The following is a 72,089-nucleotide window of genomic DNA, read 5'->3' as shown; positions in this document are numbered from 1 at the left end:
CCCATTTCACGCACATCTGCTCTCACTCCATCCTCCCGCCACCCCACTAGGAATAGGGTGCCCCTGGTCCTCACCTACTACCCCACCAGCCTCCGGGTGCAACATATTATTCTCTATAACTTCCGCCACCTCCAACGGGATCCCAGAACTAAGTACATCTTTCCCTCCCCCCCTTCTGCTTTCCGCAGGGATCGCTCCCTATGCGACTCCCTTGTCCATTCGTCCCCCCCATCCTTCCCCACTGATCTCCCTCCTGGCACTTAACCTTGTAAGTGGAACAAGTGCTACACATGCCCTTACACTTCCTCCCTTACCACCATTCAGGGCCCCAGACACTCCTTCCAGGTGAGGCGACACTTCACCTGTGAGTCAGCTGGGGTGATATACTGCGTCCGGTGCTCCCGATGTGGCCTTTTATATATTGGCGAGACCCAACGCAGACTGGGAGATCGTTTTGCTGAACATCTACGCTCTGTCCGCCAGAGAAAGCAGGATCTCCCAGTGGCCACACATTTTAATTCCACATCCTGTTCCCATTCTGATATGTCTATCCATGGCTTCCTCTACTGTAAAGATGAAGCCACACTCAGGTTGGGGAACAACACCTTATATTCCATCTGGGTAGCCTCCAACCTGATGGCATGAACATTGACTTCTCTAACTTCCGCTAATGCCTCACCTCCCCCTCGTACCCCATCCGTTATTTATTAATATTCACACATTCTTTCTCTCTCTCTCCTTTTTCTCCCTCTGTTCCTCTGACAATACCCTTTGCCCATCCTCTGGGTTTTCCCCCCCTCCCCCTTTTCCTTCTCCCTGGGCCTCCTGTCCCATGATCCTCTCATATCCCTTTTGCCAATCACCTGTCCAGCTCTTGGCTCCATCCCTCCCCCTCCTGTCTTCTCCTATCAGTCTGGATCTCCCACTCCCCCTTTCAAATCTCTTACTTGCTCTTCGTTCAGTTAGTCCTGATGAAGGGTCTCGGCCCGTAACGTCGACTGTACCTCTTCCTAGAGATGCTGCCTGGCCTGCTGCGTTCACCAGCAACTTTGATGTGTGTTACAGTGTGTATTCTTGGATATGAAGTTCCCAGCTATAATCTTCTTCCAGCCACATCTCAGTTATGCACACAACATCATACCTGCCAATCTAACTGTGCGACAGGATCATTAACCTTATTCCATATAAAGTGTGCATTCATATATAAAACCTTCATCGCCCTTTTCGATGTTGTCCCCATGTTTCACTTCAAACCTGATTTTCCCAATCTACCTCCATATTGAAATCTCCAACAATTATTGTAACATTACCCTTTTGAGATGCTTTTTCTATCATCCACTGTAATTTGTATCCTTCGTCCTGGCTACTGTTCAGAGGCCGGTTTGTAACTCCGATCAAGGACTTTTTACCCTTACAGTTTCTCAACTCTACCCACAAGAATTCTACTTCTTCCATTCTGTTGTCACCTCTTCCTAAAGATTTGATTTCATTTTTTTTATTAACAGAGCCACTCTGCCCCCTCTGCCTATCTGCCTGTCAGTTGTCTCCTTGGATGTTAAGCTCCCATCTATACAGTGTCTGAAGTCACCATTTTCTTTACCTTTTTTTGAAAGTCACCTCACACTGCTTTGTCCATTGTCATTTCTTCCCCATCTGTAGTAATGACTTCAAGGGGTGGGGCACAGTAGCCAGGTTTGGCAGGAACCTTTGGACTCTTTTTCCAGCTCCATCTGCAAGTAGGAATCAGCTAAATCCACATTGGTGAAGTGTTTTCCTCCAGAATGGTTTGCAATGATATCCTCCATCCGAGCCAGAGGGTATTGATCTACTTTCAGTACTGGGTTGATAGTAACCTTAAAATCACCACAGATCCCGACAGACCCATTCTTCCTGGCTACTGGGACCACTGGCATTGCTCATGGTCTCCACTCAACCTTGGAAAGAATTCCTTCAGCCTCCACGTGATCGAGCTCACTGGCTAATTTATCACAGATGTTATAATGAACCAGATGGGCCTTGCAAAACTTGGGTGCGGCATTTTCATTTAACACTATGTTACCCTTGATATGTGAGTTTTCTAGTGCCATCCTGGAATTATGCCATGGTATCATCCAGTAGCTTTCTTAATTCACTATTATATAGCTTCATTGACCCAGCTGGTAGCGTAGTGGAATCAGCGTCGGACTTTGGAATGAAAGGTCCAGAGTTCGAATCCAGCCGGCTCCCCTGTACCCTTTCCATCCGTGCTGGGTTACAAACTGGTGATCTCTTTTGAAACTCACCCGGTAGAAAGCAATGGGAAGCTACTGCTGTAACTTGCCTTGTACGTGGTTCCCCACTACATCAGTGAGGCGTGGAGGGAATTGTCCGCTAACCGGAGAAACTCCGGATGCGACGTACATTTCCTTTCCATAGCTTCAGTACAGGGGACGAGGGCATGCAAATGGTGGATGGATTTCCTATCATGTTGCAATTGACTCAGCCAATCACTCCCCGACACTGGTGGTCTTTCTGTTTTTACCACATACAAGCTCAATGTGAATTGTTGGTTGTTGTATTTCACAGTTACTTCAGTTATTGCCACAGGATTGACCCTTTTTTCCAGAACAAATTCTTAGTTGAATATCTGGAAGCTTCAGTTCGGTATCTTTGAAACGCCGTTCAAACTCATTTTGTGGAATGAAGGAACAACTGAGCCAGCATCCAATTCCATTTCAATTTATTTTTCATTTGCTTCTGGTGTAAGCCATATTGCTTGTCTATTGTTGATGTTCACTCTGTAAATCTCAAGCATACACAGTCCTGTGTCACTCTCAACGTGATCAGATTTTTCATCAACAGTGTGCAGATTAGTGCTCTTTTTGAAACTGCAACTTGACTTTTTAGCGATTTCTCTTCCCTAAGCAGTCCATTTATTTTTGCCTGCCTGACACGCAGACAGTATGTGTCCTACTTTGCTGTATTTTCTGCAACTTTCACCTTTCGACCTCCATTTGTTTGATGAATGTGAGCCCCTGCCATAATGGTAACACAATTTGTTTGGCCAGGTTGGTTTCTGTTTAGACGTTGCAATTTTGTTCACACTCACTTTCATTCCTGCCTGCAACTCAATTGCATCTCTGACTGTGGTTTCCATTGAAACAGTGATTTCAACTGCTCTTTTAAATGTAAGTTGTGCTTCACTTAGGAGCCAGTTTTGAATGCACTGTTGGAAGATTACACAAACTAAACAATTTTCTAATGCATCTTTAAGCCCATTATTGAACTGAAAATGCTCGCTAGAAAATTAATAAGAAAAACGTACTTTCTTATTTACTTGGAACCTCCATCTGTGCTTGCCCAAGCCGGTCCTTGCCTCAGCCTGCTGAGCCAAAGCCAGACCACTCTAACACTTGCCCACCCCAACAATGGCCTACAGTTCCTATCTTTTTATGGTCACACATTGATTTCATTCGAAAACTTAAGAATGACAGCTAATAAAGTCTTAGGAGTTGAAGAATGGTACAGATGACATTTGTGGGAGATAAATTGGCAGAGTGGCAGTGAGGGAAGGCCAGGAGACAGAGTTCATATGGACGTCAGTAAGGCCTTTCATAAGGAAACACAAAGTAGACTATTCTGGAAGTGCAGATGACAAGGAATCCGGGGATAGCTGAGTAATCTGATCCTGTCACAGTTTGCGCTGACAACGACTGGCCTAGATACAGAGTGACAGCAGACTTTGGCTTGGTGAGCACTGGCAATGACTCAGCCCAGGTGTGGAGGAACACCAGTCTTCCATGGAGATACGGAAACAAGAGGTTAGACACGGGAAAGGCAACAGAGCTTTGGTGGTACGACCAAGTGACACCCCATGACAAATCATTCTAAACACACAGAGGGACTCTGCAAACAGGCTAAACGAGAGTCTGCTTTAAATAATCAGAGAATGTGGAAAACCCATGCCAGTCATGATTAACTTGAGAAGATTAAACAGAAAGCACAAGGGCATAATGGGTCTAGTTGAGACACCAGTTTGTAAGTACAGGTGTTTGAAAAACCAAGCTTTACCCCAGTGCTATGCGGCATGCTGCATGCTGCAGAGACCTGCAGGGCTCATGACAGATACACAATTGGATTGATAGTAGAAATCAGATTTGAACGTGAAAGGTAATTTCTCTGACTGAAGACCTGTACCTAGTGCTGTGTAGTAGACATTGATGCAGAACACATTATTGTTTGTCATCTATATCAATGATTCAGATGAGAATGTACAAGACAAGGTTAGTAAGTTTGCAGATGTCACTGAAATAGATGGTAGAGTGAACAGAGAAAACGGTTATCAAAAATTACAGGGCAATTTTGATCAGTGGAGTTCATGGATTGAGGAATGGCAAGTGGAGTTCATTTCGGATAAGTTGCATTTTGAAAAGTCAAATTCAGGTTCAACATTCATAGTGAATGGTAAGGCCCTGGGGAGTGTTGCAGGACAGGGAAAACTTGGAGTAGACATGCAAGGCTTACTGAAACTGGAGTCAAAGGATGACAGAGTGGTGAAGAAGACTACTTGCCATGCTCACCTGCGTAACTCAGACATTACGTATAAAGGTTTGGAGATTATGATGCAGTTGTTCAGGACACTGGTGAAGCCACACTTACAGTATCATAAATACAAGAGATTCTGCAGATGCAGGAAATACAGAGTAACAAACATAAAATGTTGGACCTCACTAGGTCAGGCAGCATCAATGGAGGGGAATAAATAGTTGACACTTCAGACAGAGAACCTTCATCAGAATTTGAAAGGAAGGGGGAAGAAGCCAGAATAAGAAAGTTGGGAGAGGATCTAATGAGGACAAGCTGGAAGGTGATCAATTAATCCCCCTTCATAGATGCTGTCTGACCCACTGAGTTCCTCCAGCTATTTGTGAGTGTTACTTGGAGTATCATGTTTGGTTCTGAGGGACTTGAGTGACTGAGTTATAGGGGGAGATTGGATAGGCAGGGACTTCCTTCCTTCAAGTGAAGGAAGCTGAGAGATGATCTCATAGAGGTCCGTAAATCCTGAGGGGTATTGACAGGGTGAATGCACACTGTTTTGTTCCTTGAGGTAGGGAATTATAAATTAGAGGGCATAGGTTTAAGGTGAGAAGGAAAAAGACTGAAAAGGAACTTGAGGGGCAACTTTATTTACGTAGAGAGTGCTATGTATATGGAGTGAGCTGCCAGAGGAAGTGGTCCAGGCAGGTACAATAACAACTTTGAACAGATACATAAATTGGAAAGGTTTAGAACAGGAGTTCCCAATCTTTTTGTGCCATGGACGCCTACAAGTAACCAAAGGGGTCCATTGAACCCTGGTTGTGAGCCGCTGGTTTAGAAGGTTATGGGCCAAATGCTGACAAATGGGTCTCGCTCGGATGGGGTATCTTGGTTGGCATGGACTGGATGAGCCAAAGGACCTGTTTCCATGTTGTCTGAAATATGGCTCTGCATGACCAGCTCAAAGTTGCCAGTGTGGCTAATAATGAAGTGACCAGTGTTACTGCCTGCAGTCTGACACCTCACTCTTAACCAATACAGTCTGTATATAATCAATGTGGAAGGAGGCTGATATTCAAACAACAAGTGTTAACCTTCCCAAATGTCCAATCCCAAAAAAAACAGAAAAGGTCCTTAAACATCTTTGTATCAACTACAAACACAATCCATAACTGACCCCCACCCACCCACCCACCTAACAGCAGCCCGAACACAACTGATGCCTCAATGACCTTTTGGTAAGAACCAAACTGCAGGACGTGGTGCACATTGGCACAATGACACAGGTAGAAAAGGGGAAGATGTCCTGTGCAGTGAGGACAAGGAGTTAGGGAAGAGGCTGAAGAGCAGGATCTCCAAGGTAGCAATCTCTGTATTACTCTCAGTGCCACATCTGAGTCAGGACAGGATAGGATGGCAGTACAGGGTTCAGATTTCTGGGTTATTGGGATTTATGTGTGACCTTTATAAAAGGATAGGTTACACCTGAACCCAAGGGAGCCCAATATCCTTTTGGACAGGTTTGCTGGAGCTGTCAAAGAGGATTTAAACTAATTTGGCAGGGGGATGGCAACTGGAGTGCTAGGGCTGAGGATGGGGCACTTCATATACAGGCAGGTGCATTGTGTGGTGAGACTGACGGGAAGGACAGAGGGATGATAGGACAAAACCACAGTCAGAGGGATGAGTTAAAGTGTAACGTGGGGGCAAAATCTAAAAGGGTGATGAATATAGAACTGAAGGTGTTATGTTTGAATCCATGAAGTATACAGAATGAGGCAGATGATCTAGTAGCACAGTTAGAGTTTGGTAGGTGTCATGGACCATTCAGCTGGGACTTCTCATATACAGAAACAAACGACAGTACATCATGTCTTTCCCCATGGTCCAGAGTGAAAACGACCAGAGCAAAACCGTTCTTATGATCAATTAAATGGTGAAACTCCTGACTGCCGTCTAGGAGGCCTAAAGCTGAGGCAGATCTGGCTGACTGGGAAGAGATACTTTCTGGAGGGGCCTCACAATAGTGGCAAATCTAAAATCAACTGTCTACTATAGCCAATGAGGAAGGCTATCGAATTTTACAGCGGGATCTGGGCCGACTGGAAAATGGGCTAAAAATATCAGATGGAGGGCAATGCAAACCAGTGTAAGGTGTTGCACGTTGGGAGGACAAACCAGGGTAGGACTTACACTGAGGAGTGTGGTAGAACAGAGGGATCCAGGAATACAGATCCATAATTCCTTGAAAGTGGCATCATGGATAGAGAGGGTCGTGAAGAAAGCTTTTGACACATTGGCCTTGATGGATCAAAGCACTGAGTACAGGAGTTGGGATGTTATGTTGAAGTTGTATAAGTTGTTGGTGAGACCTAATTTGGAGTATTTTGTGCAGTTCTGATCACCTTGCAACTGGAAAGATGTCAATAAGATTGAAAGATAAATTTTGCAAGGATGTCGCCAGTACTTGAGGACCTGAATTAATGGGAAAGGCTGAATATATTAGGACTTTATTTCCTCAAGTGGAGAAGAATGAGGAGAGATGGGCACCACAGAAGCACAGCGGTTAGTGCGACGTTATTACTACTCAGGCTGTCAGAGTTCGGAGTTGAACTCCAGCGCTGTCTGTAAGGAGTTTGTACATCCTCCCCGTGGAATATGTGGATAACATTTGTGTCCCTTCTACTTCTTGGTACTAACCCAATAGCCACAACCATTCTCCTCCACGGATCGACTGAGTCGTGGTGATGGTGTGAAACCACCTCTCTTGTCTCGGGGTCATTTTCTTCCCATCTTTTCTGGGGTCAGAGAGTTCACCCTCCCCCTCATTGGTATCTATATGGACCACGACCTCTGGCTGCTCACCCTCCCACTTACGAATGCTGAGGCCTCGATGTCAGATGCCTCGGAATCTGGGAGGGAACATACCAACCTGGAATCTCACTGTCATCCACAGATTCTCCTTTCTGTTCCCCTAACTAATGAACCCTCTCTAACCACAGCTCACCTGTTGTCCACTCTTTCCTTCTGAGCCACAGAGCCAGACTCAGTGCTAGAGACCTGACTGCTGTAACATTCTTCTGCTGGGACATCCCTCCAACAGTATCCAAAGGGAATTAGTTGTTGTTGAGAGTGGTGGCCACAGGGGTATTCTGCATTGGCGGTTCACCATCCTGACTGTCACCCAGTTTCCTGTGTCCTTTCACCTTGGCTGTAATGACCTCTCCATAGGCCCTGTCGACAACCACTCAGCCTCCCCTCCCAGTCAACTTTGGCCAGCTCCTCTCTCATGCCTCTGTAATTTCCTTTACTCCACTCTAATACTAATGCATCTGACTTTATCTTCTCCTTCTCAAACTCCACGGTGAATTCTATCATATTATGATGATTAGCTCCGAAGGGTTCCTTTACCTTATGCCCCCTAACCAAATCTGGTTCATTATACAATACCCAATCCAGAATTGCTTTTCTCCTAGTGAGCTCAACCAGAAGATGCTCTAAAAAGCCATCTCATAGGTTTTCTACAAATTCCCCTTGTTGGGATCCAGCAGCAACTTGATTTTCCCAATCTACCTGCATTTTGAAATATGCCATCGCTATCATAATAATGTCTTTATTACATGCCTTTTCTATTACCTGTTGAAATTTCTATCCCACATCCTGTCTACTGTTTGGCAGCCTGTACATAACCCCCAACAGAGTCTTTTTACCTTGCAGGTCTTAACTCTACTCACAAGGATTCAACATTTTCCATTCCTATGTCACTTCTCTCTCAGGCTTTGATTTCAGTTTTTTACCAACCCTACCCCTCTGCCTACCGGCTTGTCCTTTTGAGACAATATGTATCCTTGATTGTTAACCCCCCAACTGGGATCTTCTTTCAGCCATGACTCCATGATACCCACAATGTCATACCTACCAACCTCTAACAGTGCTATAAGATCATCTACCTTATTCCGTATACTGCGTGCATTGAAATATAACACTTTTAATCCTGTATTCATCATCCTTTTCAATTTTGTACCCCTGGTACACTTTAACTGAACCCACTAACTGCAATTTTGCCCTATCATCTGCCTGTCTTTCCTCACAGTCTCACTACACACTGCATCAAGCTGTATACCAACTGTCCCACCCCCAGCCCTATCACTACAGTTCCTATCTCCATGCCAAATTAGTTGAAACCGTCCACAACAGCTCTGGCAAACTTGCCACAAGCATATTGGTCCTCGTCAGGATTTCAACATGCAGGTCAACATGGAAAATCAGGTTGGTGCTGGATCTCAAGAGAGGGAATTTGTAGAATGCCTGTGGGAAGGCTTTTTAAAGCAGTTTGTGTTTGAGCCCACTGGGGGCAAAACAATTCTGGATTGGCTGTAGAGTAATCAACCAGATTTGATTAGGAAGCTTAAGGTAAAGGAACCCTGAGTATTAAGGACAACACATTTCCCGGTCTGTATTTGGACATCGGACACCATCTTCAGACGTGCTCAAGGGATGCATATGACATCATTGAAGGGCCTTTGTTGACATCATGCTGGGAGCAGACCCGATGATCACGAAATACAGTGGGCCCCAAGCAGCAATTACATCTCGTTACGCAGAGAGCACCCCTGTGGCCATCCCTCTCAACAATAAGTACTCCATTTTGAGTACTGTTGGCACTGAGTCTGGCCCTGTGGCTCAAAAATGAACTGAAGAGTTTGGCAGCAGTAATAGGAGACTCTATAGTCAGGGGTACAGACAGGCGATGCTGTGGACGGAAAGAGGAAACACAGATGGTAGTTTACCTCCCAGGTGCTGGTGTCCAGGATGTTCATGAATGTGTCCACAATATGCTGCAAAGGGAGGGTGACCAGTCGGAATTCATGGTCCATATCGGAATAAAAGGGACCTTTTCTGGTTGTCTGCCAGTGACTAGTGGTGTTTCTCAGGGGTCAGTATTGGGACCGTGACTTTACACATTGCTTGTCAATGATTTGGATAATAGAATTGATGGCTTTGTCGCAAAGTTTGTGGATGATACGAAGATAGCTGGAGGAGTAGGTAGTGCTGAGGAAGCAATGTGATTGCAACAGGACTGAGACAAATTGAAAATTCGGCAAAAAAGTGGCAGATGAAATACAGTGTTGGGAAATGTATGATAATCCCTTTTGGTAAAAGGAACAATCATCGTCGTCTGAACCCTTAGTGCCAAGGTGGCACACGAGGCCTCCACAGGGGTCTTCCATTTCTGCCGGTCTTTCGCTCTGCTGCTTGCCGTTACCCAGTTCATGCCTACTTCTTTCAGTTCTGCTTCCACAGATCTTCACCACGTCATCTTGGGCCTGCCCCTACTTCGCTTTCCCTGTGGGGTCCACCTTCGTGCTACTTTTGCTGGTTGATCATTTGGCATTCTCATTACATGGCCCAGCCATCTCCATCGTCTTCGTTTCACACAAACTGAGATTGATTCCATATTGCAAGATGTAAACAAGTCTTGGTTTCTGATTTCCTCAGGCCAGAAGATCTTCTTGATACGTCGTAGACATTTTGTCTGGAATGTGTCAAGTTTCTTACAGATGTCCTTCGTCATCTTCCGACATTCACTTCCATAAAGTAGCACGCCTAGGACATTGCTTTTAAAAATTCTGATTTTGGTGTTAAGTTTGAGTTGTGTGGATTTCCAAACTGCACTGAGGCTGCCAAAAGCTTGATTTGCTTTAGGTAGTCTTGTTAATACGTCCTTACCACTATCTCTATCAGTGCTGACTTTACTCCCAAGGTATGTGAACTCATCTTCCTCTTCCACTTGCTGATTATTGATGATTACTGGTTGGAGGTTGGAAGCGTTCATCTTCATGATCTTTGTTTTTCTCACTTGAATGTTCATCCCAAGTTGCGATGCATATGATGTAAGTCTGTCTGATTTCTCCTGCATGTCACAATGACGACTCGCTAGCAGACTGATATCTTCAGCAAAAACTAGGTCTTCAAGTGTTGAGGTAAGTGTCCATTGAATACCCCCTTTCTTTTCTGTGATTGTTTCCCTCATAAGCCAATCCATTGCTAAAATGAAGAGAAAAGGTGCCCGAGGATGATTCTGGGAATGAAAGAGTTAACATATGAGGAGTGTTTGGCAGCTTTGGGCCTGTATTCTTTGGAATTTAGAAGAATGCAGGGGGTTTCATTGAAAGGACAAGATTGGGTGAATGTGGAGAGGATGTTTCCTATGGTGGGTGTATCCAGAACTAGAGGGCACAGCCTCAACATTGAAGGGTGACCTTTTGGAACAGAGGTAAGGAGGAATTTCTTTTCGCCAGACAGTAGTGAATCTATGGAATGCTTTACCATAAACTGCCGTGGAGGCCAAGTCCGTGGGTATATTTAAGGTGGAAGTTGACTGTTTCCTGATCGGTCAGGGCACCAAAGGATATGGCGAGAAGGCAGGTGTTTGGGGTTAAGTGAGATCCAGGATCAGCCATGATGGAATGGTGAAGCAGACTCGATGGGCTGAATTGTCTAATTCTGTTCCTAACCTTAACCCTTTCTATATTCCTCATAATCTTGGAGACGTCTATCAAATTTTCATTTTATTTGATTTTATTTAGAAATACAGCGCAGAATAGGCCTGTAGGGCTCTCAGTATACTAGATGGAGTGTTAACTGTTGATCGCTTATTACCAAAATGGCTTCTCTGAAGTGTTATATTAAAATGGCTTCTCGTAATGTTAACTGCTGAGCAAGGGGTTTTCTGTAACTGCAATGTTTGGGTTATACAGTGTGATAATGGAAATTGTATTCATTTGTTTGCCAATGGAAGTCATGTTCTGTTATCTTGTATATGTGTGCTGAGTTGAGGAGTGCGGGCTTTTTCGGGAGGCGAGCAGAGAGGACGGACGTGTGAGGAACGGACAGCAGTTCCAGGGCAGCGGACACCGGACCTCGGGGGTTCGGAGGGTGGCCGGAGTCTCGGAAGGACGTTGTGGATGGAATCGGAGGCGTGAGCTCCAACGTATTAAAATATTATGTGCACAAGACTGTTATGTTACTTATGTGGCGCCTTTTCTTGTAGTTGTTTCTACTAACCCATCACCAAAAATTTGCTATAAAGTATAATTTTTTACTCGCACTTTGTATATTATTTCATATTTGTGTCGTGGCTGATCATTGGGCAACTCACACCTTATCCACACCAAAGCAATTGCACTGTTTGGCGGGGTTGACGGCTATTCACCCTAGGCAACGGGCGGTCAGTGGGGCAAAGATCATTACAGGACCTTCCAGCCCTTTGAGCTGCACCACCAGCAACACCCGATTTAACCCAAGACTAATCACGGGGCAATTTGCAATGATCAATTAAACTACCAACTAGTAGATCTTTGGACTGTGAGAGGAAACTGTAGCACCCAGAAGAAATCCACACATTCCACGGGGAGGACGTACAAACTCCTTACTGACTGTGCCGGAATTTAAATCCGAACTCTGACAGCCCAAGCTGTAATAATAATGTCCACCATCCACTTTGCTGCTGTGGTGTCCCATCTCTCCTCATTCTTCTCCACTCTAGGGAATAAAATCCAAATGTATTCAACCTTTCCCTATAAATCAGGTCCTCAAGTACTGGCAACATCCTTATGAAAATTATGACATCCTTCCTGTTGTTAGGTTAGGTGACCAAAATTGCATAAAGTACTGCAAATTAGGTCTCACCAATATCTCATACAACTTCAGCAAAAACAGTCCAAGTCTTGTACTCAATATTTTGATTTATGAAGGCCAATGCGCCAAAAGCTTTCTTTAGTTGTGACGGCACTTTCAAGGAACTGGGAACTGTATTCCCAGATCCCTCTGTTCTGCTGCACTCCTCAGTGCCCTATCATTCACCGTGTGACTCTTACCCTGGTTTCTCCTCCAAAACTGCAACAACTCACGCTTGTCTGCATTAACTTCTGTATGATAATTTTTAGCCCATTTTCCAGGTGGTCCAGATCCCGCTGCAAACTTTGATAGCCTTCCTCACTGTCCACTACACCCCCAATCTTGGTGTCATCCACAAATATGCTGATTCAGTTTACCACACTCTCATCCAGGTTGTTGATACCGATAACAACAATCAATCGATCCCTGCGGCACAACACCAGTCACAGGCCTCGAGTCAGACAGGTAATCATCTACGACCACTCTTTGGCTTCTCCCAGAAAGCCAATGTCTAATCCAATTTACTACATCATCCTGAATACCAAGCGACTGAACCTTCTTGACCAACCTCCCATGCGGGACCTCATCAAAGACCTTGCTAAAGACCATGTAGACAATATCCACTGCCTTGCCTTCATCAACTTTCCTGCTAGCTTCCTTGAAAGCATCGATAAGATTGGTTGGACATGACCAAACACACACAAAGTCCTGTTGACAATCCCCAATCAGTTCTGGTCTATCCCAATACTTATATAGCTAGGCTATTAGAATATCTTCCAATAACATATTTTCGAAACAAGGGAGAAAATTCAAAAATCAGTGGTGCAAAAGAAATTGGCAGACCTCATGCATAATTCCCTGAAAGTTAACTTGCTGGTTGAGTTGGTGGTAATGAAGACAAATGCAATATTAGCAATCATTTTAAAAAGACCAGAATACTGCTGAGGCTTTATAAGACACTAATCAGACTACACAGGGAGTATTGTGAGCCATTTAAGGCTCCCTATCTGAGAAAAGATGTGCTGGCATTGGAGAGGGTACCGCGGAGGTTCAGAAGAATAATCTCAGAATGAAAGGGTTAACATAGTTAAGGTGTTCGATGGCTCTGGGTCTGGGTCTGGGCCTGGATCTAGGAAGAATGAGAGGGAGGATCTTATTGAAACCTATTGAATATTGAAAGGCCTAGATAGGGTGGATGTGGAGAGGAGGTTTCCTGTACTGGTGAAGTCTCGAGACAGAGGGCACAGCCTCAGAATAGAGGGTTATTAATTTAGAATAGAGATGAGAAAAACAATTCTTCAGCAAGGAGGTGGTGAATCTTTGGAACTCCTTATCACAGATGGCTGTGCAGGCCATGTTATTGGGTATATTTCAGAGCACACTTGTATTGTGAACAGTTTTAGGCCCCTTATCTAAGAATGATGTGCTGGCATTGGAGAGGGTCTAGAGGAGGTTCATGAGAATGATTCCAGAGGGCAGGAGAATGGTCTAACTTACCCACTATTGATGTCTGGCCTACCAGCCTAAAATTTTCTCTGTTATTCTCAGAGCTTTTCTTAAACAACAACATTAGTTGTGCTTCAATCTTCTGGAACCTCACCCATTGGTAAGGATGTTTTAAATACAGTATCTCTGCTGAGGATGAAGCAATTTCTGCATAAGCCCCTCACAACGTCCAAGAGAACACTTTGATCCTGGGGATTTATCCTCTCTAATCTGCTTCAAGACAGCAAACACCTTTTCTTCTGTAATCTGAATAGGATCTATGACCTCGCTGCTGCTCTGCCTCAATTCAGCAGAATGCGTTTGTCCCTGAGCATTGTCCACATGGGGGCCTGTCATTGTATCAGAATCAGACCAGGTGCGAGTGTGAGCCAAAGGGACCTGTCATTGCAGCAGAACACCACCAGGTGGGAGTGTTGTCTGCTAGGAAGCTATCATTCCAGCAGAGATCCACCAGGTGGGAGTGTTGTCCACAATATGCCAGTCACTTCAGGCGACCATATTCAGAGTATTGTGTCCAGTCCAGTCTCCTTGCTGCAGAACAAATATGATCAGTTAGAGAGGGAGCAAAACAGATTCACGAGGTGTAACTGTGTCATTGTGGGGGCTGGGTTAGAAGAAGAGGCTGGATAAACTGAGACAGTTTCCCCTGGAATTCTGGAAACTGATGGGTGACCTTATGAATCTTTATAAAATTATGAGGGGCTTATCTAAGGTGGGTGGTCACAGTCTTTTCTCCAGTGTAGGGGAATCTGAGATCAGAGAGCACAGGTTCAAGGTGAAAGGGAAAAGATTTAAAGGGGACCTGAGGGATAAGTTTCCCACATAGAAGATGGTGGGTATCTGGAACGAGCTGCTGACGAGAGGTTCAAGAGTCAAGATTTTAAAATGTCATTTCCAGTACATAAGTGTAAAGGGAACAAATCAATTGTTACTCCTCATCCGATGCATCACAAAAAAACACAATTCGATGAAGAACACAATAATTGAGACATGAAGAAATATAAATACATAAGATAGTTTACATACATATATTGATCATGTGTCCATGAAGTGGCGCTAGGAACAGGAGTGTCTCTGCAAAGGTGACTCAGACCAGAAATACCAAATACTGAAATATGGAAGTACCAAATACTGGTCTTCAGGTGTTATACTTAAATACACGCAGCATAAGGAATAAGGTGGATGATCTTGTCGTACAGCTACAGATTGGCAGGTATGATATTGTGGCCATCACTGAGACGTGGCTAAAGGATGCATGTCTCTGGGAGCTGAACGTCCAAGGATACACGGTGTATCAGAAGGATAGGAAGGTAGGCAGAGGGGGAGGCATGGCTTTATTAGTAAGAAATGATATTAGATCATTAGAAAGAGGTGATATAGGATCAGAAGGTGCAGAATCTTTATGGGTTGAGCTAAGAAATCACAGGGGTAAAAGAACCCTAATGGCAGTTACTTATAGGCATCCAAACAGCTGCAGTGATGTGGACTACAAATTACAACAGGAAATAGAAAAGGCTTGTCAGAAGGGCAGTGTTATGATAATTGTGGGGGATTTTAACATACGAGTAGATTGGGAAAACCAGGTCAGCACTGGATCTCAAGAGAGAGAATTTGTAGAATGTCTGTGAGATGGCTTTTTAGAACAGCTTGTCGTTGAGCCCACTAGGGGATCGGCTGTACTGGATTGGGTATTGCGTAATGAACCGGAGGTGATTAGAGAGATTGAGGTGAAGGAACCCTTAGGAGGCAGTGATCATAACATGATTGAGTTCACTGTGGAATTTGAAAAAAGAGAAGCCGAAGTCTGATTGGTCGGTATTTCAGTGGAGTAAAGGAAATTACAGTGGCATGAGAGAGGAACTAGCCAAAGTTGAATGGAAAGGGACACTGGCGGGAAAGACGGCAGAGCAGCAGTGGCTGGAGTTTATGCGAGAAGTGAGGAAGGTGCAAGACAGGTATATTCCAAAAAAGAAGAATTTTTCGAATGGGAAAAGGGTGCAACCGTGGTTGACAAGAGAAGTCAAAGCCAAAGTTAAAGCAAAGGAGAGGGCATACAAGGAAGCAAAAATTAGTGGGAAGACAGAGGATTGGGAAGTTTTTAAAACCTTACAAAAGGAAACTAAGAAGGTCATTAAGAGGGAAAAGATTAACTATGAAAGGAAGCTAGCAAATAATATCAAGGAGGATACTAAAAACTTTTTCAAGTATATAAAGAGTAAAAGACAGGTGAGAGTAGATATAGGACCGATAGAAAACGATGCTGGAGAAATTGTAATGGGAGATAAGGAGATGGCAGAGGAACTGAACGAGCATTTTGCATCAGTCTTCACTGAGGAAGACATCAGCAGTATACCAGACACTCAAAGGTGGCAGGGAAGAAAAGTGTGCGCAGTCACAATCCCACGTGTTCTGAAGGAAGTAGCTGTGGAGATTGTGGAGGCATTAGCGATGATCTTTCAAAAGTCAATAGATGCTGGCATGGTTCCGGAGGACTGGAAGATTGCAAATGTCACTCCGCTATTTAAGAAGGGGGCAAGGAAGCAAAAAGGAAATTATAGACCTGTTAGCTTGACATCGGTGGTTGGGAAGTTGTTGGAGTCGATTGTCAAGGATGAGGTTACAGAGTACCTCAAGGCATATGACAAGATAGGCAGAACTCAGCATGGATTCCTTAAAGGAAAATCCTGCCTGACAAACCTATTACAATTTTTTGAGGAAGTTACAAGTAGGCTAGACAAAGGAGATGCTGTGGATGTTGTATATTTGGATTTTCAGAAGGCCTTTGACAAGGTGCCACACGTGAGGCTACTTAACAAGATAAGAGCCCATGGAATTACGGGAAAGTTACATACGCAGATAGAGTGTTGGCTGATTGGCAGGAAACAGAGAGTGGGAATAAAGGGATCCTATTCTGGTTGGCTGCCGGTTACCAGTGGTTTTCCACAGGGGTTCGTGTTGGGGCTGCTTCTTTTTACATTGTACATCAACGATTTGGATTATGGAATAGATGGCTTTGTGGCTAAGTTTGCTGATGATGTGAAGATAGGTGGAGGGGCTGGTAGTGCTGAGGAAACGGAGAGTCTGCAAAGAGACTTGGATAGATTGGAAGAATGGGCAAAGAAGTGGCAAATGAAATACAATGTTGGAAAGTGTATGGTTATGCTCTTTGGCAGAAGAAATAAATGGGCAGACTATTATTTAAATGGGGAGAGAATTCGAAGGTCTGAGATGCAACAGGACTTGGGAGTCCTCGTGTTGGATACCCTTAAGGTTAACCTCCAGGTTGAGTCGGTGGTGAAGAAGGCGAATGCAATGTTGGCATTCATTTCTAGAGGAATAGAGTATAGGAGCAGGGATGTGATGTTGAGGCTCTATAAGACGCTGGTAAGACCTCACTTGGAGTACTGTGGGCAGTGTTGGTCTCCTTATTTAAGAAAGGATGTGCTGACGTTGGAGAGGGTACAGAGAAGATTCACTAGAATGATTCCGGGAATGAGAGGGTTAACATATGAGGAACGTTTGTCCGCTCCTGGACTGTATTCCTTCGAGTTTAGAAGAATGAGGGGAGACCTCATAGAAACATTTCGAATGTTGAAAGGCATGGACAGAGTGGATGTGGCAAAGTTGTTTCCCATGATGGGGGAGTCTAGTACGAGAGGGCATGACTTAAGGATTGAAGGGCACCCATTCAGAACAGAAATGCGAAGAAATTTTTTTAGTCAGAGGGTGGTAAATCTATGGAATTTGTTGCCACGGGCGGCAGTGGAGGCCAAGTCATTGGGTGTATTTAAGGCAGAGATTGATAGGTATCTGAGTAGCCAGGGCATCAAAGGTTATGGTGAGAAGGCGGGGGAGTGGGACTAAATGGGAGAATGGATCAGCTCATGATAAAATGGTGGAGCAGACTCGATGGGCCGAATGGCCGACTTCTGCTCCTTTGTCTTATGGTCTTATGGAAATGATAAAGAGGTGGTGGTTAGGGGTGGGTTAGTGGGTGGAGGTGTTGATCAGCTTTACTGCTTGGGGAAATTACCTGCTTCTGAGTCTGGTGGTCCTGGCATGGATGTGACATAGAGTCCTCACTGATGGGAGTTCGTCAGCAGGGTTGGTCGGATCCTTCATGACCTGGCACTTTTCCAGCACCTCACTATACCACAGCACTTTAATGCCATTTGGACGGGTACTTGGGTAGGAAACATTCAGGGGAAACTGGGCAAAAAACTGTAGATGGATCAAGCTCAGGGAGGCATTTTGGGCTGAAGGGCCTGTTTCCAAGCTGTATAACTTTGAGTCTATGATCGGTATCCCTTTGCAGGAGAACTGGCTGCAAAATTGGACAGGTGAGGGGCTAGCAACTGGAAAGTAGAAAATATGCCTTGATTTAAGACCATAAGACATAGAAGCTGAATTAGACCATTTGGCCCATCAGGTATGCTCAGCCATTCCATCATGGTATCTCCCTGTAATCTTTGATGCCCCGATTGATCCAGCTTCGCATTTCATCCGAAATTCGACAACCTGCAGGTTCTCTGTCTCCCTGGCAAGGGAGGGGGAGGTGTCCCCCATCTTCACAGCGAGCGGGAGACATAACAACCCGCTGGTTTACGATGTTAAAAGTCCGTATCGTCGCTTTTTTCGAGCTCTGCGTCCGAAGATCACAAAGACCTCGGGTCTTCGGGCCTACAGCGAAAGATTTTCTGGCCTCCTCGACGACACACGAGTCTCCTGCCTTGACACCGACAGAGGACACCAGACGTGGAACTGTGTGTTGTGGCCGGGAATAGATAAACAGATCAAAGACTTGGCCAAAAGCTGTTTGGTTTGCCAAAGTGTTCAAAATAACCCCCACAGGCACCGCTACCCCCATGGGAGTGGCTGTCGTCACCATGGCAAAGAGTACATAGTATCGTGGTGCTTCCAACCCAGCTTTTCCCACTTCACCCTTTCGGTCAATGGAGCAATGGACTGGTATGCTCGTATGTCCTCAACAGTGGGAGGTGTCATCAGGGCCAACTGCGTGGGGCCACTTGTTTCTGGCACAACAAGGGTGGGCCTGATTGCTGCCTCTTTTGCAGTGCAACCTGCCGCATTATTGCCCTCATTCATTGGTCCAGCATGTGCTGTTCATTTAATAATCACAATCTGTTCAGCCTTCAGTTATGATGAGTTTTGTATATGCACTGAATTTTTGATGAAGAACCCTCCTCCTCCACCCCGGTACAAAAAACTGCCAGGAATTTCCAGATCTGCCCATAATTATGTGCTATTTGAAAGGCACAGCGAGAGTCAGTATAAATATTGACAGCCTGGCCTTCAGCAAGTATACGAGCCCTGGTAAGCACAAAGAGATCACTTACTGTGCTGAAGTACACATGGGAAGTGCCATTGTCTCCACAACATGGGTGAGGGAGACAATTGTACATCGTCTTCCCATACCATTACGTAAAACTGAACCATCAGCAAAAGAAAATTAAATCAACAGTAACTGTAGAAGTAACAGTTAAGGTCTAAACAGGGTTTTATTACTTCTTGTGTAACAGTTTCACACCAGTATGGATTGCCACCTTCCTCCATGGCGAAAAGAGTGGCCGGATTAAGAGTTGCACAGACAGTAATTCGAACATTCGGGTTTATTAATAACTCGATTTTCTACTTAGTTTGCCTCGTGGGGCTAAGGTGTTACGTGGCACAGTGAGTCAGTAAGATGACTAAGAGTCAGAGACTGCATGTGCTGAACAGCAAGGCAAGTGGCTGCCACCACTGAAACACAACCCAGTAAACCTCTGGCTATTGAGTCTGAGCACTGAAGTAAAAAACTCGGCCTTTCCCCATGGTCCAGAGTGAAAACGGCCTGAGTAAAACTATTCTTATGGTGAATTAAATGGTGAAACTCCCGACTGTAGTCTGGGAGGCCCAAAGCTGAGGCAGATATTATGGCCTCTTTTATACGGTCAAATGCTTCCTCAGCTTCTGGGGTATAACAGACCTGGTTGACCGGGAAGAGATATTTTCTGGAGGGACCTCATGATAGTGGCAAATCTAAGATCTACTGTCTACAATAGCCAGTCATCCAGAGCAAATGTTTCATTTACCTGTGAACCGTTGACTGCGGAGTTTTCACTCTTGCTTCAATCCCGGTCTAAATCAATGGCCTTGTATCCCACAGTAGGGTATGACCCAGGTAAGTAACTTCTAGTTGTGCAAACTGTAGCTTCTGCTTAAATACCTTCTGACCTTACGTAGCTCGTCTATGTAAAAGGTAGAGGAGTCCTGCTCAGAAGTTTCCTTGCTTGGGAAGGTCAACTGGAGGTCATCTGCATATTGCATTAGAGCCAATCCCCTGGGGAAACTCCTTACCTTCTTCCATTTGCTATTTACATTCAAAACAATGATTGCATCAAAGCTGTTTTCCAAGGAATCTCAAACTCTAAATCAATTATGTCAGAAGTCTCAGGTAACATCTTTTTTGTTCTATAAAAGAAAGCAGTCTTCCAGCAGCTACATCTCAGGGGTGATAACCCCCCTGGCCGGCCAAACTTAAGAAATCTCGTTTTGGTGAATGCTGCACAATGTGTCCCCTGTTACAAATCAGTCCCCCGAAATAACAAACGTACACAATATGCGATTAAATGATTAAGCTTTATAACTCTTACTTTGACTATGTGGTTAGTAGAGATACAAAATATAAAAGAAAAAGGGTGCCAATCTAATAAAACAGTCTGTGCACAATCGTTGGAGCTCACTCAGTAGTCTTCCTTCCACCAGTCGATCTCCTCCGAGCGTCGCCAACCTTCGGACCCCCACTCAGAGTCCACTCTGTCTGGCGGCCTACTAAATCTCTCCATTCACGTCTTCTCTCTTCGTCCCTCTCTCGCCCTCCGGCAGAAGCCCGCGAAACCAACAGCTTCCAGAATCACCAGACAGGGTAACAGAATCCTGATTGTCTAACATGCATAATTATCTCCAGCCATAACCCAAACATTTCTGCTACAGAAAAACCATACCTCAGCAGTTAACATTACAGAGAAGCCATTACATTAGCCTCAGCAGTGAAATATTGCAAAGAAGCCATTACGTGAGTAAAGCAACTTTTAGAATTACTCCCAAAATACTCAAATCTTTTCAAATTTGGTAATTCCAAATTTCCAATTTAATTATCTGCTGATGAACAATTTCCCCCAAATGCCTGTTTCCATCTCAACCCAGTTTACGCCTGGCCAGTATGGAATCTGAGTTTCTCTAAAATCAGTCCCATGGAAAAGAGAAACAGAGACCAAAAACACAGACAAGACAAAGAAAAAAAATCCATACTTCTACTCTTCTTCCTTGCAAGTAACTGCAAAACTTAAAATAAACAGTTAATTCCCATCCTGAAAAGCTTTTGCACAGTTTTCAAAGAACCAAGGAAGTGAGTTAAAGCTGCTGGGTGGGGGCCCCAACACATTCACACGATGTAACCTCTTAAAGGCACAGTCTTTGCACTTTCTCTCTCACAGACACACTTACAGAGACACGGTCTCTCTCTCTACAGACACATCTACTGCGTAGGTTGACTCTGTGGTTAAGAAAGCATACGGTGCATTGGCCTTCATCAATCATGGGATTGAGTTTAGGAGCCGAGAGGTAAAGTTGCAGCGAGAAGGACCCTGGTGAGACCCCACTTGGAAGTCTGTGCTCAGCTCTGGTCACCTCACTACAAGGAAGGCTGTGGAAACGATAGAAAGGGAGCAGAGGAGATTTACAAGGATGTTGCCCAGGTTGGGGAGCATGCCTTACGAGAATAGGTTGAGTGAACTTGGCCTTTTCTCCTTGGAGTGATGGTGTCATGGTCCAGTCCGTGAAATCCATATTCCGGTTCACGGTCCAGTCCAGTTCCTTAATCCAGGTTTTCCCCAGTTTCTGTTGAGGTGGCTGATTCTCATTTGTGCTGGCTTCATAAATAGCTTCAGGATGGAGTCTCTGGCAGTGATTCAGGCAAAGCTATTGCCTCAAGAGACTGGCTGGGGAAAAGTGATAGCAAGAGTTGATTGTGGAGCTCACTGGAAAATGGCAGAGAGTGAGAACATCAAGGAAAGAGCCAAGCTGTTGAAGGAAGTTTTTGGTGAGAGTGGAAGTGAACTCGAGATGGAGGTTGGTGGGAAAGAGGAATGGAATGGAAAAGAGGAAGAAAAGAAAGCAGAGGTATGGGATATCGAACTCTGAGGAGTCAGTGGATGAGCAAAAGAGGACAGCAAAACAATGGAAAGAAGATGAGATTAAAACAATTATAAAACAAAGATGTGGGTGATGCACTGGAGAACATGAATATGGGAAATGTGAAGCGGGAGCTAGGCTGAAATGCTGCAGTTTTGGTGAGGAACACTGCGCAGCTTATCGAGGGTGCATTTATAGCAAGAAGGCTGCTGAGATACAATATGTAAAAGTAACATGAGGAATCAGTTATGCAGAGGCAGTGAAAGAATTTGCTGAAAAAAAGGCTGTCAAGCAAACAAATTCAGGGAATAAACTGGTGAATTGTGAGGGCTGTAATATGGAAAATAAGGATACACTATTAATGAGTAGAAAGGATTTAGTACTTTTTATGGTGGATGCAATTAATTGTTCAGTGCAAACAAGCAAAAGGACTGAAAAAGTTAAAATTATAGTCAAGTCTGCAGAAGGAATTCGGTGGGAAGAAGTCAAAGAAATGCTGACTGTAGGATCCAACAGTTCACAGGCAGGGGAGATGGAATCTTAATGGCAGTATATGTATCGCAAATGGTCAAGAATTTAAGAAAAATGTTTCAGAACTTAAGGAAAATTCTCAGATTTTATGGTTGAAGCCAGGGTAAATGTGCAGAACTCCAACAACAAATAGAAGTACCTGACAAGAACAACTGTGAGTTGGAAAAGAGATTGGAAAATGGAGGAAATTATTACAAGGATACAAAAGGAAAAGGAATTTGTTGCAAAGTGAATTATCTACATTCAGATTATATAATAAAAGCATGGAAGCAAATGAAGAAGAACTCCGAGGTCTCAGTAAAGAACTGCAGGCTACGATCCAAGTAAAGGAAAACCTGAAAAAGCAGATAGACTTGGAAAAACGGCAATTTAAAAGTATAATGTGTGATAATTACTATTCTTTAGCAAGACGATTTTAGTTTTACAAGTGACGTAGAAGAAGTCAATGTAATTGAGGTAATGCAACTACATGAAAACGTAACAAAATTAGGGAAGAATAGCAGTTTGCAGCATTACATAATGAGCACATTAAGCATTCACAAGGAATTGCAACTACAGAGTGATGCTAATAGAGAACTGCAGGCTGAACTAGATTGTCTAAAGTAGAGAACTCCAGGACACATTTGGTTGGAACACCACAAGTCTAGCAGGTGGCGGTAATGCACTGAAAAGCTGGTTGCCAACCGCCATAAAACAAAGGAAGAAGAAGAAGCCTCTGGCTGCTGGATTGTTCCTGTCCAGACCCCCTGTCTGTATCCCTTCCCTTCACCTTCCTCTCAGAGCCTCGCCTCGTCTGAAGCCTCCCCTCACCCGAACCAAGGCCCCGTCCAGTCCCTGGCTCAGAGTCTGAACCCAGGCCCCATCCAGTCCCCGCCTAGATCTGGGGTCCGAGCCCGAGTCAAGACCCAGGTTTTGGGGGTCCTTGTCCAGTCTCTGGCTTGGAGCCCTTGTCCAGGCTCCAAGTTCCTAGTTCTTCGTCCAGGTCCCGCTTTCCGAGTCAAGACCTTGCCCAAGTCTGTGTTCTTGTCCCAGCTCCTAGTCTGCATCCAGTCCCATCCCTAACTCTCAACAGTTCCTCGTACTTCAGTGTCTGTGTCTTGCATTTGGGTCTGCCACCAGTGCTGCCCCCTACTATGACAGACGGAGGATGAGAGGTGACCAGATAGAGGTGTATAAAATGATGAGAGGCATTGAGCGTGTGGATAGTCAGAGGCTTTTTCCCAGGGCTAAAATGGCTGTCACGAGAGGGCAGAGTTTTAAGGTGCTTGGAAGGAGGTAGAGAGATGTCAGGGGTAAGTTTTTTTATACACAGAGTGGTGAGTGCGTGGAATGGGCTGCCGGCGATGGTGGTGGAGGCGGATACGATAGGTCTTTTAAGAGACTCCCAGATAGGTACATGGAGCTTCGGGAAAAAAAAGAGGGCTTATGGGTAACCCAAGGTAATTTCTAAGATAAGGACATGTTCAGCACAGCTTTGTGGGCTGAAGGGCCTGTATTGTGCTGAAGGTTTTCTATGTTTCTATAATGACAGAACAGCAATGGCTGGAGTTTCTGGGGTCAATTCAGAAGGAGCAGAATCGATACATCCCAAAGATAAAGAAGTATTTTAAAGGGAGGATGAGGCAATATGGTTGGCAAGAGAAGTCGTACAATACAGCATAAATTACTGAGTAGTTAGAGAACCAAAAAGCCCTTAAAAACAAATAGAAGGAAACTATATAAACCATAAGAAGAGAAAGGATAAAATATGAAGGTAAGCAAGCCAATAGCATAAAGGAAGATACCAAAAGCTTTGTCAGATTTTCAAAGAATAAAAGAGAGGCAAGAGTGTATATTGAACCATGGGAATATAACACTGGAGAGATAGTAATGGGGGACCAAAATGGCAGACAAACAATAAATATTTTGCTCTGTCTTCACTGTGGAAGACATTTAGCAGTATGCTAGTAATTTGAGAGTGTCAGGAAAGAGGTGAGAATAGTTCTGATAACTAAGGAGATGTTACTTGGGAAGCTGAGTCACCTCGGCCAGATGAACTGCACTCAAGGGTTCTGAAACTGGTAGCTCAAGAGGTTCTGGAGGCAGTAGTAATGATCTTTCAAGATTCACTACATATTGGAATAATTCTGGAAGACTGGAAAGTTGCAATGTCACTCCATACTTTAAGAAGGGAAAGAGGCAGAAGGGACATTATAGGCCAGCTAGCCGGACTTCAGTGGCTAGGAAGATGTTAGAGTCCGTTATGAATGATGAAGTTTTGGTGTACTTGGACACACTTGAGAAAGTAGGTCAAAGTCAGCATGGTTTCCTTAAGGGGAAATCTTGCCTGAGAAATCTGTTGGAATTCTTTGAGGAAATAACAGGCAGGAGAGACCAAGGAGAGTCAGTGGATGTTGTTTATATTGATTTTCAGAAGGCATTTGACAGGATGCCGCACATGAGACTGCTTAACAAGGTAAGAGCCCATGGTACTCAAGGAAAGATAGGAGAATGGATAGAACATTGGCTCAACCTACAATTTAACCTTTCGGGAATCCAGCACACGGGCTCCCAAGTCCCATTGCACCTCCCATTTTTTGAAATTTCTCACTGTTTAATAATAGTCTACACCTTTATTCCTTTTGTTAAAGTGCATGGCCACATACTTCCCCACACTATATTCCACCTCCCACTTCCTTGCTCATTCTCCCAATCTGTCTAAGTCCTTTTGCTTCATCAACACACCCAGCCCCTCCACTGATCTTTGTATCATCCACAAACTTGGCCACAAGCCATGGTGACTTTGGCCTACCATGTGTAACCTTATGAAAGGCATTGCTGAAGCCGATATGAACTACCTCTACTACCCTTCGTTCACTGCCTCTCTCGCAACTTACCGACCACAGATGTTGGATGTACCACTCTATAACTGTAAGGGTAAAAAACCCTGATTGGAGTTATAAACAGGCCTCCGAACAGTAGTCAAGATGTGAACTGCAGATTACAACAGGGCACAGAAAAGACATGTCAAAAGGGCAATGTTATGATCATCATGTGGGATTTAAATAAGCAGGTAGATTGTGAAAATTAAGAAGTTGGTTCCGAATCCCAAGAAAGAGAATTTCTAGAGTGCTTACGAGATGGCCTTTGGAGTAGCTTGTGCTTGAGCCCATGAGGGGAAAGACTAGTCTGGATTGTGTGTTATGTAATGAATCAGATTGATTCGGAAGCTTAAGGTAAAGGAACCCTTTGGACACAGTCAACATAATATGATAAGATTCACCCTGCAATTTGAGAAGGAGAAGATACAATCAAGGAATTGCAATGGAGGAAAGGGAGTTACAGAGGCATTAGAAAGGAGCTGGCTGAAGTAGATTTTAAAGGGACACTTGCAGGGATGTGAGAAGTTTAGCAATAGCTGGAGCTTCTGGGAGCAATTCAGAAGGTGCAGGAGAGATACATCATAAGGAAGTTTTCTAAAGTCACGATGATGCATCCATGTCTGACAAGGGAAGTCAGAGACAACATAAAAGCAAAATATAGGGCATATAACAGAGCAAAAATTAGTGGGAAGTTAGAGGATTATGAAGCTTTAAAAATCCTACAGAAGGCACCTAATAAAGCCATAAGAAGGGAAAAGATTAGATAGGAAGGTCAGCTAGCCAATAATATCAAGCAGACACCAAAAATTTTTTCAGATATATAAAGAGTTAAAGAGGGGTGGGGAGTAGATATTGGACTGCCTGGAAAATGACACTGGAGAGGTAGTAATGGGGGACAAGGAAATGGTGGACAAACTGAATAAGTATTTTGCATCACTTTTCTCTGTGGAAATCACTGGCAGTATGCTGGCAGTTTGAGAGTTTCAGGGGACAGAAGTGATTGCATTTACTACAACTAGGGAGAAGATGCTTGGGAAGCTGAAATATCTAAAGATAGAATAGTCATCTGGACCTGATGGACTGCACCACAGGCTCTGAAAGAAGTAGCTGAAGAGACTGTGGAGGCATTGGTGATGATCTTTCATGGATCACTAGAGCCTGGCATGGTTCTGGAGGACAGGGAAATTGCAAATGTCACTTCACATTTGAAGAAGGGAGGGAGGCAGAAGAAAAGAAACAATTGGCTAGTTTGCCTGACATCAGTCTTCGTAAAGATGTTGGAGTCTATTGTACAGGATGAGGTCTCAGAGTACATGCAGGCACATGATAAAATAGGCCAAAGTCAGCATGGTTTCCTGAAGGGAAACCCTTGCCTGACAAATCTATTGGAATTGTTTTTGGAAATAACAAGCAGAATAGAGCCCATGGTATGAGAGGAAAGATACTAGCATGGATAGAGGACTGGCTGATGACCAGGAGGCAAAGAGTGGGAATGAAGTGGGTTTTTTTCTGGTTGACTACTGGTGACTAGTGTTGTGCCACAGGAGTTGGTATTGGGACCACTTCTTTTCATGTTGTATATCAATGATTTGGACGAAGGAATTGATGGTTTTGTGGCCAAGTCTGTAGACAATACAAAGATAGATGTAGAGGCAGGTTATGAAGAGGAAGCAGGGTATCTGCAGAAGGACTTGGTCTGGGGAATGGGCAAAGCGACAGATAGAGTATTATGCAGGGAAGTACATGGTCATATACAAGTACATTGGACACATCAACCTTTGGAAGATTTGAGCTCCAACCTTGTGCACAACTGACTGTTTTAATTATGATGGGCCCTCTTGATTTTCTTCCCTTTTTTTCTTTCCTCCTTAGTAATAGTTTGGTGAAGCTAACATTCAGAAATATATTTTCTTCATAATTGTATGTAGTGTACGATCTGTTATTTCTTGTGGATGGGCAATTGCATGGCAGCAGTAGTTACTCTGTATTCACACAGATCGGGGTTCAGGTCGGTGAGACATCCCAACTTCCCCGGTTTGGTGGGACCCAAGTCATATAGACCCTGGACATACAGAGTATGAGAAAGGTGGTTTTATTGCTGGTGAATCCAGTGGCTGTTAGTGAAGGGATAACAACCCTTCAGTAGTGAAGCCCACCCCCCAGGGGGAGGGGAAATATGAGACTTGAGTGGAGAGAACATCTCAGATGCTGGATGAGTGGCAGTACTCTGATAATGTGAAAAGACAGTGACTAGTGGAGTGTCTAAAAGGTCTGGCTGCTGAGGTGGTGAGGTCCTTAAAAGCAGAGAATCCATTTGCCAATTCAGTGGGCTACATGCAAGTGTTAGAAAACATTTCTGGCATGGCGGGAAGACCAATGCAGCTTAAGAATGAGTTCAGGTGCATGTTTCAGGAGGAAGAGGAGCAACTTTGTGCCTACATTTTTCAATAAGAGAGCAGCTTGTTTGTGGCGTAAAGGGGCAGAAGTTCATTATTTCCTGATCAGCCAGGGCTGGAAAGGATATGGTGAGAAGGGCAGGTGCATGGGGTTGACTGAGATCCAGGATCAACCATGATGGAATGGCAGTGAAATAAATGACCTAATTCTGTCCCTGTGTCTTATGGAGCCGGAACGTTGATGTGGATGCATGACACCATCTTCAGACAGGCCCAAGGAGTGCATCTGACCTCACTGAAGGGCCTCTGTTGACATCACCTTGGGAGCAGATCCTTAGCAACGGCACAGGATCAATAAACACCGTAGGCCCCAAGCAGTAATTACATATATTGACCGAGAGTTGACCCCCAAAATCCCAACAACTAAACTATCATCCCTCACCAATACAATCCTTCTAAACATTGCCTCCCGAAGGAATGGAAGGAATTCATACATTGTCTCACTGTTGTTGGAGTTCCCTCTCTCAGGCAGTCTCTCCATCTGGTCCAGGTTTCCTCCTTCCTCTTCACACGGAAGATGTTGTTCATGAAACGAACTTGAGGCCATGAATAAATCCCAATGAGGTAACAATTCCCGACTGCAAGGTGAGATCTTTGTGCTAGGTGGTGAATTCCTGACCCGATCAGTGCCATTCCATTGGGAATGTCAATGAGCAGGATGATCCAAGCACCAGATTTGTCACTTGTGGATCTGGCAAATCTCCACATCATCATCTGAGTATCAATGTAATCTGCAGCCCACAATGAGGCATTTTCACACATTGTGTCAACACCTACCTCCAGATCAGTAAACTATCCTCCAGTCAAGCTGAAAGTGGATGTTCTGCCTCTCATCTCCAAGTGACCAGAGTTTAAATCCTATTGTGATGCTGCATCTCATTGTGATGTTTCTCACTGGTGTCACAATGGCCTTGAGATGTCAGATCTCTCCCTGAGTGACCACACCTCAACATCTCCATATTTAGTACACGCCTTGGTCATTTGGCTGGGTTACAATGACGTGATGAGGGTGAAACGAATAACTGGTTTACTTGCTGCCCCTGGATCTGTCATTACAACAGGATACCACCAGAGTGTTGTCCACAGTGGACTTGTGATTGCGGCAGAAGGCCACCAGGTGGCAGTATGGACCACGGGGGAGCAAAGCCAAACCCTTTCTCGCCTCCTCCTAATCTTGTAGACATCTATATTTGGAGATACAGCGTGGAATAGGCCCTTCCAGCCCTTTGAGCCGCACCACCAGCAGCCGTCAATTTAACCTGAGACGAATCATGGGGCAATTTACAATGACCAGTCCACCTACCAAGGTCTAGGCGTTTGGACTGTGAGAGGAAATTGTGATACCCAGAGAAAATCGAGACATTCCATGGGGAGGACGTACAAATTTCCTACAGACAGCACTGGAATTTGATTCTAATCTTTGACTCTCTGAGCTGTAATAACGTCGCACCATCCGCTATGCTACGTGCTGCCCCATCTCTCCTCATTCTCCTCCACTCCAGGGAATAATGGGTTAACATATTCAACCTTTCCCTTTCAATCAACTCCTCTAGTACTGGCAACATCCTTGTAAAATTTATCTTTCAATCTTATTCACATCTTTCCTATTGGTAGGTGACCAGAACTGCACAAGGTACTCACCAACACCTAAAACAAAATTAGGAAAACATCCCAACTCTTGTACTCAATATTTTGATTAATGAATGCCAAATGGGCAAAAGCTTTCTTTACAACCCTATCTATTTATGATGCCACTTTCAATGAATTAGGGATCTGTATTCCCAGATCCCTCTGTTCTACCGCACCCCTCAGTGCCCTTCCACTCACCGTGTAAGCCCTACCCTGGTTTGTCCTCCCAAAGTGCAACATCTTACACTTGTCTGCATTATCCTCCATCTGATATTTTTTAGCACATTTATCCAGCTGGTCCAGATCCCTTTGTAAACTTCGATGCCCTTCGTTGCCGACACTACACCCCAGTCATGGTGTCATCCAGAAATGTGCTGATTCAGCTCACCACATTATCATCCAGACTGTTGAAAAACATGACAAACAACAATCAGCCGATCCCTGCGGCACAACAGCAGTCACAGGTCTCGAGTCAGAGAGGCAACCATCTACTACCACTCTTTGGCTTCTCCCAGAAAGTCAATATCCAGTCGAATTTACTACATCATCCTGAATGCCAAGCGACTGAACCTCCTTCACCAACCTCACATATGGGACCTCATCAAAGACCTTGCTAAAGTCCACGTAGACTACCTCCACTGCCTTGCCTTCATCAACTTCCTGGCCAGCTTCCTTGAAAACATCGATAAGATTGGTTGGACATGACCAAACACACACAAAGTCCTGTTGATAATCCCTAATCTGTTCTGGTCCATCCTAATACTCATATAGCCAGGCCGTTAGAATATCTTCCAATAACTTATTTTCTAAATAGGGAGAAAATTCAAAAAACAATGGTGCAAAAAAAATTGGGAGTCCTCGTGCATGATTCCCTGAGGGTTAACTTGCAGGTTGCGTTGGTGGTAATGAAGGCAAATGCAATGTTAGCATTCATTTTAAGAGAACTGGAATACAACAGCAAGGCTGTCATGCTGAGGCTTTATAAGACATTGCTCAGACCACACGTTGTACTGTCAGCAGTTTTCGACCCCATATCTAAGAAAGGATGTGCTGGCATTGGAGAAGATCCAGAGGAGGTTCACAAGAATGATCCCAGGAATGAAAGGGTTAACATGAGGGGTGTTTGATGGCTCTGGGTCTGGGCCTGGAACTCAGAAGAATGAGGAAGGTGGGGTGGTTCTTACTGAAATCCATCAAATATTGAAGGGCCTAGATAGAGTGTATGTAGAGAGGAGATTTCCTGTGGTGGGAAGTCTCGGACCAGAGGGTACAGCCTCAGAATAGAGGGACGTTAGCTTAGAACAGAGATGAGGAAAAATTTCCTTTGCAAGAAGGTGGTGAATCTGTATTTCAGACCACTATAAACAGTTTCAGGCCCCTTATCTAAGAAAGATGTGCTGGCATTGGAGAGGGTCCAGAGGAGGTTCACGAGAATGATCCCAGAAGACAGGAGAATGGGGTTAAGAGGAACAATAAATCGATTATGATGGAATGGTGGAGCAGACTCAATGGGCCGAATGGCCTATTTTACCTCCTGTGTCTTACCCACTGCTGATGTTAGACTCTTCCACTGGAGGAAACAACCACTCAACATCCACTTTATCTGGACCTTTCAACATTCGATAGGTCCCCCCCTTCATTCCTCTCAACTCCAGGGAGTACAGACACAGAGCCATCAAATGCTTCTCACAAGTTAATTCTTTAATTCCTGGAGTCATTCTCATAAACCTCCTCTGGACTCTCTCCAGCGCCAGCACATTTTTTTCGTAGATAAGGGACCCAAAACTGCTCACAATACTTCAAGTGTGGTCTGACCAGTGCCTGATAGAAGATCAGCATTACATCACAAACAAGAGAAAATCTGCAGATGCTGGAAATCTGAGCTACACACACAAAATGCTGGAGGAACTCAGCAGACCAGGCAGCATCTCTGGAAAAGAGTACAGTGGACGTTCTGGGCCCAGACCCTTCAGCAGGACTGGAGAAAAAAAGGTGAGGAGTAAGTATAAAAAGTGGCAGAAGGAGAGAGAAACACAAGGTGATTGGTGAAACCAGGAGGGGGAGGATGAAATAAAGAGCTGGGAAGTTGAATGTGAAAGAGATGCAAGGCTGGAGAAGGGAGAGTCCGTCGACTGTTTCTCTCGCTGCTTCTCTCATTGCGCTCTATGCCCCACGCTTTCCGCCATGAGGAGGTACCTGGAGTCCCTATCCCAGTCACTTCCACAACTTTGGGATTCTCTCTCCACCGCCTGTAATGGACCTGTCTACTACTTTATCCTCCGCCAAATCCGCACTTTCAATCATCAGTTCTTTAACTTTCTCACATCCTGCAAGGATCGGAAGATCACCCGTCTCCAGACCACAGAACCTGCCAGTAATGACACCCCCCAACTCCCCCTCGCCCTCTCCTTCACCATACCCCATCACCTTTCCTCTCTCCTTGCCTGCCCACCAAGAATGTGCAAGGTAAGGTTAGTAAGTTTGCAGATGACACTGAAATAGATAGTATAGTGAACAGTGAAAAAGGGTTTCAAAAATTCCAGAGCAATTTTGATCAGCTGAGTACATGGACTGAGGAATGGCAAGTGGAGTTTACTTCAGAAAAGTCTGGAATATTGCAATTTTGGAAAGTTGAATTCAGGTTGGACATTCATAGTGAATGGAAAGGGCCCGAGGAGTGTTGTAGGACAGAGAAACCTTGGAGTACACATGCAAGGCTCACTGAAACTGGAGTCAAAGGTTGACAGGGCAGTGAAGATGTCTTTTGGCACGCTCAGCTGCATAAATCAGCCATTGAGTTTAAAGGTTTGGAGATTACAGTGCACAAGGGATTTTGCAGATGCTGGAAATCTAGAGCAATACACACAAAATATCGGACCTCAGCAGGTCAGGCAGCATCTATGGAGGGGAATAAATGGTTGACACTTCAGACAGAGACCCTTCATCATTACTGAAAAGGAAGAGGGAAGAATCCAGAACAAAAAGGTGGGCAGTGGGTCAGGAGGACAAGCTGGAAGGTGACTATTTATTCCCCTCCATAGATGCTGCCTGACCTGCTGAGTTTCTTGAGCATTTTCTGAGTGTTACTTGGAGTATCATGTTCAGTTTTGTTTGCCCTGCTATAGAAAAGTTGTTCCTAACCTGGAAAGAGTGCAGCTGAGATTTATTATGATGTTGCCAGGATTTGAGGGACTGAGTTACAGGGGGATATTGAATGTATTGGATGGGCTGGGACTTTATTGCTTCAAGTAAAGGAGACTGAGAGGTGTTCTCATGGAGGTGTATAAAATGCTGAGGGGCATTAGTAGGCTGAATACACACTGCTTTGTTCCGTGAGGTAAGGAATTAAGAATTAGAGGGCATAGGCTGAAGGTGAGAGGGAAAAGACTGAATAGGAACCTGAGGGGCAACTTTATTTACACAGAGTGTGGTATCTATATGTAGTGAGCTGCCAGAGGAAGTGGTTGAGGCAGGTACAATAACAACTTTCAACAGGTACATAGATTGGAAAGGTTTAGAACAGGGGTTCTCAACCTTCTTTTATGCCAGCGACCCCTCCCATTAACTGAGGGGTCCATCAAACCCAGGTTGGGAAGGTTATGGGCCAAATGCTGGCAAATGGGTCCAGCTTGGATGGGGTATCTTGGTCAGCATGGACTAACTGGGCCAAATGGCCCGTTTCCATATTGTCTGAAGTATGGTTGAAACCTCGTTGGTTTCCTTGGCTGTACAAGTCAAGGGAAAACACACTCTGGTCCTGCCAAAGCCATGAGATTGAGACGACCCTCCTACCCCAAACCCCGGCTTGTGTGGATATTGTGTAATTTGCTACCCTGTTACAACTCAGTGCCAAGAAATAACAGATAGCACACTGCATACGACTAAAGGAATTATATTTATGATTCTTATTTAGCTAAAACACAGTCAAATGTGTACAAGTTGGAGCTCACCTTGAACTTCTCTGTCACTCACGCACTGGGCCTCAGGTCTGTGTGAAAGCACACACCACCTTCTGAACGTCACTCGCAATCCATCTCGAACAATCAGGTCTCCCACTGGGTCGTATCCTACGACAGGTTCTTCCCAGCATCTTCTCTCTTCACCTCCCACTGAACAAAAGACCCAAGACCAACCTTAGTGATCCTCACCAAAAAAACCTCGCCCCAGTTCCACCATCCTAATTGGATGGCACACATTTCTCATCATCCTTTATGTTCAACAATAACCCAAAAAGGCTGAAAGCAGAACAGATTGCTCATACAGAACTTCCAAATGAAATACATACAGCCTAACAGTAAAGTTGTGAACCAGGGCATTAACATGGTTCTGTATGACCAGATCGAAGTTGCCAGTGTGGCTGATAACGAAGTGACTGGGATGTCGAGGTATTGGGATGAAAAGTCCTTTTTGATGGACGACAGATCATAGTCTCTGGGGGTTTGCCACTTTCAAGGAATTATGGATCTGTATTCCCAGATCGTTCTGTTCTACTTCACTCCTTGGTACTCTTCCACTCCCCGTGTGAGTCCTACCCTGGTTTGACCTTGCAAAGTGCAACACCTTACACTTGTCGGCATTACCCTCCATCTGATATTTTTTAGCCCATTTCCAGGTGGTCCAGGTCCCACTGCAAACTTTGATAGCCTTGCTCACTGTCCACAGTACTGTCCGCAGTTTAGAAGGAGGGGGAATCTCACTGAGACCTATAGAAAATAGAGCAGGTGCGCAGAGGTTGTTTCCTGCAGTGAAGAATTCTCAAACCAGAGGGCACAGACTCGGAGTAGAGGGACGTCCATTAGAATAGAGATGAGGAGGAATTTCTTTCGCCAGAGGTTGATGAACCTATGGAATACATTACCACAGACGGCAGTGCAGGCCAAGTCACTGAGAATATTTCAGGCAGAGGTTGATAAGTTCTTCATTAATCAGGGTGTCAAAGGTTAATGGGAAAAAGCAGGAGAATGGGGTTGGAAGGAATAATATATCAGACATGATGGAATGGTGGAGCAGACCCGATGGGTTGAATGGCCTATTTCTGCTCCTATTTCTTATGATCTTATGGTCTAACTTACACACTACCAATGTCAGGCTCACCAGCCTAAAATTTTCTGGGTTATACTTGGTGCCTTTCTCAAGCAACAGAACATTTGACGTGCTCCAATCCTCTGATACCTCTCCCATTACTGAGGACATTTTAAATACAGTATCTCTGCTGGGGTCCCTGCAATTTATGCACGAGCCTCCCACAAACTCTGAGAGAACACCTTGTAAGGCCCTGGGGAGTTATCCACCCTCATTTGTTTCATGACAGCAAAGAACATAGAACATGAAGTGTACAGCACAGGAACAGGCCATTCACACCACAATGGTGCGTTGAATCAGCTGAAAGGCAAATCAAAAACACCCAAACACTAATCCCTCATACCTCCCTCATATCCATATCCCTTCATCTTCCGTACATCCATGTACATATCTAAACGTCTCTTAAAATCATCTCATGTATTTTTGCCTCACCCACCATACCAGGTAGCACATTCCAGGCATCCATCACTCTGAGTTGAACATATTACCACTCACTACTGCCTACTGCCTCTCACCTTCAATGCATACCCTCTGGTATGAGACAACCAGAAATGTATGCAATATTCCAGATGAGGCCTTACCAGTTTTATAAAATTGCAACATAACCTTCTGACTTTGAACTCAATGCCTCAACTCATTAAAGCAAGCATTCCATAAGCGTTCTTACCATCAACCTGTGTAGCCACTTTCAAGGAGCTATGAACTTGGATCCCAAGATCTCTCTGCTCAGCAACACTGTTAAGGACCTTTCTCTTAACAGTGTACTGTCTCCTTGCATTTGCCCAACTGAGGTGCAACACCTCACATTTATCTGGATAAAACTCAATCTGCTATTTCTCAGCCCATATCTGCAACTGATCTGTATTATGCTGTGTTCTTTGCCAGTCTTCTATGCTGTTCACAACTGCACCAATCTTGCTGTTATCCATAAATTTACTAAGCCACCCACCTACATTTTCATCCAGGTCATTTATATACATTACAAACATCAGAGTTCCCAACACAGACTTTGCGGAACTCCACGAATTACAGACCTCCAGTGTGAATAAGTCCCTTCAAGCCCTCTGTCCTCTTTGCGCAACCCAGTTCTGAGTCCAAGCAGTCAATTTGCCGCAGATCCCATGCATCTTAATCTTCCGGAGTAGCCTCCCATGAGGGGCTTTTTCAAACATCTTACTAAACTCCATGTAGACAATATCCACTGCCCTCCTCATGTGTTTTATTTGATCCTGACTTCCGAAGCTTTACATATACTTCCTTTTCCTTCTTGATTAACTTTATCACTTCCTTGGACTTCCAGAACTCTTATCTTTCTATCCCCATCCTTCCTTCTAAGAGGACCACAGCTTTTCTGTACTCTGTGCAATTGATCATCAAACACCTTCCACATGTCTAATGTGTGAAAATAGCTCTTCCTCTGTAATCTCTATCGGGTGCATGACCTCGCTGCTGCTTTGCCTCACTTTCACAGACTGTGTCCATCCCCTTGTGTATTCCACAGGGGACATGTCATTGTGCTAGGACACCACTAGGTTGGGGTGTTGCCCACAGGGGACAAGTCATTGTGCTAGGACCCCACTAGGTGGGGATGTTGTCCACAGGGGACAAGTCATTGTGCCAGGACACCACCAGGTGGGGATAGCAACACACATCAAAGTTGCTGGTGAACACAGCAGGCCAGGCAGCATCTCTAGGAAGAGGTACAGTCGACATTTCAGGCCGAGACCCTTCGTCAGGACTAACTGAAGGAAGAGTTAGTAAGAGATTTGAAAGTGGGAGGGTGAGGGGGAGATCCAAAATGATAGGAGAAGACAGGAGGGGGAGGGATGGAGCCAAGAGCTGGACAGGTGATTGGCAAAGGGGATACGAGAGGATCATGGGACGGGAGGTCCGGGAAGAAAGACAAGGGGAGGGGGAACCCAGAGGATGGGCAAGGGGTATAGTCAGAGGGACAGAGGGAGAAAAAGGAGAGTGAGAGAAAGAATGTGTGTATAAAAATAAATAACAGATGGGGTATGAGGGGGAGGTGGGGCATTAGCGGAAGTTAGAGAAGTCAATGCTCATACCATCAGGTTGGAGGCTACCCAGATGGAATATAAGGTGTTGTTCCTCCAACCTGAGTGTGGCTTCATCTTTACAGTAGAGGAGGCCGTGGATAGACATGTCAGAATGGAAATGGGATGTGGAATTAAAATGTGTGGCCACTGGGAGATCCTGCTTTCTCTGGCGGACAGAGCATAAGTGTTCAGCAAAGCGGTCTCCCAGTCTGCGTCGGGTCTCGCCAATATACAGAAGGCCACATCGGGAGCACCGGACGCAGTAGATCACCCCAGCCGACTCACAGGTGAAGTGTCGCCTCACCTGGAAGGACTGTTTGGGGCCCTGAATGGTGGTAAGGGAGGAAGTGTAAGGGCATGTGTAGCACTTGTTCCGCTTACAGGGATAAGTGCCAGGAGGGAGATCAGTGGGGAGGAATGGGGGGGATGAATGGACAAGGGAGTCGCGTAGGGAGCGATCCCTGCGGAAAGCAGTGGGGGGGAGGGAAAGATGTGCATAGTGGTGGGATCCCGTTGGAGGTGGCGGAAGTTACTGAGAATAATATGTTGGACCCGGAGGCTGGTGGGGTGGTAGGTGAGGACCAGGGGAACCCTATTCCTAGTGGGGTGGCAGGAGGATGGAGTGAGAGCATATGTACGTGAAATGGGGGAGATGCGTTTGAGAGCAGAGTTGATAGTGGAGGAAGGGAAGCCCCTTTCTTTAAAAAAGGAGGACATCTCTCTCGTCCTAGAGTGAAAAGCCTCATCCTGAGAGCAGATGCGGCGGAGACGGAGGAATTGCGAGAAGGGGATGGCGTTTTTGCAAGAGACAGGGTGAGAAGAGGAGTAGTCCAGATAGCTGTGAGAGTCAGTAGGCTTATAGTAGACATCAGTGGATAAGCTGTCTCCAGAGACAGAGACAGAAAGATCTAGAAAGGGGAGGGAGGTGTCAGAAATGGACCAGGTAAACTTGAGGGCAGGGTGAAAGTTGGAGGCAAAGTTAATAAAGTCAACTAGCTCAGCATGCGTGCAGGAAGCAGCGCCAATGCAGTCGTCGATGTAGCGAAGGAAAAGTGGGGGACAGATACCAGAATTTTTTTTTATTTCAAAATATACTTTATTCAAAAATAAATATATACAATAAACCATTCAATAACTTTTCATCCTTTACATACGTTTCCATTATACTCAGTAAAATATCCGTGTTTATAGCCACCCACGTGGCACTCCAGTAGTTCAGTTTAGCATCTCATTGTTGAGGGGTATACTCCTCGCCCACCGACCCCTCCCACTCCCACGGGTGGAGAAAACCTATACTGTGGTCCTTCCCCACCGGGCCCTTGCGGTGGCTGCACCAAGTTTCAGTGCGTCCCTCAGCACGTACCCTTGCAGCCGAGAGTGTGCCAGTCGGCAGCATTCTCCCACGGACATCTCCATGTGCTGGTAGATCATCAAGTTTCGGGCTGACCAAAGAGCGTCTTTCACCGAGTTGATGATCTGCCAGCAGCACCGGATGTTGGTCTCCGTATGCGTCCCCGGGAGCAGCCCATAGATCAGAGAGTCCTCTGTTACACAGCTGCTGGGGATGAAACGTGACACTAGCCCGTCCATCCTCCTCCACACCCTCTTTGTGAACTGGCAGTGTGCAAAGAGGTGGGTCACAGACTCCTCCTCACTGCAGTCCTCCCGTGGGCAGTGGTGTGCGGAGACGACATTCCGGGCGTACAGGAGGGCTCTGACTGGGAGGGCCCCTCTCACCGCCAGCCAGGCGAGGTCTTGGTGCCTGTTGGTGAGATCTGGCGATGAGGCATTTTGCCAGATGAACTGGACAGTCTGCTCAGGGAACCACCCCACTGTGTCCATCACGTCCTTCTCCTGCAGTGCCTGCAGGACACTTCGTGCCGACCACTGCCTGATGGCCTTGTGGTCAAAGGCGTTCTCCTGGAAGAACTTTGCTACGTAGGACAGGTATGCCGGCAACGACCAGCTGATTGGGGCGTTGCGCGGGAGTGGGGCCAGACCCATCCTTCATAGCCAGGGCGACAGATAGAACCTGGGCACATAGTGGTACTTGGTGCCCACATACCTGGGCTCTACACACAACCTGATGCAGCCACATACGAAGCTGGCCATCAGGGTGAGGGCGACATTGGGGACGTTCTTGCCCCCATTGTCCAGGGACTTGTGCATGACGGTCCGTCTCACCCGCTCCATCTTGGATCCCCAGACGAATCTGAAGACAGCCCGGGTGATTTCTGAGCTGTAGGAGCGGGGGACGGGCCAGACCTGCGCCAAGTACAGCAGCCCTGAGAGCACCTCACACCTGATGACCAGGTTCTTGCCCGTTATCGACAGGGAGCGCCCTCCCCACAGTCCCAGTTTCTGTTTTACCTTGGCAGTCCGCTCCTGCCAGTTCTTGTTGCACACCTCGGCCCCTCCGAACCAGATCCCCAACACCTTCACGTGGTCAGATACCAGAATTTTTTTTTATTTCAAAATATACTTTATTCAAAAATAAATATATACAATAAACCATTCAATAACTTTTCATCCTTTACATACGTTTCCATTATACTCAGTAAAATATCCGTGTTTATAGCCACCCACGTGGCACTCCAGTAGTTCAGCTTAGCATCTCATTGTTGAGGGGTATACTCCTCGCCCACCGACTCCTCCCACTCCCACGGGTGGAGAAAACCTATACTGTGGTCCTTCCCCACCGGGCCCTTGCGGTGGCTGCACCAAGTTTCAGTGCGTCCCTCAGCACGTACTCTTGCAGCCGAGAGTGTGCCAGTCGGCAGCATTCTCCCACGGACATCTCCATGTGCTGGTAGATCATCAAGTTTCGGGCTGACCAAAGAGCGTCTTTCACCGAGTTGATGATCTGCCAGCAGCACCGGATGTTGGTCTCCGTGTGCGTCCCCGGGAGCAGCCCATAGATCAGAGAGTCCTCTGTCACGCAGCTGCTGGGGATAAAACGTGACACTAGCCCGTCCATCCTCCTCCACACCCTCTTTGTGAACTGGCAGTGTGCAAAGAGGTGGGTCACAGACTCCTCCTCACTGCAGTCCTCCCGTGGGCAGTGGGGTGCGGGGACGACATTCCGGGCGTACAGGAGGGCTCTGACTGGGAGGGCCCCTCTCACCGCCAGCCAAGCGAGGTCTTGGTGCCTGTTGGTGAGATCTGGCGATGAGGCATTTTGCCAGATGAACTGGACAGTCTGCTCAGGAAACCACCCCACTGTGTCCATCACGTCCTTCTCCTGCAGTGCCTGCAGGACACTTCGTGCCAACCACTGCCTGATGGCCTTGTGGTCAAAGGCGTTCTCCTGGAAGAACTTTGCTACGTGGGACAGGTATGCCGGCAACGACCAGCTGACTGGGGCGTTGCGCGGGAGTGGGGCCAGACCCATCCTTCGTAGCCAGGGCGACAAGTAGAACCTGGGCACATAGTGGTACTTGGTGCCCACATACCTGGGCTCTACACACAACCTGATGCAGCCACATACGAAGCTGGCCATCAGGGTGAGGGCGACATTGGGGACGTTCTTGCCCCCGTTGTCCAGGGACTTGTGCATGGCGGTCCGTCTCACCCGCTTCATCTTGGATCCCCAGACGAATCTGAAGACAGCCCGGGTGAATAGGCACGGAACATAGATTGTTCCACAAAGCCAACAAAAAGGCAGGCATAGCTAGGACCCATACGGGTGCCCATAGCTACACCTTTAGTTTGGAGGAAGTGGGAGGAGCCAAAAGAGAAATTATTAAGAGTAAGGACTAATTCCACTAGACGGAGCAGAGTGGTGGTAGAGGGGAACTGATTCGGTCTGGAATCCAAAAAGAAGCGGAGAGCTTTGAGACCTTCCTGATGGGGGATGGAAGTATCCAAAAAGAAGCGGAGACCAGGTGGGGATGTTGTCCACAGGGGACAAGTCATTGTGCTAGGACACCACTAGGTGGGGATGTTGTCAACAGGGGACATGTCATTGTGCTAGGATACCACTAGGTGGTGATGTATTCCACAGGGGACATATCATTGTGGATGGACACCACGAGGTGGGGATGTTGTCCACAGGGGCATGTCGTTGTGGATGGACACCACCAGGTGGGGATGTTGTCCACAGGGGACATGTCGTTGTGCTAGGACACCACCAGGTGAAGAGTGTTTGTTGTAATTGGAAATCAGGGTCAGAAGTGTTGGAAAATATGACCTCTTGAGATCCAGGTGAGCAAGTCAATCAATTTACTCACTAACTACAGGACTTCGGGTGTCATGTTGCAGATAAGGAGGATAATAAATCAGCCATGATAGAATGGTGGAGCAGACTCGATGGCTGAATATCCAAGTTCTCCTCCTTTGTTTTCTGGTCTTATGTCACAGATGGCAAATGAGACCATGTTGAGAGGATTGTGTGCAGTCTGGTCTCCTTGCTACAGAAAGCATCTGATAAGCTGCAGAGGGGGCAAAACAGATTCACAAAATGTAACTGTGTCAGGGTGGAGGCTGGTTTATAACAAGATGCTGGACAGACTGAGACCGTTTCCCCTGGAATTCGGGAAGCTGAGTGGTGACCTCATGGATATTTGTAAAATTATGAGGGACTGAGATAAGGTGGGTGGTCACAGTCTTTTCCCCAGGATAGGGGAGTCTGAGACTGGAGGGCACAGGTTCAAGATGATAGGGGAAAGATTTAAAGGGGAAAGATTTAAAGGGGACCTGAGGGATACGTTTCCCACACAGAAGGTGGTGGGTAGGTGGAGAAAGCTGCCAGACTGGAGATTCAAGATTGAGGATATTAAAATGTCATTTCCAGTGCAAAAGTGTAAAGGAGAACAAAATAATTGTTATTACTCATTCAATGCAGCACAAAATAAAACACAATAAGATAACGGACCCACTAATAAAAAACACAATGAAAATAAGTAGATAAGATAGATTGATTGTATGTTCAGAAAGTGACGCCGGGGACAGGGATATCTGTACTTAAGGTGACGGACAGGAAATGAAAAAGCAGTGGTGGTTGGGGGTGTGGAGGGGTGGGTTAGTAGGTGGAGGTGTTAATTAACCTTGCTGCTTGGGGAAGGTAACTGGTAGAATCTTTCATGATGTTACTGGCACTTCTCCAGTGCCTCTCTGTATCTATGTCCTTGGTGGCAGGTAGGCTGGTGCCAGTGATGCCATAGGCTGTTTTGACTACCCATTACAGAGTCCTCCAGTACACCACAGTGCAGTTTCTGTCCCAAACAGTGATGGAGCATGTTTGGATGCTCTCTACTGTGCACCTGCAGAAGGATGCGAGTACAGATGTGCAAAATCCAGCTCTCTTCAGCCCCCTCAGAAAGTAGAAGTGTTGGTGAGCTTTCTGTATGGAAAGAAGCTCTTAAATCTACAAATAGTAGAGGAAGATTTGGTGAGATTTCCTGATTGCGTTGGATGGCTTCTGGGACCACGACAGGTTCTGCATTCTTCAGCTTCTTCAGCCAGGGCTTGTGAATCTATGGAATTCATTGTGACTGTGCAGGCCGAGTCATTGGGTATATTTAAGGCAAAAGTTGATAGGTTCTTGATTAAACAGAGTGTCAACGTTTACCGGGAGAAAACAGGAGGATGCGTTTGAGAGGGATATTAAATCAGACATGATGGAATGGCAGAGCACATCTAATGGGCCGAATGGCTGAATTCTGCTCCAAAATATTATGGTTTAAAATCAAGTAACATTTGGCTTGTGCCTATAAGCTGTTTGCCTCATTGGTTATGTCTGTGTTTCTTGTACTTGTGATTTTAGTTATCTGCTCTCATCTGTGCAGCACTTTGGTCAACATGGGTTGTTTTTAAAATGTGCTGTGTAAGTAAATTTAACTTGACTTGATTTGCTACAGACCAGGCTGCCGGCACCTCACCTGTCACTAATGATGAATCCATTATCTCAGCATCTCATACTTGGGAGGTTAACAATCAAGGATTAGATTATGAGGACACGCAGTCCTCTTTTATTGTCATTTAGTAATGCATGCATTAAGAAATGATACGTTTTTCCAGAATGATATCATAGAGACACATGACAAACCAAGACTGAAAAACTGACAGAAACCACATAATTATAACATATAGTTACAACAGTGCAAAGCAATACCGTAATTTGATAAGAACAGGACATGGGCACGGTAAAGTCACAGAGTCTCTCGAAAGTCCCATCACCTCACGCAGACGGTAAACCTCCAGCACTGCAAACTTGCCGATGCAGCATTCCAGAAGCATCCGACCACAGTCCGACTCTGAGCCTCCGACCAGCTCCCCATCACCGATGCACCGAGCACCATCTCTGCCGAGCGCTTTGACCCCGGCCCTGGCAACAGGCAATAGGCAAGGCCGAGGATTTGGTGCCTTCCCTCCAGAGATTCTCGATCGCACAGTAGCAGCGGCAGCGAAGCAAGCATTTCAGAAGTTACTCCAGATGTTCCTCCATGCCTCTTCAGGTCTGTCTCTATCAAATCAAGATTGTGCACGGTGTCCTACTTCACAGATATGATATCAATTCGGAACGGCCGCGCGCACTGCGTCACGCCCCCATCTTCTCCTCCCTCCTGGATAGACATTGGTTTGAAAGTACCGGCAGGTAGACAGAGAGGGTGGGGAGGCTCTGTTGGTAAAAAAAAATGAAATCAAATCCTTAGAAAGAGGTGACAGAGGAATGGAAGATGTTGAATCCTTGTGGGTAGAATTTAAAAACTGCAAGTTGAAAAAAGACACTGTTGGGAGTTATGTGCAGGCCTCCGAACAGTAGACAGGATGTTGGTCAGAAATTTCAACAGGTAATAGAAAAGGCATGCATTAAGGGCAATATTATGATCGTGATGGCATATTTCAACATGCAAGTATATTGGGAAAATCAGGTTGGTGCTGGATCCCAGCAAAGGGAATTTGTAGCATACCTATGAAATAGCTTTATAGAGCAGCCTATGGCTGAGCTCACCAGGAAAAAAGCATTTCTGGATTGAGTGTTGTGTAATGAACCCAGTTTGATTAGGGAGCATAAAACAAAGAGACCCTTAAGAGGCAGTCATCGTAATATCATAGAAATCCTCGTGCAGTTTGAGAAGGAGAAGATCAAGTCAAATGCATCATTATTACAGTGGAATAAAGGGAATTACAGAGGCATGAGAGAGGAGCTTGCCAAAGTTGAATGCAAGTGGACACTGGCAGAGATGATGGCAGAACAGCAATGGCAAGAAGTGCATCCAGCTGCAGCTTCGAACACTCAATGTAAAGAGTTGGAGCTGGAACTGGAGGAATTCTGGATCATTCGGGAGGCTGAGGGGGTGATAGACAGGGTGTATAGAGAGGTAGTTACACCCAAGGTAAAACAACACAGGAAACTGGGTGACAGTCAGGAGGGTGAACAGCCAATGCAGAGTACCCCTGTGGCCATCTCCCTCAAAAACAAGTAATTCACTTTGGATACTGTTGGAGGGATGTCCCAGCAGAGGAAAGTCACAGCAGTCAGGTCTCCAGCACTGAGTCTAGCTCTGTAGCTCAGAAGGAAAGGGTGGACAAGAGGTGAGCTGTGGTTAAAGGAGATTCTTTAGTTAGGGAACAGAAAAGTGGCTCTGTGGATGAGAACAGGATCCTAGGTTGGTATGTTGCCTTCTGGGTGCCAGAATCCAAGGCATCTCAGGCAGAGTTCTAAACATTCTTAAATGGGAGGGTGAGCAGCCAGAGGTCATGGTCCATATCGATCCAAATGACATACATATGTAGGAAGAGGGACGAGGTTTGTCAAAGTGAGCTCAGGATGTCAGGTGCAAAGTTCAAAGACAGGACCTCCAGGGTTGTGATCTCAGGATTGCTACTCGTGCCATGTGCTGGTGAGGCCAGAAGTAGGAAGATCATAGAGTTTAACATGTGACTAAGGAGTTGGCGTAGGAGGGAGGGCTTCAGATTTTTGGGATCATTGTGCTCTTTCCGAGGGAAGGTAAATCTAAAACAAAGGGGCAGTTTGTACCTAACCTGGAGGGGGACAAATATCCCAACAGAAAGGTTTGGTCGTACTGCATGGGAGAGTTTAAACTAGAGTTTCAGGCAGATGAGAATCAGGATGCCAGAGCAGATAGTGGAGTGGTTCTGGAGACATATTGTTAAGAACTCAGACAAAATCAGGAAGCAAAAGGTTGATCATGGGGGGGACTATTGTTCTGAGTTGTGCCTATTACAATGCAAGAAGTTTTGTAGGAAAGACAGGTGAGCTCAGGGCATGCATCAGCATGTGGAATTATGTTATTGTTGTCATTAGTGAGACTTGGTTCGAGGAGCAGGTCTGACAGCTCAATATTCTGGGGTTACACTGTTTTTGACGTGATAGTGTGGGAGGGATGGCTTTACTCGTCAGGGAAAATGTCATGGCAGTGCTCAGTCAGGACAGGCTGAAAACTCATCCAGTGGGTGGAACTGAGAAATATGAAACGTATGACCATGTTAATGGGGCCATATTGCAGACCACCCAACAGTTTGCATGATTTAGAGGAACAAGTTTGTAAAAAGATCACAAACTTGCAAGAAATATAAAGTTGCGATACTATGTAGATGTTTTTAACTTTCCATGCATTGACTGGGACTCCCAGACTGTAGCAGGGCTAGATGGGATAGAGTTTCTCCAGTGTGTTCAGTGCATGCAATCTTCAATGAAAGAGTGTGGGACACTTGATCTCCTATTAGAGAAAGGGACAGGGCTGGTGGCAGAAGTTTGCGTTGGGGAACACTTTGCATCCACTGATCATAATGCCATTAGTTGAAACATAATTATAGAAAATGATAGGTCTGCTGCTCGGGTTGATATTCTATATTGAAGAAGGGCCAATTTTGGTGGTATGAGAAAGGATCTGGCAAGTGTGGATTGGGACAGGCTGTTCTCTGTCAAAGGTGTACTTGGTAAGTAGGAGACTTCAAAACTAACATTTTGAAAGCACAAAGCATTTATGTGCCTGAAAGAATAAAAGGGAAAGATAACAGGTTTATGGCACTTTGCTTTTTGAGAGATATACTGAGGTCCTGATGAAGAAGAATAAAGAGTCATGCCAGGTACAGGCAGGTGGAAACAAATAAGGGACTTGAGGAGTACAAGAAATGCAAGCGAACACTTAAGAAAGGGATCAGGAGGGCGAAAAGGCATGAGGTTGCTCTAGCAGACAAAGTGAAGGAAAATCCTAAGGGATTCTACAGATAACTAAAGAGCAAAAGGATTGCTAGGGACAAAATTGGTCCTCTGGAAGATCAAAATGGTGATCTGTGTGTGGAGCCTAAAGAGATGGTGGAAAGCTAAAATGGATCTTTTGCATCTGTATTTCCTCAGGAGATGGACACAAAATCTGTAGAAGTGAGGCAAAGTAGCAGCAAGGTCACGGACCCTACACAGATTATAGATAAGGAGCTGTTTGCATTCTTGAGGCAAATCAAGGTGGACAAATCCGCATGGCCATACAGGGTGTTCCCTTGAACCCTATAGAACCAAGTGCAGGAATTGCAGGGGCCCTAGCAGAGATGTGTAAATCATCCTTACTGACAGGTGAAGTACTGGAGGATTGGAGGATAGCTAATGTTGTTCTGCTGTTTAGGAAAGGCTCAAGGAAATGGTAGTGGTAAAATTATTGGAAAGTATTCCAAGGGATCAGATATATGAGCATTTGGATAGACAGGGAGTGATTAGGGATCGTCAGCATGGCTTTGAACGTGGTAGTTCATGTTGTTACATTGGCTTTCGTTGATCAAAGTTTTCAGTACAAGGGTTGGGATATTACGTTGAAGTTGTACGAGACGTTGGCAAGGCTTAGTTTGGAATATTGTGTTCAGTTTTGGTCACCTACGACAGGAAAGATGGAAACAAGGTTGAAAGAGCACAGAGAAAATTTACAAGGGTGTTGCCAGGTCTGGAGGACCTGAGTTATAAGGAAAGATTGAATTGGTTATAACTATATTCCCCAGAATTTAGAAGATTGAGGAGATATTTGATAAGGTATACAAAGTTATGAGGGGTATAGATGTGCAAAATGCAACCAGGCCTTTTCCATTGAGGTTGGGTGAGACTACAACTAGAGGTCATTGCTTAAGGGTGAAAGGTGAAATGTTTAAGAGGAACGCAAGGGGAAACATCTTTACTCAGAGGGCTGCGAGAGTGTGGAACAAGCTTCTAGAGCAAGGGGTGGATACGATTTTGATTTCAATGTTGAACAGATCTTTGGACAGGTACATGGCTGTTAGGGGTATAGAGGGCTAAGGTCTGGGTGCAGGATGCTGGAACGGGGCAGTTTAAATGGTTTGGCACCGACTAGATGGGTCGCAGGGCCAGTTGTGCTCTGTGTTTTTCTATGATCCTGTGACTCTATCTGCCTAGTCCCATCACCCTGCACTCTCATCCATGTACACATATAAATTTCTCTTTAATGTTGAAATGGACCCCACATCCACATCTTACACTGTCTCAGAATAACATAGGCCAATTATTATTGGCTGTTGGTGTTTCACAGGGCTTGGTATCGGGACCAGTCCTTTTTACAGTAAATGTCAATCATTTTGATGACAGAATTGATGGCTTTATTGTCAAGTTTACAGATGAAACAAAGATAGGTGGAGGGGCAGGTAGTGCTGACGAACCAGGGAGTTTGCAGAAGGACTTGGACAGATTGGGAGAACAGGCAAAGCAGTAGTAGATAGAATATTGTGTAAGGTAGTGTATGATCAAGTACTTTGATAGAAGGAATAAAGGCATAGAATATTTTCTCAATGGGGAGAAAATTCAAAAATCAGGAGGTGGAAAGAGACGTGGGAGTCCTTGTGCAGGATTCCTGAAATCCCTTGTGCAGGGATTCTACCACTGTGTGTGTTGCTTCGGAATCTGTAAAGGTTAATTTGCAGATTGAGTTGATTGTAAGAAAGGCAAATACAATAAATGCATTCATTGCAGGAGGATGAGAATATAAGAACAAAGACAGGACACTGAAGCTTTATAAGGTATTGGTCAGCCAACATCTGGAGTATTGTGAGCAATTTTGGGCCCCTTATCGAAGATGTGCTGGCATTGGATAGGTTCCAGAGAAGCTACACGAGAATGATTCCAGGAATGGAAGGGTTAACATATCAGAAGCATTTGATGGTTCTGGGCCTGTACTCACTGGAGTTTAGAAGAAAGAGAAGAGAGATTGATGATGGTAGGGCAGTGGATATTGTCTACATGGATTTTAGTCAACTCTTCAAATGTGAAGAGGTTAGGTTACAACTTTACAGCTCTGTATAGGCCACATCTGAAGTATTGCACACAGTTCTGGTCAATCCACTCTAGGAAGGATGTTGAGTCTTTGGAGAGGATATAGAAGAGGTTCACCAGAAGGCTGGCTGGTCTAGACAGCATGTTGTGAAGGTGAAATGGGGTAGGGTTCAAGGGGAATGCGAGGAGAAAGTTTTTTGTCTCAGAGTGGTGGATGACTGGAATACGCTGCCTGGTATAATGGTAGGGGCAAATGCATTAGAGACTTTTCAGAGACGTTTGGATAGGCACATGGGTGTACATAAGATGAGGGATATGGGTATTGTGTTGGTGGGAGAGATTATTGTTTGGGTGTTTTTGATTCGCTTTTTAGCTGGTTTAGAATAACACTGTGGGAAAAGTGTCCTTTTCCTGTGTTGTATTTTCTGTGTTCAATGTTATAATATGGGTGGATCTCATTGAAACCTGTTGAAGATTGAATGGGCAGACAGAGTGAATACAGAGAGGATGTTTCCTACAGTTGGTGAATCTAGGACCAGAGGACACAGCCTGGGTTCTGCTCACGGCAATGGTGATTGGCTCCAGAGAATTGACGTCATTGTGCAGCCCAACCTATTTCACCCCTGTGATGAGCTTCACCTGTGGCCCCATTGGGCCTGTCTCGCTGGTGATTGGCTCATCCCCTGTGACATAGTGAAGGGATCCACTCCAGCTCTCACCTTTCGCCCATGGGTGGTCCTTCAGCAACAATATCAGCTGTTGGCTCCAGCGGACTGCCCTCATCCATTGCCTGACCTGCAACGTCATCAATGATTGGCTCATATTCAATAATCCCACTCATTGGGGGAAATAGGGAAACAAGGGATTCCGAACCCATCTCTGGCATACCAACCCTGTTTGAGGACAGTGACCATGATGAGGATTGGGCACCCACCGCAACACACCCCCCCACCCACCCCCGCATCTTACCAGGGGCCAGGTGCACCCAGTGCTCCCAAAACCCAATCCTCCCAGTATTCAGATACGGTGGCCGCTCGGGTAAAACAGCAACAGCAGGGAAGGGGAGGCCTCTCTACCCTGAGATCCATAAAGGGAATACCGAGGATTGTTCTGAGTTGGGGACGGAAGAATCCAATAAAACCCCAGAGTTAACGGCTCCACCAAGGCAATTGCCCACCCGAATGCTGCCCAGTCCACAAGCAGTGGAGGAGGGACAGCCCTCCGTGATTCCTGTGTATGCACCCTGGAAGCCTCAAGAAATGATAATGATCATAAATCAGGCCCCAGGTAGAAAAAAAACCAGCACAGTTTGCTCAGTATGTCAGCAGTACTATACAAATGTATAATGTGACCCTGCAAGATTTATTCGATCTCTGCTGCATGATTCTCTCAGCTGATGAGGGGTGAAAATGGAAGGCAGAATTAAGATACCACAATGAGAATGAACAGACAGACCAGGTTATCCAAGCCTTGGAAAGGGCTCTCCAGCAACCTGTAAACATCACTAAAGTACTTGAATCCAAACCTAAGCCTGGGGAATCGGGACCAGACTATTGTGAGCTATTTGTGGCCTGCTACAGCACTTTCGCAGGAGACCAGGCCTTTGATAATGGGAATCCGTCCCCCCAGTTTAATGCCTTACTACTCCAATGCTTACCCACTAAGTCAGCCAACATGATTACAACAAATAATATGGATTCGCCTGACAATGACCGAAATCGAATGCGAGGAGCTTTGACATATTATTGGGACCCGGCTTCTGAATTCTGATCAACCCCGAAGGGAGACTGGCAAGATTTGCATGCGGGCCAGCTCCCATACTGGAAGATGGGACATCTGGTAAGACACTCTATTAATGTTTACCGAACCCAGGATGTTGTACTCCATCTCTGGGCAATTTCGGACCATGAAGTCGGCCACACCAACTGCCCCACTGTCCGGATCACTGTGAAAGAAGGACAGACTCCCCCATCCATTCCACAATACCCCCTCAAACCCGAGGCAATACAAAGGGTGCAGTTGTTAGTTGACTCCCTTTTGGCACAAGGAATCTTGATCCCTTGCACCTCTCCATGCAATACACCTATCTTCCCGGTACCTAAACCAGGAAGCAAGGACTGGCGCCTCGCCCAAGATTTGCACAAAATAAATGAGATTGTGGCTGCTCTCCATGCTCTGGTTCCGAACCTCGCAACGATCCTGAGTCACATACCAGCTACTGCCCTGGTATTTACTATCATTGACCTATAGCACGCATTTTTCGCTGTCCCTTTGCACCCGGATTCTCAATATTTATTCGCATTTACCTATCAGGGATGTCAGTAAACTTGGACGCATCTACCCCAAGGATTTGTACATTCTCCCACACTCTTCTCACAGACGCTCCAGAAGCAGTTACGTGATCTCCAGTTGCCTGGCAACTCTACTACAGTCCAGTATGTGTATGACTTATTACTGGCAAGTGACATTTTGAAGAGTTGTGAAACTCCTACTAAACTTTTTGCATTCATTGGGATACATTATTCCACCCCACAAAGTAAAGCGATCACAGCCCGAGGTAAAATTCTTGGGCATCCTGATAAGTGTGGCAGAGCGGCGCCCCACAGAAGATCGGATAACACCCATTGTAAATACTCCCCCACCTACTACCCTGAGACAGATGCGAGCCTTCTTGGGGCTCCTGAATTTCTGTCGGCAATGGATTCCTCACATCGCCACTCACACCAAGCACCTGACCCCCCTCGCTTCATCAAACTCACCATCTGCTTGCTCGCTTACAGACACACAGCTGGAAGCTTTCAATGAGCTAAAGGAGAGCCTCATTCGAGCACCAGCTCTTGGTCGCCCACTCTATGACTGACCATTCCAGCTCTACGTAACTGTAAAGGAAGAATGTGCTACTGCAGTGTTCAGACAGGAAGCGTCCAGTAGCGTATTACTCAAACAAGCTTGATCCCGTAGCTGGGGGAGTACCTTCATGCATACAAGTACTTCCAGCCAACTACGTTTTAGTAACAGCAGCATCCAACATAACATTGCACCAACCTGTAACTGTCCTGGCACCCCACTCATTGGTAGAATTGTTGACCTCTCAGCAGACCCAGTATCTCATTCAAGCACGACAGAATCGATATGAAACAGCTCTACTAACTAATCCATTGCTTACTTTCTCTCACTGCACAATGCTTAATCCCACTACCTTCCTAACTGACCTTCAAAGCATACCTCCTCTCCACAGCATGATTGTGTGCTTAGAAATCATCTTTTCACTACCGCTCGAGAGGATCTAACTGACCATCCCCTTGCAGATGCAGACTTGACATTTTATGTGGATGACAGCTCTTTTGTGGATCCAGCAGGGAAACGATGTTCTGGCTTTGCGATAGTGACGTCAGTGAAGTAGTTGAGCAGGCCTCTTTTGAAGCAGCTGTCTCAGTCCAGAAGGCTGAGCCGTTTGCTCTGACTCGTGCCTGTATCCTAGTAACAGACAGATGTACAAACATTTACACAGACTCTCGTTATGCATTTAGAGTTACACATGACTACGGGGCTCTCTGGGAACATCGGAGATTTCCGACTTCCTCTGGCCACCCCATTAGTAATGCCACCTTTGTAGACAACTTACTCACTGCTCTACAGCTACCTCGAGTTTTGGCTATCATTAAATGTGCAGCCCACACCCGCATGTTTGACTGGGTCTCTAAAGGCAGTTCTTTAGCGGATGAGTCAGTGAAGAGTGCGGTACAATCCTCGTTGGTTGTAGTCCCCTCAGGTTCACGTCATGCAACCTACCACGACTCAATCAGAATGGGTACGCCAGACATGCGGGAGGTACGTACCTTTCAGGGAGACGCCTCTGAGGAGGAGCGCAAACTGTGGTCCCAGATGGGGTGCCAGAAAGACCCTGACCTAGGTCTTTGGATCATCCCAGCGGGACAGGTTTGTGTTCCCACAGTTTTTACCAATATTGGTCGATTATATACATAATTGTACACACCTGGGAAAGGAGGGAATGGTTGGTAACCTGTACCCTGCACACCAGGTACGACTCCCTTGCCAGGTAGACTTTCCTCATGTCCACAAGTTGATTTTATTGATTTGCCTGGAATACATTGCTATAGATACTGCTTAGTTATTATAGATGTATGGGGCTTACTGTGTATAAATATACAGCTGTAACCTGAGGGAGCGGGTCCACTTGTCAGATGGTGGCAGTACTTAGGTGCCTTCCCTTTGACAACTGAGTCTCAAACTCCTGCAGGAAGGTGCACAATAAACTGGAAATTATAAGAAGCTGGTCTCCCGAGTTTTATTCAGATTCCACTTTAACAACACAGTGCTGCCGATTGGCTCATACAATGGGTCAGCCATGACACAGCCCAACAACTTGAACCGGGTCAATGACAGCCAGCCGTTTAAATGGTTAGTCGTACCATACTCAACCTTTTGATTCCAGACCTTGTCTGAGGACTTAACAACCCATTTTAAACACTTCCCCAAGGTCACCCATCATCTGTTGCATTCCAACAATTAAAGACCTCGCCTGGTCAATCTCTCCATGTAACTAAGGCCTTCTCCTTGTAAATCTCCTCCGCACTCTTCCCAGATTAACCATATTAAGTCTTCTTAATCTTTCAATCTTTCCTTTAAAAGGATGCCCAAAACTGTACATAGTACTCCAAGTGTGGCCTCACCAGTGATTTATACAACTGCAACATAATATCCCTGCTCTAATGCCCAAATGAATACTAGCATGCTAAATGCTTTCTTTCACCACCCTGTGTACCTGTGAAGCTGCTTTCAATGGACAATGCATTTGTACTCCTAGGTTCCTCAGTTCCACTAAATTCCCCAGTGCCCTGCTGGTCATAATATGTTCCATGTCACTTTGACACCCACCCCAGACATTATTTCTTCTCCTTTCCATTGGGCAGAACGTACAAAAACCTGAAAGCAAGTCCTACAAAGCTGAAGGACAGCTTCCACTGCACTGTTATAAGTCCATTAAGTGGTTCTTGGATATGATAAAATGGACACTTGCCCTCACAGTCTACCTCATTATGATCTTGTACCTTCTTGTCTACCTGTGCAGCACTTTGACACTTTATTCTGTTATTATTTTATCTTCTTCTACCTTAATGTACCGTGCAACGATTTGAGTGTATGAACAGTATACAGGACAAGGTTTTCATTATGCAGTATGCAGGACAAGGAGCCTACTGGGCTTAAACACCTCCCTCTGCAAATGGATCCTGGACTTCCTGACAGGGAGACCTCACTCAGTCCGGATTGGAAGCAACATCTCCAACACCATCACACTGAGCACGGGGACCCCCCAGGGCTGTGTGCTCAGTCCACTGCTGTTCACTCTGCTGACCCACGACTGTGCTGCAACACACAGCTCGAACCACATCGTCAAGTTTGCTTATGACGCGACCATGGTGGGTCTCATCAGCAAGAACAATGAGTCAGCATACAGAGAGGAGGCGCAGCGGCTAACGAACTGGTGCAGAGCCAACAACCTGTCTCTGAATGTGAAGAAAAGAAAACAGATGGTTGTTAACTTCAGGAGGACACGGAACGACCACTCTCCGCTGAACATCCACGACTCCTCTGTAGAGATCGTTAAAAGCACCAAATTTCTTGGTGTTCACCTGGCGGAGAATCTCACCTGGTCTCTCAATACCAGCTCCATGGAAAAGAAAACCCAGCAGCGTCTCTACTTTCTGCGAAGGCTGAGGAAAGTCCACATTCTACAGAGTTTGTATTGAGAGCATCCTGAGCAGCTGTATCACCGCCTGGTTCGGAAATTGCACCATCTCAGATCGCAAGACCCTGCAGCAGATAGTGAGGTCAGCTGAGAAGATCATCGGGGTCTCTCTTTCTGCCATTAGAGACATTTACACCACATGCTGCATCCGTAAAGCAAACAGCATTATGAAGGACCCCACACACCCCTCATACTAACTCTTCTCCCTCCTGTCATCTGGCAAAAGGCACTGAAGCATTCGGGCTCTCACGACCAGACTACGTAACAGTTTCTTCCCCCGAGTCATCAGAATCTTCAATACCCAGAGCCTGGACTGACACCAACCTACTGCCCGCTACTGTGCCTATTGTCTTGTTTATTATTTGTTGTAATGCCTGCACTGTTTTGTGCACTTTATGCAGTCCTGGGTAGGTCTGTAATCTAGTGTACTTTTGTGTTGTTTTTTTACCTAGTTTAGTGTAGTTTTTGTATTGTTCATGCAGCACCATGGTCCTGAAAAACGTTGTCTCGTTTTTACTGTGTATTGTACCAGCAATTATGGTCGAAATGACAAAAAGTGACTTGACTCGACTTCATTGCACCTCAGTTCGTGGGACAATAGTAAATCAATTAACCAATGATTTTACACACCTCTACAAGATCCCTCATTGTTCTCCTCAACCCAAGGAAGATAGAGTCAACATGTTCAAACTCCCTCCACAACTCAGTCCCAGCAACATCACTGGAAATCTCCTTTGCCCTCTTTCCAGTGTAAGGATATCACAGGGTTTTGCAGGGACCATTCACTTTGGACTCCCAGATCCACTCCCATCCACTACCCTCCCCCTCTATTACACACTTCCCCTGCAACTGCAACATCCTCATAAGTGAAATATTGAAAGTAGGAACTTGCATGTTCCTGTTGGAATAAAAGGCAAGGCTAACACGTTTAGGGAACCTTGGTTTTCCAGTGATGTTGAGGCCTAGGTTTAGAAGAAGGAATGACTGATCAGGTATAGGCAATATGAATCAAATGAGGTGTTGAAGGAGTGTAAGGTGTTTAAGGGCTTTACCAAAATTATCAGCAACCTCAGGCTCAGCACTGATGCCAACAGAGTCTCAGTTCTGATTCAAGATTCAAAGTACATTTATTATCAAAGTATGTACAAAATATCCAACCTTGAGATTTGTCTGAATTCACTTTTACTTTTCCTCAGGGAAGCGGTCTTAGTCCCCTGCTATTCTCCTTATACATGCTCTCCTTTGGAGACTTCATTAGAGAGCATAAACTTGATTTCCACAGTTATGTAGATGACACACAATTGTATATCTCAGATGAGCCTGATGCACCTTATCTTCCCTGTCTTCTGGTATGGCTGCAATAAACAAATGGATGAGCAATAATTTCAGAACAATAAATGAAGATAAAACTGAAACACTTTTAGTTGGTCCCAAAGCCAAAACAGATATACTTCTTGATAAACTTGGGAACTTGGTTCCCCTGGGTGTTATCCTTGACTCAGATTTGAATTTTTAACCCCACATAAAGAAAGTAACCAAAGCAGCATTTCTATACTTTACAAATATTGCAAAGGTACACCCATTTCTGTCATGTAATGAAGCTGAAAAACTAATTCATGCCTTTATATCAAATAGATTGGATTACTGCATTGCACTTTTTAAGTGGACTTCCAAAGCAATCTTTTGACAAACTACAACTCAGTCATAACACTACTGCTGGACTTTTAACTGAAACCAGGATGAGAGAGCATATCACTCCTGCCCAACCTGCTCTGCATCAGCTTCCTGAATTTTTTTAAAGAATTGAACTTAATGTTCTCCAACTTGTTTTTAAATTTCTCAATGTTCTGGGAGCAGAGCACATCGCAGAATCATTTTCGTTTTTATAAACCTGCTCGAGCTCTTCGGTCTTCGTTCAACAGTCTCTTAAATTTAAACAACCTCCCTCAAAAGAGAATTGGCAGGTCAGTTTTATTGAACAATGCTCCCAAACTGTCAAATTAAATCTTAAAAGCATGAGGGATGCACATTCAGCTGACACCAGCTCAAACCCTACTAATTTAGCAACACACACAAAATGCTGGTGGAACGCAGCAGGCCAGCCAGCATCTATAAGAAGAGGTACAGTCGACGTTTCGAGCTGAGACCCTTCTTCAGGACGAACTGAAAGAAGAGATCGTAAGAGATTTGAAAGTGAGAAGGGGAGGGGGAGATCCAAAATGATAGGAGAAGACAGGGGGTGGGGGGGAATAAAAATAAATAAGGGATGGGGTAAGAAGGGGAGGAGTGGCATTAACGGAAGTTAGATAAATCCATGTTCATGCCATCAGGTTGGAGGCTACCCAGACAGAACACAAGGTGTTGTTCCTCCAACCTGAGTGTAGCTTCATCTTGACATTAGAGGAGGCCATGGATTGACATATCAGAATGGGAATGGGACATGAAATTAAAATGAGTGGCCACTGGGAGATCCTGCTTTCTCTGGCAGACAGAGCGTAGGTGTTCAGTGAAACGGTCTCCCAGTCTGTGTCAGGTCTCACCAATATATAGAAGGCCACACCGGCAGCACCGGACGCAGTATATCACACCAGCCGACTTCACAGGTGAAATGTTGCCTCAGCTGGAAGGACTGTCTGGGGCCCTGAATGGTGGTGAGGGAGGAAGTGTAAGGGCAGGTTTAGCACTTGTTCCGCTTACTAGGATAGGTGCCAGGAGGGAGATCGGTGGGAAGGGATATGGGGAACAAATGGACAAGGGAGTCACGTAGGGAGCGATCCTGCAGAAAGCAGAAAGAGGTGGGGGAAAGATGTGCTTGGTGGTGGGATCCCGTTGGAGGTGGCGGAAGTTACGGAGAATTATATGTTGGACCCGCAGGCTGGTGGGGTGGTAGGTGAGGACAAAGGGGAACCTTATCCTAGTGGGGTGGCGGGAGATTGGGGTGAGAGCAGATGTGCGTGAGGTGGGAGAGATGTGTTTGAGAGCAGAGTTGATGGTGGAGGAAGGGAAGCCCCTTTTTTTCAAAAAGGAAGACACCTCCTTCGTCCTGGAATAAAAAGCCTCATCCTGAAAGCAGATACGGCGGAGACAGAGGAATTGCGAGAAGGGGATGGCATTTTTGCAAGAGACAGGGTGGGAAGAGGAAGTCCAAGCAGCTGTGAGAGTCCGTAGGCTTACAGTAGACATCAATAGATAAGCTGTCTCCAGAGACAGAAAGATCAAGAAAGGGGAGGGAGGTGTCAGAAATGGACCGGGTAAATTTGAGGGCAGGGTGAAAGTTGGAGGCAAAGTTAATGAAGTCAACAAGCTCAGCATGCATGCAGGAAGCAGCGCCTATTAATTTAGCCTTACTTTTAATTAATAGCTTTTTGTCTTTTAGTTTCATTTTCTACTATAAAGCATTTGGAACTACATTGTTTGTTTGAAAAGTGCTCTGCAATTCAATTTGGCCAGATCTGCAAATAACATTTATCATCCTTGAGCCAATCGTACCAGCTTGTTTGGATGATCTGGGGTTCGGGGAGTAATGGAGGGGGAGGGAGCAGAGGGATCCCCATCTGAGCCATTCCCATCTGCCTGCATTTGGCCTGTAGCTCTCTAAACCCTTCCTATCCATCAACCTGTCTGAGTGTCTTTTAAATGTTGTTAGTGTATGTACCTGCCTCAACCAAATTCTCTGGCAGCTTGTCCCATATTTGGACCTCTTGCTCAGTTAATAATTTTTCCCTCGGGTCCCTATTAAATCTCTCTCTATCACCTTAAACTCCTGCTCTCTGGTTCCTGATTCCCCAACCGTTGGGAAAGACCATGCGCATTCACTCTCTCTGTGCCCCTCATGGTTTTATACACCTGTATAAGGTCACCCCTCATCCTCCAAGGCAAAGGTCCAAACCTGCCCAATCTCTGTACATAACTCAGTCCCTTGAGAGCCAGCAAGTCTCGTAAATCTCCTTTGACTTGTTCCAGCTTAATGGCATCTTTGCGAGAGAAGAGCGACCAACACTGAACACAATACTTCAGGTGCAGCTTCGCTAATTTCTTCTTCAATTAAAACATAAAACCAGAAAACATTAGGCTTCTCGGCCCATCAAGTCTGCTCTTGTCATTCCATCATGGCTGCTTGATTCTCCCTCTCAACCCTATTCTCCTACCTTTTCACTGTAACCTGACAAACCAAAAACCTATCAACCTTGGCTTCTGTTAGAATGTTTTTTAGGTCAGCACATATGGCAAATAATTTCAGCAACTGACTTTCAGCCACCAGTCTTCAGATACTCATATGAACTGTGGATTAAATCTAAAATACAGCTCCAAGGTTCCTAAGAACTGTGAACCACAGTTATTTGGAAGACCAGACAATGCTGATTAACATTCACTATATGTCTGTGGTGCGGGTGTGCAGTGGGAGGTGTGAAGTTTGTGTGTAGTTCAAAGAAAGCATTGTGGATGCATTGTAAATAAAGAATTTTCCTTTGATTTTTAGCGCATAAATTGTCATGTAGCATTGGGTCAGACAGATAACTGTCCTCTGACAGGCTCTCCATCTGATGTCTGCTGTATCTCATTTTGTTGAATAGAGAGGCTGCTGAATATTTAGCAGTACTTCTCTCCAGTGACTTTGTCCACGCCACAATTGGTGTCAGGAGTGGGATACCTTCTTGTAGCCCATTGTATGGATGATGATCTCAGCAGTCTAAGTGGGTGAGTATTTTTAAAATTAGCACTCTCACTTGGACTTGTTCAGATCGGTGGCTACAGGATCGCTACGTATCATGAAAACAATGGAAAACTGAACTGGGAGATAAAAGTAATGTGCGTGCATGCACGTGCCTTTATGTAAGAAGCTAATCTTTGTGTGTTAATTTGGTTCGACGGGGCTACCAGTTGCAAAGTATGGTTCTTGAAGGGTCCAGATGCCAGTGGAGGAATGTACTCATTCCAGGAACCGTACTTCAGCAAGCATGTTTGTGAGTGTGTGTGCCTTGATGTAACTGATACAAAGGAACACAACAGGCTTCATGAGCTTAGAGGCACATCTGTGGCAGATTGCAGAGTACATTCTCTGCAGTTATAAGTATATAACTAGTATTTAACTAGTACCCTTTATTTATATTTTGTAGTGTGGGAATTTGTCTGGAGATATTTCAGGGAAATGTTTGACCTAGATATATCTGTTAGGATGGCAGCGATCGTGGTCAGGCAACATCAGGTCGAGAACCCTGAAGACCCAAGCCAGCTGTTGATCCTGACTATGGCTATTCATAAACCTTCCACCTCAGGGAGAAACACAGCATTTTGTCAGAATTGCCCTCGCTTAAAGTTACATGTGGGAATTCAGAATTATGGTGCAAACTCGAGGAATACTTTGCTTCAGTATTCACTACGGAAAAGGATATTGGCGATTGCAGGGATAACTTACAGTGGACTGAAAACCTTGAGCATACAGACATTAAGAAAGAGGATGTGCTGGAACTTTTGGAAAGCATCAAGTTGGGTAAGTCTCCGGGACCTTATGAGATGTACCTTAGGCTACGGTGGGAGGAGAGTGCTGAGTCTCTGGCAATGATCTTTGCATCATCAATGGGAACGGGAGATGTTCCAGAGGATTGGAGGGTTCCCTTATTCAAGAAAAGGTGTATAGATAGCCCAGGACATCATAGGCCAGTGAATCTTACTTCAGTGGTCGGTAAATTGACGGAGGAGATCCTGTGAGGCAACATTCATAAACACTTGGAAAGGCATATGATAGGGAATAGTCAGTATTGCTTTGTCTTATGAGCCTAACTGAATTTTTTCAGGATGTCACTAAACACATTGATGAAGGTAGAGCATATAGATGTAGTACATATGGATTTCAGCAAGGCATTTGACAAGGTACCCCATGCAAGGCTTATTGAGAAAGTAAGGAGGCATAGGATCCAAGGGGACCTTGCTTTGTGGATCCAGAATTGGCTTGCTCACAGAAGACAAAGACCAGTTGTAGACGGGTCATATTCTGCATGCAGGTCAGTGACCAGTGGTGTGCCTCAGGGATCTGTTCTGGGACCCCTAAGATTTTTATAAATTACCTGGATGAGGAAGGGGAGGGATGGGTCAGTAAATTTTCTGTGACTCAAAGGTTGGGGGAGTTGGGGGGTGTTGTAGAGCAGGGGTCCCCAACCTTTTTTGCACCATGGACCGGTTTAATATTGACAATATTCTTGTGGACCGGCCGACCGGGGCGGTGGGGGTTACAAATTGTAACACAGCAAATGTAAGCAATACTCCTGGGGAAACAACTAGCAGACCAAAAGGAGCACTAAACCATCTCAGAGACTGACTGAAAGATGTTGAGTGGATAACGAACTGTAGTTGCTCATTACAATTGAAGTTGAAATGTTGAACAGCTGAAAATTCAGCAAAAATAAAGGAAAGAGACCAGTTATGGAATGTAGATATCTTTGTTGGAAAGGATTATTGCTCCTTGCAGGTTTATGAGGACAAAGTATTGTATTTGTTTGTCTTTCAAGAGTGGAAAGGAAAGATGTTTTATTATGTGTGCATAATAGAGAACTTCATTTCCCAGTGAGCAATACGAGGGGTTCACCCAGAACCTGAAGCTGTGATGGTGACCTGGTTGTGCACATTGGGATTGAGCAGCAGTCCAGTACTAAAATGTTCCAATGTTTGCAGACGCTAAGTTTGTCTTTATTAAGAACAAAAATAACAATAACTTTGATTCTCCTGGATTCTCAATCTCATATTCTCATTCTCACATTCATTCACACACACACACACACACACACCCTCTACCTTCGACAAAGCCATGCTGACTATTCCTGATCAGATTGTGCCTCTCCAAATGTTCATAAATCCTGCCTCTCAGGATCTTTTCCATCAACTTACCAACCACTGAAATAAGACTCACTGGTATATAATTTCTTGGGCTATCTCTACACCCTTTCTTGAATAAGGGAACAACATCTGCAACCCTCCAATCCTCCAGAATCTCCCCAAGCCCCATTGATAATGTAAAGATCATTGCGAGAGGCTCAGCAATCTCCTCACTCACCTTCCACAATAGCCTGGGGTATATCTCGTCCGATCCAAGAGGCTGATCCAACTTGATGCTTTCCAAAAGCTCCAGCACATCCTCTTTCTTAACGCCTACATGCTCAAGCTTCTCAATCCGCTGCAAGTCAACCCTACAATCGCCAGGATCCTTTTCCGCAGTGAATACTGAAACAAAGTATTCATAAAGTACCTCAGCTATCTCCTCTGGTTCCATACACACTTTTCCAGTGTGATACTTGATTATTCCTATTCTCTTACCTCTTGCTCTTCACAGACTTGTAGAATGCCTTGGGGTTATCTTTAATCCTGCTCGCCAAGGCCTTCTCATGGCCCCTACTGCCTCTCCTAATTTCATGGCTTTTGCTTCCCCTTTATGCAAAGGCACCACATTTACATTCTTAGTTTAAAGTAATTGCTTGGCTAGAAAGTCTGGCACCTTGTTTCCTTCAACCCCAACAAGGGCAGGGACCCATATGAAATGGATGCACAACCCTGCAGCCTCAACAGATGTTAAATGCATAAATGAAGATAAAACTGAAGCACTTTTAGTTAGTCCCAATGCCAAAACAGATCCACTTCTTGATAAACTTGGGAACTTGCTTCCTCTGTAAAATCAGAAGTAACAAGCTTGGGTGTTATCCTTGACTCAGATTTGAATTTTTAATCCCACATAATATAAGTAACCAGAGCAGCATTTCTACACCTTATAAATATTGCAAACGTATGCCCATTTCTGATAAGTAATGAAGCTGAAAAACTAATTCATGCCTTTATATCAAATAGATTTGGATTACTGCACTGCAATTTTTAACTGGACTTCCAAAGCATTTGATGGGTCCTGGGCATGCCAACCAATGAGGTCACTAAGTAGCTATCCTTCTGTGGACCAATGGGATTATTGGATCGGAGCCAATAGCTGATTCTGTTGCTGAAGGACCACCCACCGTCGACAGATGAGACTGGATAGGATCCCTTCGCTGTGTCACAGTTGATGAACCAATCAACAGTGAGACAGACCACGAGTCAATGGGGCTGCAGGAGGACCCAGGACCCATCAAAATTGAGTGAAATTGGTTGGACTGCAGAATGACATCAAAGCTCTGGAGCCAATCACCATTACTGGAGGCACAACCTAACAGCCAATCGCAGGAGTCATTGCTGCAGAAACTGTTGGAGTTGAGAGTTCTGGGAATACTCACAGCCAAGGGCTTGGTCAACGAAGTTGGTGATGTTATTGTCCCACAGCCAATCACAGAAACCGGTCTGGAAGGATTTCTCAATGATATCAATATCCCAAAGCCAATCAGGCGATTCAATTTGGCCAGTTCTGTTAATAACATTTATCATCCTTGAGCCAATGGTACCAGCTCGTTTGGATGATCTGGGGTTCGGGGAGTAATGGAGGGGGAGGAAGCAGAGGGATCCCCATCTGAGCCATTCCCATCTGCCTGCATTTGGCCTGTAGCTCTCTAAACCCTTCCTATCCATCAACCTGTCTGAGTGTCTTTTAAATGTTGTTAGTGTATGTACCTGCCTCAACCAAATTCTCTGGCAGCTTGTCCCATATTTGGACCTCTTGCTCAGTTAATAATTTTTCCCTCGGGTCCCTATTAAATCTCTCTCTATCACCTTAAACTCCTGCTCTCTGGTTCCTGATTCCCCAACTGTTGGGAAAGACCATGCGCATTCACTCTCTCTGTGCCCCTCATGCTTTTATACACCTGTATATAAAGTCACCCCTCATTCTCCAAGGCAAAAGTCAAAACTTGCACAATCTCTGTCCATAACTCAGTCCCATGAGAGCCAGCAAGTCTCGTAAATCTCCCTTGACTTGTTCCAGCTTAATGGCATCTTTGCGAGAGAAGAGCGACCAAAACTGAACACAATACTTCAGGTGCAGCTTCACTAATTTCTTCTTCAAGTAAACCATAAGACCATAAAACATTAGGCTACTCGGTCCATCAAGTCTGCTCTTGTTATTCCATCATGGCTGATTGATTATCCCTCTCAACCTTATTCTCCTACCTTTTCACTGTAACCTGACCAACCAAAAACCTATAAACCTGTTTTAAACAGATGCAATGACTTGGCCTCTGTTAGAATGTTTTTGGGGTCAGCACATATGGCAAATAATTTCAGCAACTGACTTTCAGCCACCAGTCTTCAGATGCCAATATGAACTGTGGATTAAATCTAAAATGCAGCTCCTGGGTTCCTAAGAACCGTGAACCACAGTTATTTGGAAGACCAGACAATGCTGATTAAAGTTCACTGACATGTCTGTGGTGCGGTGTGAAGCGGGAGGTGTAATTTGTGTGTACTTCAAAGAAAGCATTGTGGATGCATTGTAAATACAGAATTTTCCTTTGATTTTTAGCGCATAAAATGTCATGTAGCGTTGGGTCAGACAGACCACTGTCCTCTGAAAGGGTCTCCATCTGATGCCTGCTGTATCTCATTTTGTTGAATAGGGAGGCTGCTTAATATTTAGCAGTCTCTCCAGTGACTTTGTCCATGCCACATTTGGTGTCAGGAGTGGGATACCTTCTTGTAGTCCATTGTATGGATGATGATCTCAGCAGTCCAAGTGGGTGAGTATTCTTAAAATTAGCACTCTCACTTGGACCTGTTCAGGTCAGTGGCTATGGGATCGCTACGTGTCACAAAAACAATGGAAAATTGAACTGGGAGATAAAAGTAATGTGCGTGCATGCACGTGCCTTTATGTAAGAAGCTAATCTTTGTGTGTTAATTTGGTTCGACTGGGCTACCAGTTGCAAAGTATGGTTCTTGAAGGGTCCAGATGCCAGTGGAGGAATGTATACTCATTCCAGGAACTGTACTTCAGCAAGCATGTTTGTGAGTGTGTGTGCCTTGATGTAACTGATACAAAGGAACACAACAGGCTTCATGAGTTTAGAGGCACATCTGTGGCAGATTGCAGAGTACGTTCTCTGCAGTTATAAGTATATAACTAGTATTTAACTAGTACCCTTTATTTATATTTTGTAGTGTGGGAATTTGTCTGGAGATATTTCAGGGAAATGTTTGACCCAGATATATCTGTTAGGATGGCAGCGATTTGTGGTCAGGCAACATCAGGTCGAGAACCCTGAAGACCCAAGCCAGCTGTTGATCCTGACTATGGCTATTCATAAACCTTTCACCTCAGGGAGAAACACAGCATTTTGTCAGAATTGCCCTCGCTTAAAGTTACATGTGGGAATTCACAATCATGGTGCAAACTCGAGGAATACTTTGCTTCAGTATTCACTATGGAAAAGGACATTGGCGATTGTAGGGATAGCTTGCAGTGGACTGAAAACCTTCAGCATACAGACATTAAGAAAGAGGATGTGCTGGAACTTTAGGAAAGCATCCAGTTGGATAAGTCTCCGGGACCATATGACATGTACCTCAGTCTACTGTGGGAGGCGAGGGAGGAGATTGCTGAGCCTCTGGCAATGGCCGTTGCATCATCAATGCGGACGGGAGATGTTCCAGAGGATTGGAGGGTTGCAGATGTTGTTCCCTTATTCAAGAGAGGGAGCATAGATAGCCCAGGACATTATAGGCCAGTGAACCTTACTTCAGTGGTTGGTCAGTTGATGGAGAATATCCTGAGAGGCAAGATTTATAAACACTTGGAGAGGTATATGATAAGGAATACTCCGCATGGCTTTGGCAAAGGCAGGTTGTGCCTTATGAGCCTGATTGAATTTTTTGAGGATGTGACTAAACATGGTGATGAAGGTAGAGTCATAGATGTAGTGCATGTGGATTTCAGCAAGGCATTTGACAAGGTACCCCATGAAAGGCTTACTGAGAAAGTAAGGAAGCATGGGATCAAAGAGGACCTTACTTTGTGGATCCAGAATTGGCTTGCTCACAGAAGACAAAGACCAGTTGTAGACGGGTCGTATTCTGCATGGAGGTCAGTGACCAGTGGTGTGCTTCAGGGATTTGTTCTGGGACCCGTACTCTTTGCGATTTTTATAAATTAGCTGGATGAGGAAGTGGAGGGATGGGTCAGTAAATTTCCTGATGACACAAAGGTTGGGGGTGTTGCAGACAGTGTGAATGGCTGTCAGAGGTTACAGGGGGACATTGATAGGATGCAAAACTGGGCTGAGAAGTGGCAGATGGAGTTCAACCCAGATAAGTGTGGGGCGGTTCATTTTAGTAGGTCAAATATGATGGCAGAATATAATACGAATTATAAGACTCTTGGCAGTGTGGACGATCAGAGGGATCTTGGGGTCCGAGTCCATAGGACACTCAAAGCTGCTACTCAGGTTGACTCTGTAGTTAAGAAAACACACGGTGCATTGGCCTTCATCAATTATGGGGTTGAGGTTCAAAGCCAAGAGGTAATGTTGCAGCTATATAGCACCCTGGTCAGACTGCACTTGGAGGACAGTGCTCAGTTCTGGTTCCCTCGCTACAAGGATGGGGAAACCATAGAAAGGGTTCAGAGCAGATTTACAAGGATGTTGCCTGGATTGGGGAGCATGCCTTATGAGAATAGATTGGGTGAACTTGGCCTTCTTTGCTTGGAGCAACGGAGGATGAGAGGTGACCTGATAAAACTATACAACAAAATGAGAGGCATTGACCGTATGGATAGTCAGAGGCTTTATCCCAGGGCTGAAGTGGCTAGCACAAGAGGCCAGAGTTTTAAGGTGGTTGGAAGTAGATACAGAGGAGATGTCAGGGGTAAGTTTTTTTCACGCAGAGTGTGGTGAGTGTGTGGGATGGGCTGCCACCAATGGTGGTCAAGGCAGTTACGATAGGGTGTCTTAAGAGACCCCTGGACAGGTACAGGGAGCTCAAAAAAATAGAGGACTAAGGGTAACCTGAGGTAATTTCTAAGGTAACGACATGCTCGGCACAGCTTTGTGAGCCAAAGGGTCTGTATCGTGCTGTAGGTTTTCTCTGTTCTATGTTCTTAGATGGATGAGAGGATTTCCACAAGTCTAATGATTTACAGAAGTATGCCACTGCAAAATGCCCTTTCACCGGCCCAAATGCTGATGGGTCGACACAAACACACTAACCTTCCAATGCATGAAAACATGTTGACACCTACAGGAGCACACAAGGTCAAACTGGCTAAAGTGAAAGGGAAAGAAAAAGAGAAATGGTATCATGACAAGTCTACAAAAAGCCTACCAGTTCTGAAGCCTGGAGATCAAACTCAAATCCCAGTTCACAATTCTGGAACATGGTTCATGTCAGGATACGTGCAAGAGGAAGTCACTCCACATTCCTATCAGATTCAGACACAGCAAGGGACACCTCTGAGAAAGAACCGTATGGATCTACAACCACAGGATCCAACCCATGGCTGTGATGTCACCTGTCAGGACACAAAGGGGTCAGCATTTGTTAAAGATGAACATGTTGATCAGAGTTCTCAGAAAAACACAAATAGTAACACAGCAAATGCAAGCAATACTCCTGGGGAAACAACTAGCAGACCAAAAGGACCATTAAACCATCTCAGAGACTGACTGAAAGTTGTTGAGTGGATAAGAGACTGTAGTTGCTCATTGCAATTGAAGTTGAAATGTTGAATAGCTGAAAATTCAGCAAAAAAAAGAAAGAGAAAGAGACCAGTTACGGAATGTAGATATCTTTGTTGGAAAGGATTATTGCTCCTTGCAGGTTTATGAGGACAAAGTATTGTATTTGTTTGTCTTTCAAAGGTGGAAGGGAAAGATGTTTTATTATGTGTGCATAATAAAGAACTTCATTTACCAGTGAGCAATACCAGGGGTTCACCCGGAACCTGAAGCTGTGAAGGTGACCTGGTTGCGCACACTGAGGTTGAGCAGCAGTCCAGTACTAAAATGTTCCAATGTTTGCAGACGCTAAGTTTGTCTTTATTAAGAACAAAAATAACAATAACTTTGATTCTCCTGGATTCCAATTCTCATATTTTCTCTCTCTCTCTCTCTCTCTCTCCCTCACCCCCACCCCCCGCTGCGTGAATAAAGACTTATATTTTCCAGTTTGAGCTCCTAATTAGCAGTTTTAGTACAGTCACAATAGGAACCCTCTGGAGAGGGTGCAGAGGAGATTTACCAAGATTGGAGCCAATGTCTTACAAAAGAAAAGTTGAGCACGTTACGGCTTTTCTCTTTGAGCAAATAGAATGAGAGGTGGCTTGATAGTGGAATACAAGATGTTAAGAGACAAATGCAGAGCGAACAACCAGTTCCTTTTTCCCCCAGGGCAACAATGGCTAATATGAGATGTCATCATTTTAAGGTGATTGGACGAAAGCATAGGGAGCATGTCACAGGGACATACTTTACAGCAGGAGTCCCCAACCTTTTTTGCACTGTGGACCGGTTTAATAGTGACAATCTGGGGGGGGGGGGGGGGAGGAGAGGGAGAGGGGGTTGTTCAAGTTCAACAGTGCGTGACAGGGAATGAAGAAAGGTGCAGCTGACTCATATCACCAAATCATATCGTTTCCTCATGGCCCAATACTGATCCACGGCCCAGTGGTTGGGGACCACTATCTTACAGGACTGGTAAGTGGTGGAATGCACTGCCAGGGGTGGTGGTTCAGCTAGATTTTCAGCAGTATCCAAAGTGATATACCTGTTATTGAGGGGAACAGCCACGGGTATTCTCTGTTCTGTCTGTCTTCTCGATCCGTCTCTTGGCATTCACCTGCCTCCTGCAACTTAAGGGTGACTGCCTCTCTGAACCTCTCATCTATCATCTCCTCATTCTCCCATATCAACCGAAGGTCATCCAGTTGCAGCTCCAGTTCCCCAACACGGTCTCTAAGGAGGTGCAGCTGGATGAACTTTACACTGATGCAATTATAAAGTGCACTGGAGGTCTCACAGAACTCCCAAATCTGGCATGAAGAACACACCATTGACCCTGGATCCATTCTCACTACTCTGGCCAGGCCTAACAGACAAGGAATGAAAGCAACTCACCAGAAACTCACCTTAGCCTCCACCTCTTCTTGCCAAAGCCTCTAGCTCCCCACTCTAACCCTATCCACGCATACGATGACCACTCAGCTGAAACCTTACTTCTTTTGAAAGACCTTTGTGAAGTACCTGATAAACCACGATATTTGAAGACCACTGAAAAGTTCCTTCTTCTACTTCGAGTCATGTTTAACGCACTTCAATTCCCCTCCAAGATGAAAATCAAGTAATATCAAAAAGTCTATCGCTTTTCAAAAAGTCAGATCTGCACTTCTATGCATTACGGTGGCAGTATATCCTAACCAACTTTCCACGGCAACTGTGTCTGTCCTAAAGATCTCAATTTAGCAATTGCTGTTTCCTTTGCACCTCGTAAGAACTGCATTCAAACAATCTATGCGGCACTGTTTGTTGACAAGTGCACTCCCTATAAATGCCTGTATCAAGCACAGTAATTCTAAACAAGGAATTATTCAACCGATTACGTCCAACACGTAAACGTGGAAGTATAACTTCTTCCCTCCTTTTATAACCATCTCCTAGTTGAGTTCCCCACATCTCCTGATTTTTATACCAATGCCATCCTTTTCCTTACCCCAACTTTGTTACCACAGTGATCAAATGGAGTTTTTAATTAGAAACATAGAAACAACACAATTCAGGCCCTTTGGCCCACAATGCTGAGCCGCACATGTACTTACTTTAGAAAATTAGATTAGATTCGGAGGACATGCCGTCCCCTTTTATTGTCATTTAGTAATGCATGCAGTAAGAAATGATACAATTTGTTCCTGCAGAATGATATCACAGAAACACAAGGCAAACTAAGACTAAAAAAAACTGACAAAAACTATATAATCATAACATATAGTTACAACAGTGCAAGCAATACTGTAATTTGATAAAAGAACAGAGCATGGGCACGGTAAAAAATCTCAAAGTCTCTTGAAAGTCCCATCATCTCATGCAGACGGTTGAAGGAAGAAAACTCTTCCTGCCATGAGCTTCCAGTGCCGCAAACTTGCTGATGCAGCATCCTTGGAAGCACCCAAACACAGTCCAACTCCGAGTCTATCCGAAAACTTCGAACCTCCGACAGCTCGGGCAGCATCCGTGAAAACGATCAGTCAATGTTTATGGCAGAATCCTTCGTCCGGACTGTAGAGGGAAGGGGCAGAGGCCCTATAAAGAAGGTGGGGGGGGGGAGGGTGGGAAGGAGAAGGCTGGTAGGTTCCAGGTGAAAAACCAGTAAGGGGAAAGGTAAAGGGGTGGGGGAGGGGAAGCAGGGAGGTGATAGGCAGGAAAGGTGAAGGAGGAATGGGGAAAACACAATGGGTAGTAGAAGGAGGCAGAACCATGAGGGAAGTGATAGGCAGCTGGGGGAGGGGGCAGAGTGACATAGGGATAGAGGAAGGGAGGGGGAAGGAACTACCAGAAGTTGGAGAATTCTGTGTTCATATCAAGGGACTGGAGTCTACCTGGACGGTATATGAGGTGTTGCTCCTCCAACCTGAGTTTAGCCTCATCATGGCAGTAGAGGAGGCCATGTACGGACATATCTGAATGGGAGTGAGAAGCAGAGTTGAAGTGGCTGGCTACTGGGAGATCCTGTCTGTTGCGGCGGACGGAGCAGAGGTGCTCGATGAAGCGGTTCCCCCAATTTGCGTCGGGTTTCACCGATGTAGAGGAGGCCGCACCGTGAGCACCGGATGCAATAGATGACCGTAACAGACTCACAAGTGAAGCGTTGCCTCACTTGGAAGGACTGTTTGGGGCCCTGAATGGTGGCAGAAGAGGAGGTGTAGGGACAGGTGTAGCACTTGTGCTAACAGGGATAAGTGCCGGGTGGGAGATCAGTGGGGAGGGGCGTGTGGATCAGGGAGTCGCGGAGGGACCGCTCCCTGCGGAAAGCGGAGAGGAAAAGATGTGCTTAGTGGTGGGGTCCTGTTGAAGGTGGCGGAAGTTGCGGAGGATAACGTGCTCCCACTCCCATTCCGATATGTCCATACATGGCCTCCTCTGCTGCCATGATGAGACTAAACTCACATTGGAGGAGCAACACTTCATATACCGTCTAGGTAGTCTCCAGTCCCTTGATATGAACACAGAATTCTCCAACTTCTGGTAATTCCATCCCCCTCCCTTCCTCTATCCCTATGTCACTGCCCCCTCCCCCAGCTGCCTATCACCTCCCTCACGGTACCGCCTATTTTTACTACCCATTGTGTTTTCGCCTATTCCTCCTTCACCTTTCCTGCCTATCACCTCCCTGCTTCCTCTTTATCTTTCCCCTGACTGGTTTTTCACCTGGAACCAACCAGCCTTTTCCTTCCCACCCTCCCCCCACCTTCTTTATAGGGCCTCTGCCCCTTCCCTCTACAGTCCTGACAAAGGGTTCCGGCCCGAAACATTGACTGATCGTTTCCACAGATGCTGCCCGACCTGCTGAGTTCCTCCAGCGTGTTGTGAGTGTTGCTTTGACCCCAGCATCTGCAGATTATTTTGTGTCTCCGACACCGAGCACCATCTCTGCCGAGCGCTTCGACCCCGGCCCCGGCAACAAGCAAAGCCGAGGATTTGGGGCCTTCCCCTCTGCAGATTCTCGATCACACAGTAGCAGCAGTAGCGAAGCAGGCAGTTCAGAAGTTTCTCCAGATGTTCCTCCGTGCTTCTCACGGCTGTCTCTATGAAATCAGGATTGTGCACATTATCCAACTTCGCAAATACACTATCAATTTGGAGCGGCCGTGCACGCTGCGTCGCGCCGCCATCTTCTCCTCCCCTCTATTTACCTTGGGTAACCAATAGCCCTCTTTTTTTCTGAGCTCCATGTACCTATCCAGGAGTCTTTTCAAAGACCCTATCGTATGCGCCTCCACCACCATCGCCGGCAGCCCATTCCACGCACTCACCAATCACTGCGTAAAGAACTTGCCCCGGCATCTCCCCTATACCTACTTCAAAGCACCTTAAAACTGTGCCCACTTGTGATAGCCATTTCAGCCCTGGGAAAAAGCCTCTGACAATCCACATGATAAATGTCTCTCATCATCTTGTACACCTCCATCAGGTCACCTCTCATCCTCCGTCATGCCAAGGAGAAAAGGCCAAGTACACTCAAACTATTCTCGTAAGGCATGCTACCTGATCCAGGCAACATCCTTGTAAATCTCTGCACCCTTTCTATAGTATCACATCCTTCCTGCAGTGTGGTGACCAGAACTGAGCACAGTACTCCAAGTGGGGTCTGACCAGGGTCCAATACAGCTGTAATATTACCTCCCGACTTCGAAACTCAGTCCCACGGTTGATGAAGGTCAATGTATCGTATGCCTTCTTAACCACAGATACAACCTGCCCAGCAGCTTTGAGCGTCCTATGGACTTGGACCCCAAGATCCCTCTGCTCCTCCACACTGCCAAGTGTCTTACTATTCATACTACACCCTGCCATCACATTTGACTTAGCAAAATGAACCACATCACATTTATCTGGGATGAACTCCATTTGCCACTTTTCAGCCCAGTCTTGCATTCTACCAACGTCCCCCTGTAACCTCTGACAGCCCTCCACACTATCCATTACACAACCAACTTTGTATCCTTCACTAACCCATCCCTCCATTTCCTCATCCAAGTCATTTATCAAAATCACAAAGGGATCCCAGGACAGATCCCTGAGGCACACCACTGGTCACTGACCTCCATGCAGAATGTAACTCGTCTACAACCACTCTTTGCCTTCTGTCGGCAAACCAATTCTAGATCCACAAAACAGGGTCCCTTTGGATCCCATGCCTCCTTACTTTCTCAATGAGCCTTGCATGGGGTACCTTATCAAATGCCTTGCTGAAATCCATATAAGCTACATCTACTACTCCACCTTCATCAATATATTTGGTCACATACTCAGAAAATTCAATCAGGCTCGTAAGGCACAACCTGCCTTTGACAAAGCCATGCTGACTATTGCGAATCATATTATGCCTATTCAAGTGTTCATAAATCTTGCCTCTCAGGATATTTTCCACCAACTTACCAACCACTGAAGCAAGGCTAACTGGTGTATAATTTCTTGCACTATCTCTACTCCCTTTCTTGAATAAGGGAACAACATCTGCAACCCTCCAATCCTCCAGAATCTCCCCCGTCCCCATTGATAATGTAAAGATCATTGCTAGAGGCTCAGTAACCTCCCCCTTCGCCTTCCACAGTAGCCTGGGGTACATCTCGTCCGATCCCAGAGACTTATCCAACTTGATGCTTTCCAAAGGCTCCAGCACATCCTCTTTCTTAATGTCTATATGCTCAAGCTTTTCAATCCGCTGTAAGTCAACCCGACAATCGCCAGGATCCTTTTCCTTAGTGAATACTGAAACAGAATATTCATAAAGTACCTGAGCTATCTCCTGTTTCCTGCACACTTTTCCACTGTCACACTTCATTACTCCTATTCTCTTATGTCTTATCCTCCTGCTCTTCACAGACTTGTAGAATGCCTTGGGGCTATCTTAAATCCTGCTCGCCAAGGCCTTCTCGTGGCCCCTACTGCCTCTCCTAAT

General features: G+C 45.4%; 1 long non-coding RNA gene across 1 annotated transcript; it reads right to left on the bottom strand.

The window, feature by feature from the left end:
- Window positions 1-42,745: 42,745 nt before the first annotated feature.
- Window positions 42,746-65,921, bottom strand: LOC140191780 (uncharacterized). Its single transcript, XR_011883921.1, has 3 exons — window positions 65,742-65,921; window positions 54,678-54,874; window positions 42,746-43,135 (listed from the first exon to the last, which is right to left on the bottom strand). It is a non-coding gene; the product is annotated as an uncharacterized lncRNA (long non-coding RNA).
- Between the last annotated feature and the right edge of the window lie 6,168 nt (window positions 65,922-72,089).

This window comes from Mobula birostris, chromosome X (genome assembly GCF_030028105.1).
Source record: "Mobula birostris isolate sMobBir1 chromosome X, sMobBir1.hap1, whole genome shotgun sequence".
Taxonomy (NCBI): Eukaryota; Metazoa; Chordata; class Chondrichthyes; order Myliobatiformes; family Myliobatidae; genus Mobula; species Mobula birostris.
The sequence above is the reverse complement of the archived record's forward strand: the minus strand, read 5'-3'. Positions and strand labels throughout refer to the sequence as shown.